The sequence below is a fragment of the Setaria viridis genome, chromosome 6 (genome assembly GCF_005286985.2).
Source record: "Setaria viridis chromosome 6, Setaria_viridis_v4.0, whole genome shotgun sequence".
Lineage (NCBI taxonomy): Eukaryota > Viridiplantae > Streptophyta > Magnoliopsida > Poales > Poaceae > Setaria > Setaria viridis.
In genome coordinates this window covers 3,828,876-3,890,679 of record NC_048268.2, presented here as the reverse complement: position 1 = coordinate 3,890,679, position 61,804 = coordinate 3,828,876, and the positions used below count along the sequence as shown (strand labels likewise).

At 43.8% G+C, this 61,804-nt stretch overlaps 8 protein-coding genes and 2 long non-coding RNA genes across 11 annotated transcripts; 7 read left to right on the top strand and 3 right to left on the bottom strand.

Moving 5' to 3' along the window:
• Positions 1-12,234: 12,234 nt before the first annotated feature.
• On the top strand, positions 12,235-16,374 carry LOC117860161 (uncharacterized). Its single transcript, XR_004641389.2, has 3 exons — positions 12,235-12,741; positions 12,872-12,922; positions 13,826-16,374. It is a non-coding gene; the product is annotated as an uncharacterized lncRNA (long non-coding RNA).
• Positions 16,375-20,278: 3,904 nt separating this feature from the next.
• On the top strand, positions 20,279-21,788 carry LOC117860160 (uncharacterized). Its single transcript, XR_004641388.2, has 2 exons — positions 20,279-20,894; positions 21,171-21,788. It is a non-coding gene; the product is annotated as an uncharacterized lncRNA (long non-coding RNA).
• A 1,354-nt stretch (positions 21,789-23,142) lies between these two features.
• LOC117860174 (sesquithujene synthase A) lies at positions 23,143-27,229 on the top strand. The gene is made up of 7 exons (XM_034743426.2): positions 23,143-23,410; positions 23,513-23,768; positions 23,869-24,232; positions 24,307-24,525; positions 25,324-25,459; positions 26,154-26,402; positions 26,648-27,229. Exons 1-7 carry the CDS (start codon positions 23,282-23,284, stop codon positions 26,936-26,938), a joined length of 1,644 nt encoding a protein of 547 aa, XP_034599317.1. The 5' UTR covers positions 23,143-23,281; the 3' UTR covers positions 26,939-27,229.
• A 2,460-nt stretch (positions 27,230-29,689) lies between these two features.
• LOC117861462 (7-deoxyloganetin glucosyltransferase) lies at positions 29,690-33,254 on the top strand. The gene is made up of 2 exons (XM_034745031.2): positions 29,690-30,348; positions 31,995-33,254. Exons 1-2 carry the CDS (start codon positions 29,841-29,843, stop codon positions 33,008-33,010), a joined length of 1,524 nt encoding a protein of 507 aa, XP_034600922.1. The 5' UTR covers positions 29,690-29,840; the 3' UTR covers positions 33,011-33,254.
• Positions 33,255-35,349: 2,095 nt separating this feature from the next.
• Positions 35,350-37,692, top strand: LOC117859702 (uncharacterized). 2 transcript variants are annotated; one of them, XM_034742867.2, is made up of 9 exons: positions 35,350-35,515; positions 35,675-35,825; positions 35,920-36,094; positions 36,178-36,318; positions 36,577-36,655; positions 36,821-36,889; positions 36,978-37,053; positions 37,128-37,172; positions 37,270-37,692. In XM_034742867.2, exons 3-9 carry the CDS (start codon positions 35,927-35,929, stop codon positions 37,406-37,408), a joined length of 717 nt encoding a protein of 238 aa, XP_034598758.1. In that variant the 5' UTR covers positions 35,350-35,515; positions 35,675-35,825; positions 35,920-35,926; the 3' UTR covers positions 37,409-37,692. The 2 variants fall into 2 exon arrangements, with proteins under 2 accessions (XP_034598758.1, XP_034598760.1); XM_034742869.2 differs by having other exon boundaries at positions 35,351-35,515; positions 35,627-36,094.
• A 159-nt stretch (positions 37,693-37,851) lies between these two features.
• On the bottom strand, positions 37,852-46,688 carry LOC117859697 (uncharacterized). The gene is made up of 6 exons (XM_034742863.2): positions 46,469-46,688; positions 46,221-46,314; positions 42,851-46,119; positions 41,986-42,245; positions 40,896-41,489; positions 37,852-40,364 (listed from the first exon to the last, which is right to left on the bottom strand). Exons 3-6 carry the CDS (start codon positions 46,088-46,090, stop codon positions 37,955-37,957), a joined length of 6,504 nt encoding a protein of 2,167 aa, XP_034598754.1. The 5' UTR covers positions 46,091-46,119; positions 46,221-46,314; positions 46,469-46,688; the 3' UTR covers positions 37,852-37,954.
• Positions 46,689-46,742: 54 nt separating this feature from the next.
• On the top strand, positions 46,743-49,196 carry LOC117859701 (uncharacterized). The gene is made up of 8 exons (XM_034742866.2): positions 46,743-47,040; positions 47,151-47,233; positions 47,338-47,421; positions 47,777-47,852; positions 47,999-48,071; positions 48,200-48,273; positions 48,357-48,450; positions 48,624-49,196. Exons 1-8 carry the CDS (start codon positions 46,809-46,811, stop codon positions 48,688-48,690), a joined length of 783 nt encoding a protein of 260 aa, XP_034598757.1. The 5' UTR covers positions 46,743-46,808; the 3' UTR covers positions 48,691-49,196.
• Positions 48,757-50,807, bottom strand: LOC117859700 (V-type proton ATPase subunit D). The gene has a single exon (XM_034742865.2). The coding sequence runs from the start codon at positions 50,215-50,217 to the stop codon at positions 49,402-49,404; it is 816 nt and encodes a 271-aa protein (XP_034598756.1). The 5' UTR covers positions 50,218-50,807; the 3' UTR covers positions 48,757-49,401.
• Positions 50,808-50,949: 142 nt separating this feature from the next.
• On the bottom strand, positions 50,950-55,261 carry LOC117859698 (cullin-3A). The gene is made up of 2 exons (XM_034742864.2): positions 54,904-55,261; positions 50,950-53,235 (listed from the first exon to the last, which is right to left on the bottom strand). Exons 1-2 carry the CDS (start codon positions 55,065-55,067, stop codon positions 51,198-51,200), a joined length of 2,202 nt encoding a protein of 733 aa, XP_034598755.1. The 5' UTR covers positions 55,068-55,261; the 3' UTR covers positions 50,950-51,197.
• A 2,012-nt stretch (positions 55,262-57,273) lies between these two features.
• Positions 57,274-60,347, top strand: LOC117859685 (uncharacterized). Its single transcript, XM_034742851.2, has 10 exons — positions 57,274-57,470; positions 57,570-57,742; positions 57,826-57,890; positions 58,098-58,138; positions 58,355-58,443; positions 58,520-58,633; positions 58,771-58,848; positions 59,109-59,174; positions 59,625-59,705; positions 59,807-60,347. The coding sequence occupies exons 1-10, from the start codon at positions 57,326-57,328 to the stop codon at positions 59,909-59,911; spliced, it is 957 nt and encodes a 318-aa protein (XP_034598742.1). The 5' UTR covers positions 57,274-57,325; the 3' UTR covers positions 59,912-60,347.
• Positions 60,348-61,804: the final 1,457 nt, after the last annotated feature.

Below are 61,804 nucleotides of genomic sequence, written 5' to 3'. Positions count from 1 at the left end.
GTACCAAGGTGACATTGTGTCTACTCTATTCCAAGGGAAAACTGTACTTTGTGGCATTTCGAACTATGTACTCTTTATCAAATGCATTGTGTTTTGTTGTATTCTCAAGTAATAACATGCCCTTTCTCATGCATTGCTCTGTTTTCAAATATTATTTGAATTACAGAATGGTGCAGAAGTGAAGTGCCCCCATTTGCACAGGGACAAAATGTGATAAAATACCAATCTCAGAAAGGCTGGTACACACATTTATTCAACAGATAGTTCAAAAGCCGTACAACTCTCTAGGAAGCGGACGGGAAACATAGACCAAAAGAGATATAATATAAACAGGCTGTAAGATGCAACTTATGAATATGCAAGTCCATAAGTAGCAAGCAGCACTGCACGACAGCGGAAGCATCCTTAACAGCCCAACGCCACAGGCAAGTTGGGTGCGGAGGCAACCTTCTACTCGAAAGCTTCACCAGCGACGTAGTCCAGGTCTTCCTCTGTATCAACAAAGCAAGGGCGAGTACATACGTACTCAGGAAATCCAACCCCACCCTACGGAAAGGGATAATATAATACATGTATAAGGGTAATTCAAAGAATAGGCCAAGGTTTATTTTGTAGAAAGCAATCTTTTATACACATGCAAGGTGTGATTTTACAACGTGGTTTTTGCAAAATACATAAATACCATATTTATAGTTGTTATGAAAGAGTGAGGTGATCCTACACAAAGGATCCAAATTTTAAGTGCTACTGGACACCCCGTCCACGGTAGCACATGGCACACTTGCCGGATATGTTCAAAATCCAATTTTTTTCACCAAAAGGTTTGCCCATCTTTCCCAAATAGCTAGTTATGTGACCAAGCCATAACTCGTCCAAGACCGTGGACACGGCTATTCGAATAGGTTTTAACTCTGCAGAGGTGTACACTTTACCTACAGGTAGAATACCGTAATACGATCACCTTAGTGCCGGTGCAGATCCATCAAAGCCATTACCCACCATAACATAGTCCAGCCTAGTCGCCCATGAGATCTAACCAAGGGGTTCCTGACCTTCTTACAAGGCCTTCAATCGGGCCACTAATCCAGTACTTGCTTACGCCAGCTCCTTGGCCTCCCGTTGTGCAACTGCCTACGAACGACTATAAGACTAGCTAGTGGGATTTATGCTAAGGCTTTACCACACACAAAGGTCGAGTGGTTGTACGATAAGTAGGGTTAGGCAAATGACACATCAACTCAGTCCTGAATCAAGACAAGGTAGATATCTTCCATACTCAGCCACACAGGCATGAGCCAATACTCCAAGGCGTCCCACACAAGGAACCCAGATTTGCCCCATCTAAATAATCACCAACACCAGTTGTTTATTATCACTTTTCCAAAATCCCAGTCCATACTCACACCAACACACTCAACACATTTTATTTTTTTGTAAAACCATTGCATTTGTAAAGTGAGTAGTAATGATGTTGAGGACCCCGTTCCTAAGCGTATTAATATCAAGGTAATCAGCTAAACAGAGCGTATCATGTCTAGCGATAAATCCTATGTCGTCAAGGTATAATCAAGATATATCAAATTAAGGAGTGGCTATCCAACCGGGTTTTAACTAGATCAAGAAGTAAAATAATCTGAGCATATATATATATATATATATATATATATATATATATATATATATATATATATATATAACTGGATGCAATTTATAAAAAGGCTTCTACGGGTTATGTTTGAAAACTGGGATAAATATGATCAAAAGGGAATAGGTTGGACTTGCTGTCTTCAAAGCCTTCAGGCAGCTCCAGCTCGCGGTACAGGGCTTCTGACTCCATCTCGCGGTCCTGCCCTTCGTACTCTGGCTCGCGGTACTGGCCTCCAAACTAGTTCTCCTCCTCGATCACTCCATTAGCTACGGCAACGACGGTGCAAAAGACAAACAAACACAAACAAGAATAAAATAAAATGAGTTCAAATGGAGATGAGGATAGAAGGGATAGATAATATATGTTTTTAGAAGAATTTAGGAAAAATAATTATGTGAATTGGAGTTGAGATGGATCAAATATTATAATTATAAGTTTGGGCTATTTAATTAACTTGAAAATGGATTAACATAAACTTGTTGGGTTTGATGGGCCTAATTGCATGTGAATGGCCTGCGGGTGCTTTTGGGCTGACTCGGTCAGTACTTGGTCTATGGGTTTGACTACTGGGTTTGGCCCGGGAAGGAAATAATGGAGAGAGGGAGAGAGAGTCAGAGAGGCATGGGGAGGGGATGACGCTATTCGTCAGGCGGTGCCGCCGTGCCCACGGACAGGGGCTCGCTAGAGTAGGGTTCCGATCCTCTATTTCCGGATCTGAGGGCATGGGAGAGAGAGGAGGATGAGGGTATTTGATTTTGGGGGTTCTTGGCTGGGGTGAGGGGTGGAAGGAGGTCGGCCACGGGCAGCCATGGATGAGGCTCTAGAGCTCTTGGGAGCTTAGTGTAGGCAAGGATATGGAGGGCCGTTGCTTGGGGAAGGTAGAGGAGGGTGTGGAGGTGCTCACCGACGAACTAATCAAGCTGTGGTGGCTTGTCATTGGAGATCAACGAGGGGGAACCTTCCTCTACGCAAGAATAGAGGACGGTGAAATTGGAGCGAGGAGGGAGATGAGCGGCGGAGCTGGGTGGCTCGGTGAGCTCGGGATGGCGACGGAGAGCAGCTCGGGGTGGCCTTTATAGGCGGCGAGGGTGGAGCAATGCCAATGGCTCACCTGCTCGCCATGAATGGCAACGCTGTGGCCGGGCGGTAGCTTGCGAGCGTCGGCTTGCTACGGCGGTGGTGATGAGGCGACATGGCGTTGACGGCACACGCGATGAGGTGGCAGTGGTGTGGTTGAGGTGGGGACGCGGCAAGGGGCGGCACGGCATGGTGTCGGGCGGTAGGGCGTGGTCACCTCACGGGGCCGGGCTGTCGCCCGAGCAGAGCAGGGCCAACACGGCAAGGGATGCTTGGTGTGTGGAGCTTCCATGCGATGTTAGTGTTGCTGCTATTCATGGCTCTGTGCTACCTTATATGTGCATATGATGCATGCTATGTGCATGCTCAAGCTGTGTGCGGCAAGGTGGCAAGCTTGTGCGTGAGAGCACACATGAGAAAATGGATTAGCAGGTTGATGGTGATGGCTTAGGGAGAATAGAAAGGTTGGAGAGAAGTTGTTGGCACTGATTTTGAATGAATTAAAGGGGAGATTAGACCTTGTATGGATGTTGGATGAAAAGGAATTGAGCTCGAGAATAGTTTTGCAATATTTTGAAATTAGATTTTAAAATAGGTTTTGAAGTTTTTGAGCTCGAGTGATTTTTAGATTTTAATTTTTGAGCTGTTACAAACCTATCCCACTTAAAATGAATCTCATCCTTGAGATTTGGCTGGTTCCTAAATAGATGGGGAAACTCTTTTCTTAGAGCATCTTCTCGCTCCTAGGTAGCTTCTGCTTCACTGTGTCGGCTCCATTGCACACGACATAACTTGACTATTGAATTTCTGGTTTGCCTTATAACTGTGTCAAGAATTTTGATAGGTAATTCCTGGTATCTAAGGTCATCTTGTAAATCTATAGCATCAGTGGACACTTGTTCTTCTGGAACTCTCAAGCATTTCTTTGGTTGGGAGACATAAAATATTGGGTGTATATCTCACATTTCTTCAGGCAACTGAATACAGTATGCTACAGTTCCAATCCTTTGTAGCACTTGATAAGGTCCAATATAACGGGGTGCTAGCTTTCCTCGAACTTGAAATCTTCGGGTCCCTCGGATTGGAGAGACCTTAAGATAAACATAATCTCCAACTTCAAAACTTAATTCTTGTCTTCGCTTGTCTGAATAACTCTTCTAGCGGGATTGAGCTGCTTCTAACTTTTCTCTAATTTCAGCCACACGGTCTTTTGCCTCTTTTATGATAGCTGGTCCGATTAGAGTACGCTCTCCTACTTCTGACCACATCAGAGGAGTTCTACACTTTCTTCCGTAAAGAGCCTCAAATAGTGACATGCCTAAGTTGGCCTGATAACTATTATTATAGGAGAATTCTGCATAGGATAGACTTTTTTCCCAATCTTTACCATAGGTAAGCACACATGCTCTCATTATATCCTCCATTTTTTTATTTACTCTTTCCGTCTGACCATCAGTTTGGGGGTGATAGGCTGAACTAAAATCCAACTTAGTTCCCATTAACTTATGTAAACTTTTCCAAAATTTAGAGGTGAATTGAGTTCCTCGATTTGAAACAATTTTGCTGGGCACCCCATGCAGCTTCACTATACTGTCCAGCAAAATTGTGCGTACAGGTATAAAGTAAGCGACCATGGTGAGTTTGTCCACTATTACCCATATGGAGTCATTTTCTTTCTTTATCCTGGGTAACCTATTGACAAAGTCCATGCCTATTTCATCCCACTTCCAAACTGGGATAGGTAATAGTTGAAGTAAACCAGCTAGCTTCTGATGTTCCGCTTTTACTCTTTGATAGACATCACATTGGGCTACAAATTGTGCCACGTCAGCTTCCATATCATTCCACCAATATTTTTCTTTTAGGTCCATGTACATCTTGGTAGTTCCAGGGTGGATGGAATATGCTAAATTATGGGCTTCATCTATTATAATATGTCAGAATTTGTCATTCTTGGGCACACAAATTCTATTCTTATACCACAAGGTTCCTTTCTCATCCCCTCGGAAATCTAGGGATTTGTTTTCTCCAGTTTGGTTATGAGTCTTCATCAATTCTTGATCCTTTTTCTTAGACTGTCTTATTTGCTCCTCTAGGTTGCACACTCATTTTGCAGTTGTGGGGTTGACGGACTATGTGCAAATTTAGTTTTGTCATTTCTGCTTGCAGATGAGCATTCTTAGACAACAAGTCTTGGCCATATGGATTTTGGCTTAAGGCATCAGCTACCACATTAGCTTTTCCTGGATGATAGTGAATTTCCAAGTTGTAATCCTTGATCAACTCTAACCATCTTCTTTGTCTTAGGTTCAGGTCTGGCTGGGTGAAGATATACTTCAAGCTCTTATGATCTGTATAAATCTCACACTTATTTCCAATTAAGTAGTGTCTCCAAATATTGAGAGCATGCACAACAGCTGCTAATTCCAAGTCATGGGTAGGGTAGTTTTGCTCATGGGGTTTGAGCTGCCGAGAGGCATAGGCTACTACCCTTACATCTTGCATCAAAACACATCCTAAACCTTGTCTTCAGACATCACAGTATATGACAAAACCCCTTTGGATATCTGGTAAGGTTAATACTAGTGCAGTTGTCAATCTTTTCTTCAGCTCTAGGAAACTTTTCTCACAAGACTCTATTCAAGTAAATTTTTTATCCTTCCAGAGTAGTTCCATCATAGGTCTTGCTATCTTGGAAAATCCTTCAATAAATCTTCTATATATCCAGCTAGTCCAAAAAAGCTTCGAATCTCACTCACATTAGTGGGTTGCTGCCAATTAGAGACTGCTTCTACCTTTTCAGGATCAACTGATACCCCTTCTGCGGTCAATATGTGGCTAAGAAAGGCTATCTTTTCAAGCTAAAATTCATACTTGCTAAATTTGGCATATAACTTATGTGTTCTTAATTTTTCTAAAACTACTCTTAGGTGATGCTCATGTTCTTGTGCACTTTTGGAGTAGATGAGTATGTCGTCAATAAAGACTACAACAAATTTATCTGACTCCTCCATGAACACTTTATTCATGAGATTCATGAAATAGGCAAGGGCATTGGTTAATCCAAAAGACATCACTGTAAACTCATATTGTCCATATCTTGTAGCAAAGGTTGTCTTTGGGGTGTCACTTTCCTTGATCTTGAGTTGGTGATATCCTGATCTTAGGTCAATCTTGGAGAAATACTTGGCTCCTTTTAGCTGATCGAATAAATCATCTATTCTGGGTAGTGGATATTTATTCTTGATGGTTACATCATTCAAAGACCTGTAGTCCACACACATTCTCATGCTTCCATCCTTCTTCACAAAGAGAACTGGTGATCCCTATGGAGATGATCTGGGTCTGATGAATCCTTTCTTTTGAAGTTCTCTTAATTGTTCCTTTAGCTCAGCAAGTTCTGCTGCAGCCATCCGATAGGGTCTCTTGGCTATGGGAGATATTCTAGAGATAAGGTTAGTGATGAACTCTATGTCTCTATCTGGTGGCATTCTAGGCAACTCATCCGAGAATACATCTAGATATTTGCTCACTATAGGAACTTCCTCTATGGTTTTAGCCTCCAAATTATATACCATTGGATCTGACATAGTTCCCTAAGTGTGGCAAGTTACGGGTACACCTTCACTGTTGGTTAAGTATACTACCTTGGTTGCACATCCTATGAGGCCATCATGTTGGCTTAACCAATCCATTCCAAGGATCACATCGATTCCTCTAGACTTAAGTACCACTAGGTTGGCTAGAAATTCTACTCCACTTAAAATAATCCTTACCCTTGAACAAGCTAGTTGACACTTGATATCACCTCCAGGCGTTCGGGTTATTAGGGGTAACTTTAGTAGTACCATAGGTATTTTATGTTTTTCCACAAAACTTGATGATACGAATGAATGTGATGCTCCAGAATCAAATAATACTGTTGCAAGAACTGAACTGACTAGGAACTCACCAAGCACTACTCCTTGTGCCTTCTGGGCTTCTTGGGTGTTGATGTGGTTGACACGGGCTCTCCCAAAGGATTGCTGAGGCTGCCTCATCTGCTAATTGTTGTTGACATTATTGTGGTTGGTGGTGTTGTTGTTGTGGATGGGGACACGATTGGCTCCTGACATAGCTGGCCTTGGTCCATTGATAATGTTGGAGAAGGTGGATGCAACTGGCTTGTTTGCATAGGGACAATTTGCTATGAAGTGTCCAATCTCACGATAGTTGAAACAAGTCTTGCTGTTGTTAGTGACTTGTCTAGTGTTATTCTGCTGAGTCTTGACATTGCTTTGATTCTTGTAGGGAGGATGAGGCTGGTAAGAAGCTGATGCTTGAGTCCTATAATGCATCGGAGCTTGAGTCTTCTGTCTGGAGTAGCTAAAATTCTTCTGTTTTTGGAACCTATCTTGCTGACGAGCCTTTTGTTTCATAAACTTGCATTTGTTGTCTTTCTTTTCTCCTGCCTTAGCTTTTTCCGTTGCAATGGCCATGTGCATTAGAGTGTTGAAGTTAGGATAGATATGAGGGGTCATTACGGTCCTAAGTTCAACATTTAGACCCTTCTTGAACTTGTCTTACTTCTTCTCATCAGTATTGACTTCTTCAGGTGCATAGCGGGACAACTCAACAAACTGGAATGTGTATTCTTCCACTGTCTTGGTTCTTTGCTGCAGTTCACGAAACTCTTCGGCCTTGCTGGAATGTGTATACAAAGATGGGTGCTGCCCTCACTAGCTATCACAACGGTTACATGCTCGCTCGACCTTTTCCCTCCCACATACTGTCACTACATAGGGATACTCAACCGCCTTGCTCACACACACTATATCGATGCATCCGCGGAGTTAAGCTAATCACCACGACTACCAAAAACTCTACTAAGAACATATGTTGTACAGAACAAGAGCTCACATATGTAAACAAAGCATTGCAATGACATAGACCATGATGCATTAATGGACATAAAGAACATGTAGTAGTTACATATCAAGGACCATATCTACCCTAGGGATGAACAGAGGCTTTACCCCCATGATCTTACACATGATGACACACAAAAGGGGTAAGGAGCACCTGGAGAACACCCTAACCCAAGACGAAGACGAGAGGAGGCACGAGGGCCTCAAGCTGGCCTGGGGCACCCTAGGCTGATTGGCCTAGGGGTTTCCTCCCTCCTCTGGAGGTCCCCTTTGACGACGAAGCTCCTGCTCAGATCTGATCCCTATTTCTTCTCTTGTGGCGGCGGCCGTTAGGTCTAAACTCATCGGGATCCTCCTTCTTATTGAAAGTCATTGGTATTTATAGTTGGTGGTGTCAGTTAGGGTGCCTCCGAAGCCAAGTTTTTAGAAAATAACCCTAGGAACCTTGTAGGCTTCTTCCTGGTGAAAGGGTGCGATCGTTGGGGTTAGAAATGGGCTAGGCCGATCAGCCTGGACCCCTCTTGGCCGATCAGCACACCTTCTATTGGCCTCCAATGCCTGAGCTCTTCATATGAAAGTTGTAGATCTCATTGAGCCATGCAATTTTCCCTATAAATTTGCCCCAATCGGAGTTCAGATGAGGAAGATATGACCCGTTCAAGTTTCATCTCCTCCTACGGGCATGCAGTTCAATGTTCGTGTTTGGGCCTTCCAATATCCAAAGTTTGGGCTCAAGTTCAACTTGTAGAAAAACCCTCCATTTATATCATATTTGCTGGGATTATACAATATGATCCGAAACACAACACATATGCGAATATGGGGTTATTTCAGGTGCCAAGCGGCTGGTTAGTATAAGAATATGCCTGAAAACACTAGTTAAATGGCACTAAAAGTGTGTCAATAACGAGCGTCAACACTTATTCACACCCTCCATTCTCTCTCTATCTGCTCTTGACTGCTTAGTTCATTTATTAGCATAATCATATCTTATATAAAAATCTTTCGATTACATCGATTAGTGCTTAGTTAAGTCTGCAAATTTCTTGTTTCGTGGATTGATAAATTTTGGTGGAATCTCTAAGGAAAAAACTACAACTGATCCGTACACTTGCAGTTTACAATTTGGCGTGCTAACTACCGAGAGAGGATAAGGCTTCGAGTCAGGTTGGGCTAATGGTTTCCGTATTTATGATTTTTTTTATTTTCAGGTTTGTAGAAGTAATTTCTAAAAAAGGTTGCAAATCTGTATCTATATATAGCCATTTGAAATGGCTGGAGCCATTTCTATGTATATTTACACTAAAATAAAGTTTTAGGTCTCATCCTTTACCAAAAATAAAGTTGTATATGTCGTTGAGCTACATAGAGAAGGCTAGAAGAGACATGAAAATGAAGGCTAGAAAGTTGTTCTTGATCTGAGTTCATACAAAAAGGTTACGACTATTTAAGGTATCTGCGCAAATAAGGGACATACCACCAATTACAAAATTTCACCAATTGTATCCGCCAATTAGAAACCTGCGCAAAGAAGGTCTATATCGTGGTCTGCTTGTGCTTTCATGTGCCACGTTGTGCCGCGGGGGATGCATGATTCTGGACTGAGGGGAGTGCATGTGTGGTAAAATCTAGATGGCTAGCACTAATTTCGTTTTTTTCTATGGGTGCATTTGCACCCATGTGTTTTGTGTCTTGGCTGCCACAGTACTTGTCAGGTTCAATGTTGTTGCAATTATTAGCAATTTGGCATCAACCTTATAAAAGACTCACGTTTTCCATGGCTTTGGGTAGTTCAAGGCCTCTACGACACCTAGTGACAAGCAGTCCAATCTTCCATGTACCTGATGTACCTTGAACAGCTCGCAGGATATGCTAACCATCAAATATTACGTATACGGCTTTTGGAATTATGATGTGCCACTCTTTGAACTTTCTTTACGAAGCACCGAAATGGATGACCAGAGGGAGGTGAATAGGAGCCAACTAAAAAATCTCCCCAAGAAACTTGATCTAAGTCCCAAAGTAATCTTCAACCCTCTCTTCTAACTATTATCAAGATCACGTAGTCACAATCGACCTACTGGCCTTAGGAACGATGCCAGGAAGGCTCGGAAGCAACACGGAAGGAAATACAAAAGATTGAGGCAAAATCAAGCTCAAAACACCTTTCAGGTATCGGAACTTCCAACCTCTTATCGGAACTTCCAAAAGTGGGATCGGAACTATCTGGAAAGCTCCGACAAGAGGTCCTCAGCGGTTTTGTCAGAACTTCCGACCATGTATCGAAACTTCCGGCAGCTATCGGATGTATTGAGAAACTGTCGTCAAAGGACTCCTAGGGTTTCAAAAATAAATCATTGGAACTTCCGGTTTGGTATCGGAATTTCCATCCCGTCGGAACTTCCTACACGGAGTTGGAACTTCCTGCAGCTCAGAAAAACAGCCCAAAAATTTTAAGCCAACACTTCAAAATTCAATCAAATGACCTCCAAAACTCACAAAATTTTAACCATAGCTCCGCAATAGCCTAGTGAGTCTTTGCCCAAAAGATCCCCTCAAAAGATTAAGACTTCACTATGGATTTTACGGAATACGATCAAGAACATGAAACAGAGAGTTTTAGAAAAACTTCAAATTCAAACCGAATCCGTGGGGGATTTGAGGGGGATCACATCAAAGATGCTCACAAGGGTCCTAGCAACAATTTCCCCTAACAAATCTCACGGAATTTGGGCTCAAACACGAAGAACAAAAATTCCCACGAAAAATGCTTCAAAAAATCCAAAAAAGATAAATTTCAGATTCAAAGAGTATGGAACAAGATGGTACGAAATTGATCTTTGAATTACTCCACCATGTTCGGTTACAAGCCACTCCTAAGCACAATCAAAGCTAGGATGGCAAAAAAAATCAACACAAAGATCCACTCCTCTCTCTTCCTCTCTCACACCTAAAGCCTCTCACAAACAAATAAGAAGCCCACCACCCAAGAGATCCTAGAGATGTGGTTGCCCAACAGCCCTCTCCACATATATATATAGGCATCCGGAAAATGACTAGAATGCCCTTACACGAAGCACACAACTCAAATACCCCCAGGGGTAAAATCATCAAACTTTTTCCTCCTACATCGGACAGACCCGGCGCCTTTACGACTTAGCTTCGCCTCGACGCAAGCTTCGCGATGGTGCCATGCATCTTTCGACTCGACATTGTCCGGTCGCAACGGACTCGCCCCCCCCCCCCCCATTTTGACGTCAAACCAGTCAAACTCTATTGCACCGATGTCGACGTGTGTCCAGTCTCCGCCAAGCCTCCAACGCCTCCAAGTCTTTCGCTCCCACTCCCAGACCGCCTACTCGACTCGCCTTCGTCCTACTTGACTTGACCGACGCCATCTCCATCACTGTCCGTGTACTCTTGCTCTTCCGTGCACCATGTGGATCGACCATGACTCCGCTCGGACTCCTCAGGTCCCTCGGTCCAAGCATGCTCCTGTCAACCCTTCACAGCCCTAGTACATCAGCATGAACTTTTCGCTTGACCTTCACCTTATGTCGTCAACCGCTATGTCGCATCCTACACCTGCACATCACAAGCCAAGAGACACAAAACACAAGATCTGTTTTACACCAACACCACAACACAACGCACACAACACAACACATCCGGTTAGCCGTTAGCATAATCATGCACATATGGACTATGGACTCAACCGGTAAAGCCTCAAATCATCCAGTCAATCACTCATCACAAATAGACCAAGCCACATGTTAATTTGGTCTCTCACTTTAACTTGCCTGGATGGAAACTGACTATTTGTCACACCCAGAAATTTTCGAATTTCAGGATGTGATTAAAAAGAAATAATTAAACAATGATTTTCTATATTATAAAATTTTTCCCAACATTTACTTTTCTCTACAGGAAATTTAGTATAGGAAAAATAATTATTTGTTTTTCGAAATTAAATAATGTGGTTCTGTGCTGTGCATGCATGCCAATGCATCTTGATGTTTCATGAGTGAAAAAGTTTCAAGAAACACGTTTAGATGTTGTCCAAATTCTTCTAAGAATTTTCTAGTTTTTCTGGAATTTATTCTCCTTTTCCTTAAGCTTAATCTAAGTTTTTTGGATGGTTCTAAAATCCTTTTCACGAGCTCCAAATATTTTATTTGGATTCCTCAAGCCCCAAACTATCTCTAGGAATTTTCCTAGAATTTTTGGGATTTTTAGGGTATTTTTCGTGAATTAAATGAGTTACCCGGATTTTCTCTGGATATTTCACGAGAATTATTACTGAAAAAGAAAAAGGAAATCGTTTTCCTTTGGGCCGAACCTTAGACCCGACCCACGACAGCCCAGCAGGCCGGCCTCCTCTTCCCCTTTCCTGCCGGCTCAACCGCCTCCTCTCTCCCTATCTTCTTTTACACCGGCCGTTCCTTTCAGCCAACCCACCAGGCCTCTTTCCCTTTTTATTTCTCCGGCCCAAACAACAGCAGGCCGCCGGTTTTCTTCTCTCCGGCCCGGCCCATCAGCTCCCCCCTCTCTCCCTCTCACCGATAGGTAGGGCCCACCTGTTGGGGTCGTCCCTCACCTCCGGCCAGGCGGTGACCCGCTCCATTGCGCCGCCACGACGCAGGCGTCCCGCGCCCCTTTAGCTCCAGCGCGCCCCCTCAGATCCCTGCGCCGCACCGTCTCCTCCCACGCGCACGAGAGCCGCCGCCCCCTCGTTTCACTTCCTTGCGCCAGTAACGGCCCTCCCATCTCCGGCCTCCATTAATGGCCGCCGACCCCTTTGCTCCTCCACTGAGCTGCCTCAACTCCCTTCCTCCACCCCTATAAAGCGCCCGCGCCTCCTCAGGCCTCCTGCTGCTGCTTCTTTGCACCGCCGCGCCAACGCCCCTGCATCGCCGTCCACCGCCGCCTGCCCCGGCCCTCGCCCCTGCCGTCTTGTTGGTGCGCCGACGCTTCACTGCCGGCCGCCGCCCTGCACATCCCGCACATCCCCCTGGCCCGGCCGCCGCCGGCCGGAGGCCCCCTCCCGGTCACCACTGTGAGCGGACGGAAGAAGCCAGTGAAGAACCAAGGGAAGAAGAAGAAGATAAGGTCATCTCGCAATCTAGCCCCTGAAGAATCCTGTAAATCTATATCTTTCTCTATGTTTTTGAACATCTTCAGATAACCCCTGTAACTTTCAGTTCCTTGCAATCTAATCCAAGCCTTGACCCTTTTGCAGATCTAACCCCGAGCTTTCATCTTTTCACATGCTCTATTCCCTGTGTATAAGGTATCTTCTCTACTAACCCCTGTAGTCTACGGTTAATCGCGTTTTAGTCCTTAGGACGTTGTTTAACCCGTAGATTCCACGTTTTAGCTCCGTTTAACCTCGTTCAAGATGCGTTAGGTTCATAACAGCATAAATTACACGCTAGTAATGATGTTGTCCACCATTGCAAGTCTTTAAAAATAAATTTAATATTAATTTGATTAATGACTATTTGAATGTCTTTTCTTAATAAGAATTTAAGTAGGATTTACACCGGTTTTTCATAATCAATATTAATTTAAATAATTCTTATTTAATTAGTTTTATAAATACAAGTTAACTAGGTTCTATCCCAGTTTCCATAAACTAAGGTTTAATTGGTTAATTCCTAATTATAACTAGCTTTTCTAAATAAAAGATATCTAGGTTATATATCGGTTTTCATAAATAAAGTTAAGATGCTTAATGATATCATAAATGCATTTTCAATAATAACATGTTTAGTTGAACACGAAATACAAAGTTATTTGATTAGATGTCTTATACATGCTTTGAGTTTCTAAAGTTAATTGTTAAATTGGCATAATCCGTACTTTAATATTTACAAATAAAATATGATTAAGGTTACCGCTATTTTCAATGATTAAATGTAACTTTCTTAATTCCAAATAAGGTATTTCTATGAAATAATCTATGTCCATATTTTATTTAATTAAAATAGATCAAGCATATAGTCTTTTTATTTCTTTGATACATCAAACTTCTCAATAGTTCCGATCTCAGCATTTCCTGCGTTTGCGTGACCTTAGATCGAGCCTTCTCCTTCAATACGCTCTTTTTAAGCCTTTTTTTATTTTGGTGTATTGTTCTTAGTTGTACTTGTTTGTTTGCTTGGATGTTTGTGCTGGTGTTTGCTTCGATTAGAAGGATTGCTGCTCGGAAGCTTTGAAGATTAAGAGTTTCAAGAAAGCAAGATCTGTAAGAGTAACTTTACGTTGGAGAAAGGCAAGTATCCCTAACCATCCTTCTACCTATGCTTTGTTCATAATATCATGAGAATGGTATATGTTGTTGCTGTAACCCGATTCCACGTGGCAAGGAAGAGAAAGCTGAAGCAAGCGTCCACAATCGCACCCAACTATGCATCTAATCATTTCTAGGGCAAGTTCATTAATTGTGTAGCGATCTAGTGTTTCTTTTCTTTTCTTTTCCTTTCCTTTTCGGCGCGTCAGCTTCAGGTAGCGCTCGAGCCCCGGGAAGTGGAGCGCAGACCACGGTTTTGGTGCAACTACGGGAGCGAAAGCGAGTTTAATCGCGACAGATTTTTCCTTTAATTTGCCCCGGCCGCGAGCTTCTCTCTTGGTCCGTACACGACGCTTGTGATGGCAAGATAACGAGAGCTTAACCAACGCCAGCGTTAGCCGCCAAACGGCAAATGTTTTTATCTGCTCCTGGCTGGCGGAAAGGCAGCAACCAAACAAAAAGGGTGCTGTGCTCTGAGCCTCTGATAGCCTTTCTCGTCAGTCCCAACTGGAAGATTAGCAGTAGACGTTACGCAAATCGCTCTACATTTCCTCATGGAAGCGACTAGATTGTTACAGAGGAGCAGGGCGATTAACGATGCTGATGATCTACTGCTAATCTTCAATTGCATCTATTGCTGAAAACTCTATTCTTGGAGGCAGCGGGGCTACAAAAGTCAAAGCACGAATAGTTAAAGAGACGACAAGAGTTGCACAGTAGGGTAGCACCGTAGCAGTATAAAAGGTATACCCCGACCCACCCGACCGATCATGTGAGTTCTCCTGCGCCAATCGAAGGAACTGAACGGATCTTGCTGACATTTCCGTCGACAGCTTCTCGTCGCCCTAAGAGGGAATATGTTTTGCATACTTCGTTTGTGGTCGGCAACTACTCACTCCAGCCCGTGATCCGTGGTCCGTGCGTCCATTTCTAGCACTCGTGATCCGTGGTCCGTGCGTCCATTTCTAGCACTTGATAATGAGCAAACTGTAGTAGTGTCCCATTGATTTAGACACCATTTGGTAGGGCTCCAAGCCTCCAGCTCCTCCGGTTCTTGGGAACCAGTGTAACCAAAAGAATTTGGTTTTAGCAGCTTTTTAGTTCATTTGAGCGTCGGCTCCTGTTCATCTCAGGCATGGATGGAAGTTATAATCCTGGCCTGTGAACTAGAGCGTTTCATTCATGCAAAACCGAGGCCCTGATGTAGGGCCAAACGAAGTTTGATGACAGCAGATTTTGCCGAGTAAGAACATTTCCAATAGACTACCTATTTTTCTCTCCATTTAACTCTCTATGGCAAAAAGATTCATCTTTACGTTGAGTTGCTTATTCCAACATACTATCCATTTTCCACTCTCCAAATCCCAATAGCTAGTTCTTTCTTTAAAAATCCGCACTCGTCGTCCACTCCAACAACCTCTCTATTTTACTACAACAGCTTTTCTATTTTGCACTTCTCATTCCGTCAATTACTGCACGTGAGCCCCATACTATGGTAAGGTAAATTAGCTAAGTTAAGTATAAATGAAAGTTTGGCAAATCGGAAGGTGACGGAGAGTCTGTTAGAGTATTGCTTGCTTCTCGACCGCTAATCACCATCCTTCGCTCGTGAGGTCACAATTGAAAATGGCGTTCTGCCATTGTACAGTGATATTGGTGGCCCAGAGGGGGTGGATGAGTTTTCTTCAGCGTTAATGATAACACGGCCAAAAACGCACTGTAGCAGATGGCGAGGTCGTCAACTTCTGCAGTCATGCAACAGTAACACGCAGATGACGACAGTGCTATAGTGCACAGATCAGAGATCGCTGCTGGACTAAAAGCCAACCTCAGTAGCCAGTAGACGTGCTAGCTGTATGTACGTTGACATCGAGTAGCGCGCTAAAACAAACATGTACAATGCCAAACAGAGTCACAAACGACACTGACATACTTGAGCTTACATGAAGACACACACACGTAGAAAGACTTGAAAACTTCTTTCTCTCCCGTCGATCGAGAGGTGCAGCCAGCTACACCGGTTCTAGCCACTACTTGATCGACCTGACAGTGGGTGGCGACGACCCGGCCCTAACACGCTAGCTCAGGCTCGATCGATCGCCACCGACGAGACGGACGACAAGACTCGTTAACCTCTACAGCATATAGTTATAGCTAGGAGTACTCCTACCGATCGAAACTCTCAAGATCCCATGCTCTTCTTCTCCTCCTCCTCCTCCTCCTCCTTCATCTCCTTCGTCTCCTCCTTCTCCTCCTTCTTCCCCGAGACGTGCGCAGAGGCTTCAAGATGCGTTAGGTTCATAACAGCATAAACACGTTAGTAATGATGTTGTCCACCATTGCAGGTCTTTAAAAATAAATTTAATATTAATTTGATTAATGACTATTTGAATGTCTTTTCTTAACAAGAATTTAAGTAGGATTTACACCGGTTTTTCATAATCAATATTAATTGGACTAATTCTTATTCAATTAGTTTTATAAATACAAGTTAAATAGGTTCTATCCCGGTTTCCATAAACTAAGGTTTAATTGGTTAATTCCTAATTATAACTAGCTTTTCTAAATAAAAGATATCTAGGTTATATATCGGTTTTCATAAATAAAGTTAAGATGCTTAATGATATCATAAATGCATTTTCAATAATAACATGTTTAGTTGAACACGAAATACAAAGTTATTCGATTAGATGTCTTATACATGCTTTGAGTTTCTAAAGTTAATTGTTAAATTGACATAATCCATACTTTAATATTTACAAATAAAATATGATTAAGGTTACCGCATTTTCAATGATTAAATGCAACTTTCTTAATTCCAAATAGGGTATTTCTATGAAATAATCTATGTCCATATTTTATTTAATTAAAATGGATCAAGCATATAGTCTTTTTATTTCTTTGATACATCAAACTTCTCGATAGTTCCGATCTCAGCATTTTCTGCGTTTGCGTGACCTTAGATCGAGCCTTCTCCTTCAGTACGCTCTTTTTAAGCCTTTCTTTTATTTTGGTGTATTGTTCTTAGTTTGACTTGTTTGTTTGCTTGGATGTTTGTGCCGGTGTTTGCTTCGATTAGAAGGATCGCTGCTCGGAAGCTTTGAAGATTAGTTTCAAGAAAGCAAGATCTGAAGAGCAGTAAGAGTAACTTTACGTTGAAGAAAGGCAAGTGTCCCTAACCATCCTTCTACCTATGCTTTGTTCATAATATCATGATAATATTAATTGGAACATGGAGAACCACCTAGGAAAATAGTGCAACCACAAGAACTATCATGGCTCTGGTCTTGGCTAATTAATTAGAAACTCTAGTTTGAAGCGGTCTTACCAAAAGGGCAAGAGGGGCGGTGGTATATGGGATATAGCACCCGCTCTTTTGGGGAGTGGGCTTCGCTAAGACACTGTGCCCACTAGGGTGTTGTTATATCCTGCTACCGATCCGGAAACCTTAGCGGACTACTTCTTATTAGCGAATCTTTGTAAAGGCCTCATAGCGTCCCTATGCAATCACACCTCGGAAGTGTGGTATGGTGCCTAGCTAGCACCGCATGGTTGGGTTCAAAGTTCTTTGAACTTTTACGCGACTTGTGAGTAAAGATGTACAACCTTTGCAGAGTGTAAACTGATATATCAATCGTGCTCACGTGTCACACCCGGTTTCTGAACAAAACCGAATGCATCGCATATGTGTGCCAGGATCCGTTCTCACACATATGTTGACATCATCAGTGAATACATCAAAGACAGTGCTCAAAAACGTACATAAACCAGTAGGAACTTTATTACACTCAGCGTGATAGACACGAAGGTCTTTAATCGTTCACCGATAACTTAAACGCACGCACACACAGCGCAGCTTCTCCACAGGCTTGACTGGTGAACGCCTGCCTAAAACTCCTCGAAGTCGTCGAAGAACTCCACGTCGTCACAAGCTTCTGAACAGCGTTTGGGCAAGGATGAGTACACTTATGGTTGGTACTCAGCAAGTGGGGGAAACATGCAAGGCTCACAAGGAATGGCTCAAGGCTTTAAGCGGTTAGCATTTTAGTTGGTCAAATTTTATTTAGCTGCACCTAATTACTAGATGTAAGTTTATACCAACCCACTTGAGCATAAAGCATTAGCATTAACCCAAAGGTAAAGGTAACACAGTTAATTCTCATCTTTAAGTTCATTTATCATGTGAGGGTCCAAGCCGCTCTTAACCGTGAGCACGGCTGATATATCAGTTTACACTCTGCAGAGGTTGTACACTTTACCCACAACTCATGGTCCCGCGTGTCGCCCGGGTTTGCAAATCCCTTAAACACTTCCTTTGGTGAGTGGCTGGGGGGTCCACTACGAAGCCTTTACAAAGACACGCAGGTAACTAGTAGCCCGCTAGAGTTTCAGTAGCGATGCGGACGACAACCCGTTATTGAGACAGCACCTTAGTGAAGGCTACTGCTCCGGATCGTGCACCCAACACCTTCCCCCTCCTTGCCCTTTCGGTAAAGCCACCAGCTAACCACATGCCTAATTATTCGGCTAAGATCAGAGCCATGTGATGTGGTGGTTGTACTATTTTCTTGGGTGGTTCTCCATGTTCCGATTAAAACAAGTGTTCTTGCAATTAAACAGGTATAGCAACATATATAAAACATGATTAACATTCTTCTCATTATTAGAACATTACCAACCCAAATTAAGCGACTAGCAAGTCTACCCAACATGATTAAACAGGTTTTCAAGGAATAAGGATTAAAACTAGGTAAGTTCTTAATAGGTATTCCCGTCAAATTTATGCACATACAAGAAATAAATAAAGTGTTTAATCATGATATTATTGGGACAAAAAGAACATGCAGGGGGAGAATACCACTTGCCTTCCTCGGCAAACTGGGGGTACTCTTCTTCGAACGGTGGCTGCTCCTGAACTTGCTCCTCCGCGAACGTCACGTCGTCTACACGATCACACAAGGCAAGAAAACAAAGAATGAGTAAAACAGTACAACAAACATATGCAAAGGCTTACAACAAACTCCTAAAACTAACGTTCATGTAGAGACGATCGCGTGAGCGCGAGAATCGCTGGAATTAAATTTAAAACGATGAAGATACGAGATAAACAAGGTTCAGGGGCTAAAATAGAATTAACTATATACTTCAGGGGCTAGCAAAGAATTTTAGGTAGTGTTTGGTTGGCTCAAATGTAACGTAATATGATTACTAAAGGTAACGAATCCCATTACATATGTTTGGTTGCGGTGGTTTGTAATCAATTGACACTGTAATCGAATCCCTTACCTAAAAAATATATATACAAGCTTGTTACCCCTCCTCCCCCACCGTAATCAGATATAGCATCCACACAGTAATCTGATTACGTTACTAGAGTGCAACCAAACAAAGAGGGCAATCACCTATTCCACCTTTAAATACACTGTAATCTAATTCCCTTTACGTTTACATTACCTTAGCACGAACCAAACACTATCTTAGAAAGATATACTGAACAGAACATGTAATTACAGAAAAGAACAAGGTTACATATGCAAGATCACATGGCTCGGGTTAAGATGAAAGTATACAAGTTTTGCAGGAGGTTATTTGTAAGGTTGGTAAGACACAAGAATTAAAGAAAAGAAATAACAGAGAGTTTAGGAGCAGCCCTATCCTTTCTTCAACCTTGCGCCAGGCTTGCACAGGGAGGGGTGGCGCACGACCGGTGGCTCGCTGGCGCCCTTGGCGTGGCGGGGAAGGGAACCGGTGCAGGCGAGGGGAAGAGAGAGGCGAGCAAAGAGGAAACTTCACCGTCGGTGGCGAGTTGGAGGAAGCAGGCGCTTGGGTGGCGTACAAGAAGTTTCGGGCGGCGGCGAAATTGGACGGCGGCGCGGGAAAGCAAGGAGGGTGGCAGTGAGTGGCAAAACGGAAAGAGGAACTCCGGGTGAGGTTGATGGCGACCTTTGTAGGCCCCGGGAGGAGCGGAAGGGGCTCCCGGGAGAGATCGAGAGCCGGCCAGCCATTAATGGCCTTGAAGCTTTGTGCGGCCGTTTCCGGGGAGAGCAAAAGAGGGGGCGACAATTTGAGGCCGGGAGTGGGGGAGAGGAGACGTCGCAAGGTCGTGGAGGGGCTCAGGAGGCCGAGAGACGCCGGGAGGCGAGGGGGCCGGGGAGGCCGGCGGCGCACGGGCGGGCGCCGTGCGTGCGCCGTGCGCTTCAGGCACCTGGAGGTGGGAGATGGAGGAGCTGGCCAGTTGGGCCAGTTTGGGCCGGCTGGTGGAGGAAAGGAGGGAGGTGGCGGCTCAGAGAAAAAGGAAGGGGGCTAGGCCGGCGCAAGGAGAAAAGACGGGGGGGGGGAAGGAGATGGGCCGGCGGGGAATGGGCCCAAAGCGACTGGAAGAGGGAAGGGGAAAAAAAGGCCCTGCGGGCTGAAAGAGAGAGGAGGGATTTTGGCCCAAGGAGAGGAAAGAGAGGTGGAGGGTTTTGAGAATTTGAAAAGAGTTGAAGTTTTCAAAATCAAATTCAAATTCTTTTGAAATTCAAAAGCAAGCATTCAAACCAAAAGCCAAAATAAAAGAGAAAAGAAAAAAAAACTCTACCAAGCACTTATTGCTTCTAAAATTATTTCAAGTGCTCTTTAATTATTTAAGACCGTAAATTTAATTAAAATGCTTTATTTAGTCCTTAGAGAGAGAAAGCTAGACCAAGTTGCTTACATTGCATTGTGATGGAATTTTGGGTGTTACATCATGGTTAAGAGCGGCCTGGATCCTCACATGATTAATTAAACTTGAAGATGGATTAAATCGTTATTCCGGTTAGTTCCTGTGGCCTTACTGAGTACCAACCATAAGTGTACTCACCCTTGCTTACTGCTGCTCAGAAGAAGAAGCTGCTATGAAATTGTGAAGATGATGCTGAGTTCTAGGCGTACGCAACCCCCAGTCGAGTGCTTGTGAAGTTTGGAGTCTCCGTTTCTAAGGTTTAAGGTGTGTTTCTCTGATAGTCTTGTAAGTCTTTGTATCTTTTTGCGTGATACTGTAAGTGTTATTCACTAATGATGTAGCACTTGGTTTTGTTTTCAAACCGGGTGTGACACTATTACTGTGACGATGGACATTCGAGAGGAGATTAATCTTCTTATATGCTTAAATATTGGTACAATGGATACTTTACTTCAAAGATTAATGTTATTAATTCGTTAAAACTGAGACCTCATAAATTAAACTTTGTGTGCTGACTTTTATCTTATTTTGTTGATGCAGGAGAGCTTTTGGACATTGTGGAAAACTAGGAACGGCATGGCATTCAGCAGCTAACTCGTCAACAGCTGGCCTTACATGATGAAAGTGGATGGAATGCTTGCTTGTATGGGTGACCCAGTCAGTGCACTACTCCACAGCCGCTCATCGCCACCGGCCCTCAACCTCTCATCACCGCCGGTTAGGAGGTCCGACGGATAAAGGTCGGCGCTGATGCTTTCTCATCACCGTCGGTTTGTTTACCAGGCCAGCGGTGATAATGGACTCTTCACCGGCGGTTTAATTATGACATGAACCAGCTTTGAAACTCTTTTTTCAGACCTGAGTATGGATAAGCTAGCTAGAGTTCGTGGCTGACTTTTGATGTAGACATGTAGTTCCTCCGCAGCTGTGACAAACATTTATGCCTGTTTATGCTCCCTATAAAATTAAAGCTGGATGGATTGGGGTCTCGAACCGAAATAGATCTGCCTCCAATAAGTTGTCGGAATATAGTATATAAAGATTGAGGGTACACTAGCATGCTACTTCCTCTGTATCAACATGTTTGTCGTTGTTGATTTTTTATCACAACATTTGACTATTCATCTTATTCAAAAAAAATTATGTAAATATCATGTATTTTCTTTGTGATCGATTTACTTTACCATTAGAAGTATTTTAAGTATGACTTATCTTTCGTATGTTTGCAATAAATTTTTGAATAAGACGAATGGTCAAACGTTGCAAGAAAAAATCAACAACGATAAATAGTTCGAGAAAAAATCTCACTATACTTGTCATAAGACCTAGCAAAAGATTTGTTGAAGCACGAGTAGTAGACTTCAAGTAAGTTATCGTAACGTCTTGATGCAGCCGTGGGGTGTTGATTGGAGTGTGATGGTCCGTGTGACGGGGACCATGTTTTGGAAAAGCGTCTCGACAATGGGTGGATAGAAATGCAGCGAATTCTCATTCCGTTAACAGTGCCGAGATAATTGTTATTAGCGTCATCGAATTTGTAGCCGTCACCTCGAATACGCATATAGCACTCATGTTAACAACATGTTAATTGCGTAACGTGCATGAGTGGCTTACCCTCGCTCGGATCGATCGGAGACAACACCCAGCTGTCAGCGCAACCTGTCAAGAACATGTACACCACGGACGGTCGGAAGACACACAAACCACAAGTTACTCGTGCACGCAGGACAACCACGCTGCTAGGCAAAGCTCAACCACTGCTAGGGAAAGCTCCATCAATGCTAGTTGAGAATCCCTTTTAGTACCGGTTTCGTAACTACTCTGGTACTAAGGGATCCTTTAATATCGGGTGAAATAACCGGTACTAAAGGATGTTAAAAAATAAAAAGGAATCCCACCCCGCCGCCCTGAGCTCGCTGCCGCACCCGCCCGAGCCCCCCGCCGCCGCCCGAGACCAATCCCTCCCACCGACGCCCGCCGCGTCCTCCCACTGCCGCAGCCACCAGCGCTGCCGCCGCATCCACCAGCCCGTGCGCTGCCGCCGCTCCTCACTGCCACGAGCAAGGGGCGAGCGAAGGGGGGAGGGGAGGGGCAGCAGGAGAGGGAGAGAGGGGGGCCGGGGAGAGGGAGCGACGGCGGGAGAGGGAGAGAGGGAGGGGGCTGGTGAAAGGAGAGGGAGAGGGAGGGGGCCAGGGAGAGGGTGGAGGAGAGGGCCAGATAAGATGGAGACCGAGGGAGAGGGCTGGGTGAGAAGATAAGATGGGTTAGGCAGAGGAGTAGGGATGGGTGACCCCCTTTTAGTACCGGTTGGGGCTCCACCCGGTACTAATGGGTGACATTTAGTACCGGTTAGAGCTCCCAACCGGTACTAAAGGGGCTCACGGGGACCTATTCTTTAGACTCGGTACTAATGCTCATATTAGTACCGGTCAAAATCCAACCGGTACTAAGATGCTGGATGAAAGGTCGTTTCCCAGTAGTGAATGACTAGGTTACTCAGGGTTGGCTTCGTCCTGGCTCTCACGAGATGAGAGAAATCATGGCTTGGCTGCATCGCCTATAAATACCTCTGCAAGCCACAAACATATAGGCACAATGAAATCTACCAAACATTAGCAAGGAAAACATAAGAGCATTGAGATTTGAGGAAGATGCCGTCGTCGTCTCCTCCTGCACTGCTTCATTCCAGCGACGCTGAGGGGCTGCGAAATTACACCAAGTTCCACCCGAGCATCTGGGGTGATTTCTTCCTGACATACCAGCCGCCAACAGCACCTCAGGTAACAATTGCGTCGCACTCTCTTGATGATATGGAACAGGAACACGCTTAGTTACATTGCATGCATCAATGGAATTTACTTGGAACTTATTGTCCTTTGTAGAGTGAAAGCATGAAAGAACGGGCTGGCGTGTTAAGAGAAAAGGTTAGGGAAATACTAAAGAGCCCAAAAGAGTTACCAGAGACATTGAACCTTATAATCACATTGCAACGACTTGGACTGGATAGCTACTACGAGAGCGAGATAGACGAGCTGTTGCACGGTGTTTACAACTCGGATTGTTACGATGAAAAGGACCTGAATTTAGTTTCACTGAGGTTTTACCTTCTGCGGAAGAATGGTTACAATGTGTCATCAGGTAATAAGGACTTCTTGTGTCAAAACTGATTGGACAGTTTTTTATTAGTTTTGACATTGAAATATGACTAATAATATTTATTATAAATCAAATTGTGCAGATGTATTTCTAAAATTTATAACAAAAGATGGAAACTTTGTTGATGCTGATACAAGGAGTTTGCTAAGCCTATATAATGCAGCTTATTTGAGGACACGTGATGAGAAAGTACTTGATGAAGCAATCTCTTACACTACATGTCGCCTCCAAGATGCCCTTCAACATTTAAAATCACCATTGGCAACGGAGGTGTCTTCTTCCCTTGATATACCTCTTTTTAAAAAGGTTGGAATCATAGAGGCAAGAAACTACATACCCATTTATGAAAAGGAGTCTACAAGAAATGAAGTCGTATTGAAGTTTGCAAAATTGAATTTTAACCTTCAGCAACTTGATTTCTGTCAAGAAATAAAAGAATGCATGATGTAAGTTTGTTTTCATCGCAGTTTGAAATATATGGTTCTTATAAAATATGAATTGACTTATGTTTCCATGGAAGGTGGTGGAAGGATATCCATGCCAAATCCAAGTTGAGTTTTGTTCGAGATAGAATTGTTGAACTGTATTTCTGGATGAACAATGCTTGCTATTATCCAACATGCTCTCTTTCTCGAATTGTACTTACGAAGACCACAGCCATTGTTACAATACTTGATGATATATTTGACACATATGGCACCAATGAAGAGTGTATGCAAATTGCTGAGGCCATTTACAGGTATAAACCTTCCTGATCCAGTCCGATGGTTTCAATATTAAAAGTATCACACAAATTAAATACTACATACACACTAGTTTGCAAAATTGATTTGCCTACACATGAAAAGAAGGAAAGTGAAGTCTTTCGCTATGAATCTGATGGAATCACACGTGCTAGAGACATATTTCGAAGACATGCCAGCCTTATTGTACTTATGTACAGCTAGCTAGGCGTGGTGTGCCATGTGCTTTGCATCACAATAAAATGTCATGTAATAAAAATGTTTAAGAGTTGCGTCAGAATATAAAGTATAAAACAAATTAAACTTTGCACTTCACAAATTAAGAATAAGTTTATAATATTCAAGGAAGAAAAGAAGAGAAAACATCAAATAGACTAGGTGATGTTTGTTTCATTTTGTAGATTATGGATTGTAGCTTGTATAACAATCTGGCCTGTTGATTCTTACAATTTGGGACTTATTTGTTTCAGTTTTCATATTGTAACGACCTGCAAGGTGCAATCTACAATCTATAAGCTGAAACAAGCATGGCCTCACATTAGCAACAATACCGAAACCTATTGTTCATGGTGTATAGAAAAAAGTTGGATTCTTTTAGAAAAGCGAGGATAATGTTAGGATGAAAATATGATGAGAGTGGGCAATGTCACTATTATTATTATTATTGAAAGTAACCTTATTAGAGAAAATTGAGGGGGAAATTTATTTGGTGCTCATTTGTATAGAATTTTTTTTCTTGTAGATTTAATACCATTTTACAGCAGGAAAATAAGTCCAGACATTATATGATGCAGGTGGGACGAAAGTGCAGTACATCTGCTGCCTGAATACGTGAAGGGTTTCTACTTATGTCTACTGGAGACATTTATATCATTTGAGGATGAGTTAGGACCAGAGAAAAGCTACCTTGTGTTTTACCTAAAAGAAAGGGCAAGTACTCTATTTGATCTTATGACATAGTTGATTGTTTATAAATACACGCCTTCAAAGTTATAGTACATATCCTAGGACCAAGCACTGTCCAGGCAGATCACAATGATTTAGCTGTACAAATGGCATATATATTTTTTCAAATAGAATTATGCTACTAATATTTTTTCTCGAATATGCAAGAGAATTGCATATCATTGCATTAAGATAGGAGAAAGGCCAAAATAGTCATACAACACACACACTTGCCCCTAAGGGTGCCTAAGATTATGCTACTGATATGAAAAGCAAAAGTTGAAGATACTTGACAACAAACTGAATACGAGATAGATGATATACTTTACAACAAACTGAATATAAGGTAGATAAATTTATTAGCCAAATATCAAAACTGGAGCTCGTTATGCATGATGTTTTCTCGGTCACAAGTTTATTCAATTGTCTCTTAGATGAATACATGTGGGTTTGTAAGTTGTCCTAAAACTTTTTTTTTGGTAAAAGGATTATGGTGTACTGTATTCCGGCACAAATATGGCAATCAATAAAGTTGTTCCAAACATAGGCCATGTACAAGCATGACATATTGTGCAGAATGCAAATACCTTCAATTCAATTAAATCCTATTTCAAGCCTTCCATATTGGCAGCTTTATCAGGATTTAAAATGACTCAACTCATTTTCATATCTCATATAGATTAAGCATTTAGTTCATCTATACTGCAAAGAACTAAAATGGCGTGAAGAAAATTATGTGCCATCAATGAGCGAGCACCTTCAAGTAACAATGGAAAGCGTTGGATCCGCTGCGCTAACATGTGCTGCATTTGTTGGAATGGGGGACATAATAACAAAGGAGGTCTTCGAGTGGATTTTGAGCTACCCGCAATTTTTCAAGTCTTTTGCTATATTTGTACGGCTCGCTAATGATCTTGTATCAACTCAGGTATTTTCCTATCCTTAATACAAGTTTAATTTATGCAAAGAACAGTAAATATGAATTCATTTTAACCTCCAGTTCCTCTTTCATGGACTGTGTTCAGTTCATGGACTAGATTCATAACATCATCTACTTTACAATTTTAGTGAAGCAGAATATAAATATAAGTTTATTATATAATTTGGAAGATTAACTTATAGTTGTTACAGTAACGAACTTGATGCCGTTTTCCACTGCCCACATGTTCACAGCGTGAGCAAACAGGGGACCATAGCCCCTCCAGTATCCAGTGTTACATGAAGGAGCACGGAACAACAATGCAAGATGCATATAAAAAGATAAAACAACTCAGTGAAGATTCATGGAAGGATATGATACAAGGATCCCTCGTGCTGGAAGATCAACCAAAGGTCGTGCGACGAACAGTGCTCGACTTATCAAGAACTGCAGTTTACATGTACAAGCAATGCGACGCATTTACTACTTCGGAAATACTCCAAGAAATGATAAAGCTACTCTTCGTGGAGCCAATACCAGAATGAAGCTTGCCCAGTGGTGCCGTGGTGGTATGTACAACCATATAAGCAAACTATGGGCTATATTGTACTTAGTACAAATGAAATAATAACCGGTCATGTTTGAGACCATGGTGATGTACCTAAATAATGGAAGTCAGGACAGAACCATAAAGTAAGTATTGTCATTAGCTCAAATAAACGTATTGTGTGCACCCAGCGGTTGGTCGCGGATGCTGTTGGGAAATAAAAATATGTAACTATCAAGTGTATTGTGTTGTGCTGTATTATCGAGTAATATATAAGACTGTTTCTGAACATTATTCTTGAACCACGGAATGGTGCACAAGTGGCTTTCTAGTTCATGGAAAATATGTTTGAAAGGAATCGGTGCTCGTAGCTTAAGAGGGGGAGGAGGTGAATTAGGCAACAATGTTTGAAAAGAATCGATGTCGTAGCCTAATAGAAAACATGTTCACTACAATGTTCTAGATGATTCGAATAAGTTGAACAAGGTGGAATTGATTGCCTCCTTCACAAGTGTCTGTTTATCCTTGAAGGGGGAAAACTGTATTGTGGAGTTGTGTGGTAGTTCTGAATCGTACTGGAGAGAATTTAGTCAGTTCCAAGAATGTACGAAACCAAGACAAGGCAAGCAAAGTAATCCAACCTTCTCAGAAACCCGGGCGCGGCTATTTGAATCGTTGACCCATTACGTCGAGCAGTTGGTGTGCGTCCCGCCTGCGCTGCGGGCCAGCGCCACATATGGCCCAGCACCATCACCCGGCAGGAGGACTGAAGGAGGCAGCCGCTGGCGGTGACCCAGTGACCACGAAAGGGAAAGCCGACGTTGCAGGCAGTCAGGCACGTCGGCGCCGTCGCTCCTTTGGTGCCGCGTGCCTAGCAGTTGCTTGTGTGGTTTCACTGGTTTGTTTTTCGGGGAAGAAGAAACGTTGGGCTTGCCGCCGCCTCTCAAACTGTGGGCCTTCGTCATGCCGCGACCCACACTCATTGGGCCGGCAAAGTTGCTCTTTCATTTTCCCGGCTGGATCGACCTCGACACAAAAATGTTCTAGTTCCCTCTAAGAAAAGGGAATGTAATGCATTCAGCTCCTCTATAATAGAGGAAGCCTATTTGATCGTGAAAAGAAATTGAATATCTTGTCCATCTCATAAAATTTCACGGTTACTAGTTACATTTTATCAATATTGTTTCATAGGAGCGATTCAAGATGACGTCGATGGATTGCTGTAATACTTAGTGTCAGAGCCAAAAATATTACAATGTCATAGAGGTAACACTACTACAGAAATAGGTTTCACCAATGGGCTATCACCACCAGTTGAGCTAATAGGGGCAACAGCAGTTAAAATCAGTGGTGATGGTACTTTGCATCGCCGGTTGGTGATTAAAACTGGCAGTGAAAGTATCACCGCCAGTTCGTAACTAAATTTGGCGGTGATATAGCCTCTGGACCCAAAATTGTTCTCAACTCTGATTTTGACCGATCTCGCATCCGCTCATCTCTCTCCTCTTAACTTTTATTTGGTCTTCTCCCCATCTTCCCATCCGCTTCTCTCTTCTCACTCTTATCCACATCTATCCTTCCTCCGCTTCTCTCCTTCACTCTTCCTCTCTTCTTGTGTTTCACTCTCTCCATCTCCCCGATCTCTGCTCAGTCGCTGACGATGATGGTCAGCTGGGTCCTCTCTGTTGCCTCTCCCCTCCCCCCTCCACTCACCCCTCACTAGCAACGAGGAGCGACGGCGGGGCAAGATGTGGAGGTAGCGCTAGGGCAAGGTCGGAGGAGGTAGCGTGCGGGGGAGGAGTGCTAGGACGCGACACAGCGGTTCCCGGTGGAGGAGCACGTCGGATGCGGCAATCATAGTGGAGGAGCTGCGGGCCGAATGCGGTGGCGTGGGATGGAGCGCATCAGGCTGCGAGACGGCGGCGTGTGGGGGAGCAACGCAGTGCTGGACGCGGAAGTGATGGACGCGGCGCCGTGAGTGGAAAGGAACCAGGCCGCGAGACGGCGGCGTGGGGTGGAGCGGCACCGAGCCACGAGGCAGCGGCGCTCTGGATGCTGTAGCACTTGAGGAGCAGCATCGGGCCGAATTTCTTTTTTTTTCCTGATGCTTATCACCGCTAGTTTCAAATCCGATTATGATAATAAAAGTCATCACCGCCGACCCTGACGGGTCACCAAAACGGCGGTGATAAAGGATTTGAGGTCGGAGGTGATGACCTCTTCTGTGGTAGCGTAACTTTGAAAAATGTGTACAATATATACATTAAGTGTTGGAAACCACAAATGTTTAAGATATAGTTGCAGTCAAACATCAACATGCACATTATATTCATGGTCCTATTGTTGATTATGAAGTTTCTACGTAGTCCAAAACTATATACATGATCAACGTAGTTGGTAGTCGAACTCCATTATTTAGTCTGACCTAGCTGTGAGATGTAAATATATGAAATATATAGAGCGTTTAGGTCCTGTTTGTTTAAGATTATAATCCACCTAGTAGATTATATAAGCTGAATTATAGGTCATGAGTATTATGGTAAAAGATCATCTTGGAACCACATTAGGACCATAAATAATCTAAAATAAGTAAGTCTTAGATAGCTTATTTGAGATTATTTGTGATCATATAGTGGTTCTATAATAATTTTTTACTATACTGCCCTTGGATCATAATCCTCCTTGTACAACGGTATCTCTCGATCCCGCGTATACCTCCCACCAGCACATGATCCTCTAACCCGCCAAATGCGTCGGGACTCGCGGTCGCGGGACGGGCCATAGATCTCCCTCTCCAACGTGCCATATATTTGTTAATTCTGATCCATGGCGAGATAAGCACACAGAAGAACAACTGAGCCCAAGTGTACGTGCAAGAGCACCAACAAGAGCGAGCGAGCATGGCGAGGCCGCACGCCGTGGTGGTGCCGTACCCGGGCTCCGGCAACATCAACCCGGCGCTGCAGCTGGCCCAGCTCCTCCGCCGCGGCGGCGTCTTCATCACCTTCGTGGTCACCGAGCACAACCTCCGCCGCGCGGAGGCCGCCGCCGGCGGCGGCGACGGCGCCGTGACCGCCGGCGCCCGCGAGGGGTTCCGGATCGAGACCATCCCGGACGGGCTGCTCGACGCCGACCGGGGCGCGCAGGACTACGACCTCGGCCTGTCCAGGGCCACCGTCCACCACGGCGCGGCGCCGCTGAGGGACCTCGTCGCGCGGCTCCGCGTTGGCGGCGGCGACGTGCCGCCAGTGACGTGCGTGCTGCCGACGGCGCTGATGAGTTTCGCACTGGAGGTGGCGAGGGACCTTGGCGTCCCCAGCATGGTGCTCTGGGGCGGCAGCGCGGCGGCGCTCATGGGCCACATGAGGCTCCGGGAGCTCAAGGAGAGGGGCTACCTGCCACTCAAAGGTACTCGACGCTCCTCACTGGGACTCTGCTAAAGTTAAATTGAATTATAAATAGCGTTGCGGTAATTTTTCTCTATCCAAACATCTTCTAGCTAGGTGAAATTAAAAAGAAAAGTAAAAATAAGGCAGAGGAAGATTTTCACTGGGATGTTGTCAATTTAAATTGAATTATAAATAGTGTTGCCATAATTTTTCTCTATCCAAACATCTTCTACGTTAAAATGAAAAAAAAAGTAAAAAAGGTAGGGTATGATTTCACTGGGTCAATATTGTGAGTTTAATTTACATTTTTTAAATTTAGTTTCCAAACTGTAACTAAAGCTAGAGTGCCAAACATGATTTTCTTTCATAAATAAATCTACGAGTCAGCCCTATGTTCATTCCTGTATTCAAATTCAAACATCAAAACGAAATTCGTGATCAGACGATTTGCAAATGCTGTGCTACATTTTGAAGTAGGATCTAGGAGTGGTGGGTTGACTTCACTGCTCTGTTGTCTGTTGTGCAACTGCAACATGGTATAGCTATTCTTCTTTCTGCTGACTGTCAAAACTAATCATTTTTCTTGGATCAATGCAAGTTTACTATATTAATAATATCTTATTGGCCAGTTGCTTGTACTTCAATTTTCTGAGAGCAACTTGCTTTGCAGCATAAAGTAAAAGTCTTGTGTCGTGTACACAGATGCCTTTATTGGTTTCAAATTCTACTAAGCACACGTGATTATGCTCCGACCTTAACGAATTCCCTTCTTTTGTACTTCCTTTGTTTGTTTTTCTTTCTTTAAGCCTTGGGTCTGATTTGTACTGCTTTTAAACTCTTTTCTTTTTTGCAATAATTCAGTAGGGGGCTCCCCCTCCTGTTTCCTTCAAAAAAAAAATATTATGCTTGCAGAGGTCATTATATTGGTCCTACGTGCTCCTTCTCTACATACACTACACTTAAACTCTCTGTTCAAGTAAAAACCATTTTGGCCACACACAGTAAAAACTTTCTCAAACTGAATTAGCAAAATTATTTTTGAACTATTAATAAACTTAAGACAGGCATACGAAAAAATAATGTATAACATGATAAATGGATTTCGCTCTAGGAAATTGAGAATAATTGCAAAAAAAATCTGGAACATTCTTAGGAAATACTATGCTAGAAAAAGATTTGCCACATGGAAGGTGCTAGCGGGCTGGCGGGCACCGGCCAGTACAAAGGTGCCAGAGCCAACCCGCAAACACCCGCAAGCAGAGATAGGTATGTGCTGGCAGGCGACCTAACACCCGCCAGTATAGATAGGGTGCATCTGTACTGGCGGATGTTTAGGTGGCCTAATAGCACCAATGTAAATAAAATATGCTTGCAGACAGCTTTTTTTTCCAGCCACCCTTTCATTTGGAGCTTATCCGAGAGGAGCTCGTGAAAAGCTCTAAAACACCAAATCCTAATCAATGTCTAAACACATTTTAAAAATTATTCACTCTTATAACTACTAAATGCAACCCGCATGGATGCAACTACACACGCATTAATATAATCTATATTGTTTTAGTTCAATTCAAACTAAGACGTACTAATTACTCAAGCAAGCTAGCAACTTAACCAAATTAACGTCAATGTGTGTATCGACTCGCTCGTCTTTTTCTCATCTTGCAGATGAGAGCTCCTTGACGAACGGCTACCTGGAGAAGACGATCATCGACTGGATCCCCGGCATGCCGCCGATCAGCCTCGGCGACGTCTCGAGCTTCGTCCGCACCACCGACCCCGACGACTTCGGCCTCTGGTTCAACATCACGGAGGCCAACAACTGCACCAAGGCCGGCGCCCTCATCATCAACACCTTCGACGCCCTCGAGCCCGACGTCCTCGCTGCCCTCCGCGCCGAGTACCCGCGCATCTACACCGTCGGGCCGCTGGGCACCCTGCTCCGCCACCGCCACGACGGCGACGGGGACGAAGACGCCGGCGGCGGCGACTCGGACTCGATCGACCTGAGCCTGTGGAAGCACGACACCGAGTGCCTGGCGTGGCTGGACGCGCAGGACCCGGGCTCCGTCGTGTACGCCAACTTCGGCAGCCTGACCGTGCTCACCGCCGCCCAGCTCGCCGAATTCGCGTGGGGCCTCGCGGCGACGAGCCGCCCGTTCCTGTGGGTCGTGAGGGAGGACCTCGTCCCCGGCGCCGTCGGTGGGCCGGCCGCGCTGCCGCCGGCGTTCCTCGCGGGGACGGCGGCGCGGGGTCGCCTGGCGACGTGGTGCCCGCAGGAGCGGGTGCTGCGGCACCCCGCCGTGGGGTGCTTCGTGACGCACAACGGGTGGAACTCGACGTGCGAGGGGCTCGCCGCCGGCGTGCCGATGGTGTGCTGGCCGGTGTTCGCGGACCAGTTCACCATCTGCAAGTACGCGTGCGAGGTGTGGGGCGTGGGGCTCCGGCTGGACGCCGAGGTGAGGAGGGAGCAGGTCGCCGGGCACGTCGACGGGGTGATGGAGAGCGAGGGGATCCGGAGGAGCGCGGCGAGGTGGAAGGCGGAGGCGGAGGCCACCGCCGGCCGTGGTGGGTCGTCGCATGAGAACCTGCTGAGCTTGGTGAAAGCGCTCGGAGTCAGCTCGCGCTCGACTCCGAGTCCGAGGCATGAGAGATCAGGAATCAGTTTCGTCGGATTAATCTGAAGAAGAAGATTGGATCGACGAGCAGTTAGTCGGATTACTGTTCCAACGAGGTAGTATTCGGACGAATTGAATTGGGCACAATAATATCCATGTACAACATGTGGGAGTTTGATTCTTCGTAATAATGTCACACGTAAGCAAATATGATGATACGGCAATATTGAAGTTCTAAATAGAGAGAAACTGACAAATAAAAACTCGGCTCATATGGTTTCCAACATAATAAAACTCTTTCACATATCTATTGAACCGATTTCGTGTACAATTAAGTGCTTTACACATTATGCATGAGTTAAATGCTATGTCTACCCTATGAAATCACAAAATGATACTTTGCATTGTATGGGTTTTTTCACGATTTTATTCTGTTCAAGATGGCAAGAAAACAGTGAAATAAAACTAGCGATTAAGAATGGTTTAATATTAAATTGTTTAATATAAAGAACGCATTGGTTGCCTATTTAATTAGTTATTATTTTTAATAATAAAATAGCTAAGCTAGATATTTGTCCACGAATGACTGGATAGTTCCATAATAAAAAGGGAGAATTCATTACCGAAGTAACCCATGAAGTTTATGAATAAGGAATAATTTTTACATAATAATTAGCTTATGTAGTCATATATTCACTCCATGCGTAGATGCCAGGTGTAGAACTTAGAGATATAGATATAACACCTACATTATAGAGGTTTTAGTTCTCAATTGCCTTGGTGGATGAGGAGGAAGCTCTTGAGCTTTGTTAGAGTTCATGTGCTTACTTGATGCAGGCCTGGCGTAGACTTCAATGTAGATTTGCAATTCATGATCGTTATCATCATCTTTGGTAGTAGTGTTGGTTGCAAATGAGCGAACAAGGGGCGGCGGCTTTCCCATCACCTCATTGCTGGTTCGCTTTGGTTTGTAGGATGGAGGCTTATCTCGCTATAACAAACCATGTAATTCATGATGAATTTCTCTGCATGATGTTGTAGTGCCTCACAAAACGTTGGTCCGTGAGGGACCGCCCTACAACCACTAGTTGGTTTGCACCGCCAATCAAGGTGCATAGGTGGGGGCGTCGGCCCCCTTGGACTTTAACTTGTGGGACTATTTGCTAAGATCAATCGTGACAAAGTCAAAGCTTACTGACTAGATGACTTAGGTAGGCGTGCATGCATACTTCTTAATATCCCTATATACGTGACGTCTAATTAAAAAATATTATATCTCCAAGGTCCGGATCTGACACATATTATACTATCTCTACGTCACAACATTGTAATTATAACCGAATCTTGGGTTGGGCATAGGAGAGCATGTGGACTTATAACCTCTTTTGTTCTATCAAGCTAATAATTAGGGTTGTACGTATCAACAAATCAGCTACATTCATCGCAAGCACATATTTAAGACTAAAGGAAACTTTATTTACAGATTAATTGTATGATTTCTTTTAACTATTGTATCAGCCTCAGTTTGGTGCAGTTCGACATGGATTTTTCTTTACTAATAACTGTAAGCTGGAAACAAGTAAATTGAAAATTTTGCTGAGCGAAAGTTGCTCTATTGCCTGAGAGAGAGAGGATAATAAATAGCACTCCCTCCATTCCAAATTATAGGTCGTTTTAGCTTTATTAGATTTATATATTTTATTATGCACTTGATATACCCTATGTCTAGATGCATAATAATATCTATGCATGTAGAAAAATCAAAACGACCTATAATTTGCATAGACTAAATTGGAACCGTAGAACACTCACATAGACTAAATTGGAACCGTAGAACACTCAAACTAGTTCCATTGCCATCTAGTCCGGTTAGGATACCTGGCTTTCACCCAGGTGACACCCGGGTTCAAATCCCGGCAATGGAAATTTTGTCTTGTTTTTGTACGTGGCAATGAATGAACACTTTTTAGTGTGTTTTTTTACGTAATCTTTTTTCTTTTAGCTAATGAGATTCATTACGCTGGTACGTACTCCACCTCTGACCGTTTTCTAGATAACAAGATCGATGCAGGCATGCAGCAACAACCCAACAGCTGAGCTGACCATCCCAACGCGGGCCTGAGAAGAATCTGCAAGCTCAAGCTATAAGACCCAACTCCAGCTACAGATCATCTCTGTATTGTTGGTTCCTCGGACTAAACAATTATGAACAAGTTGAAAGGCTAGAAAAATATACATATATATATATATATGTTTTTTTAAGAAAGTGATTTTTCCACTCTTCGATTTTTCTGAGAATTTTTGAGCTACATGGGCTGTTTTCAAATTTAGGCCGACACGCAGCTAAGTAAATTAGCCCGCAAACTCCCGTGTTCTTCTGGGCCGGCCAACCTGGTTAGCCAGGTCCATGGCCCGCCCCACCCACGCATCCGCACGCCGACCGAGCCGAACCACCCACGACAACGAACAGCTGCTCTTCTTCCTCCTCGCGCCGTCCTCCTCCCTCCCCAAATCTGCTCCTTCTCGGAGGGGAGGACGCCCATCCGGTCTCGGAATCGATCTGTTTCCTCGGTAAGGCTCCCCGCCACGCTTCGGTGGATCTTTTTTCCTTCGTCTACAAGTCAACGAGTCATCTTCTATAGGATTTATTTAGTAGTAGGATCTCTTGATAATCTTTTGCAGCTGCCGCGAGCGACGAATCCAATCTAAATCTTTCCTCCTGTCCACCAGTTCGTTCCGGATTCGGTTGCTTCATGGCGGGTTCTTGCTAATCCGATCCGTACCTCTGTCCGCGTCCCTGGTTCGGCCGATTAAAATATTCGTCGTCTTCGTCTCCGGCGGCGCAAGATCGATTGGTTGAATTGCTCCTCTCCGGTGCGCGGTGCGGCCAATTTTGCAGCTTGCGAGGGGAAAAAAAGGATAGAATCTGAGAAGTTCCTGGATATAGCGAGTGGTTGTGGTGTTGTTTCTGGCAGGGAGACGATGGAGTCTGGGAGGAAGCCTCGGAGCCTGGTGGACCTCTGCGTCCAGAAGGTCATCGACAACCTCCGCTACGTGGGCCACGTCGACGGCATCGAGACGGAGCTGCTCAAGCGCATCCTGCCGCACTGCACGCTGGAGCAGCTCACCCGTATCGAGAACCGCACACAGGTCGGTAAATAGCCCTGCAATGTTCTCAAATCTTTTCTTGGGAATTCGACTGTGATTGTGTGTGGCTGGGTTTGTTGGAACAGATGGATCTTAGCCCGATAACCGATCCTCTGTGGAGGCGGTTCTATCAGAAGGAATTTGGCGAGGACCATACAAACCTAGTTATCAAGAGAATGAAGGAGGCAAAAGGAAAAGCACGTTACACATGGAAGGAGCTCTTCAAGGTAAAACACTGTTCTTTCTTCATTTGCTCGCACTTTTCATTGCCTTGGAGGACCTGAAAATGGTCAGCAAGGGAACTAGAATTAGGAAACTGATGTGTGAAGGTGCCCATACTCTTTTTAGTAAAGGTTATCAATACATGGCAACATATTTGCTCAAAAGAGGAAAAACTGGGTGAAGCTTAGAAGCTACACTGGGGGTTTTATCTGTTAAAATGGATTGCCTTCATCCTGTAGTTACTTGTACCTGTAACTTTGCAGGCAAAAACAGAGAGGCAAAAGGAAGTTGAAGACAGGATGCTCGAGAAAATCACAAAGAAGTTCCAGGCAGAGAAAGCTGGTAAATAGATTTCTTATCATGGTTTTAAATTCAGTTGTGCTTGACCAACTCAGCCCAGTTTGAATTGGAGAATACTGCATATGGCAGTCTTGACTTTTTATAGTCTTTAGCCCATTGTCAGTACCATAAAAGTATCACTTATACTTTCATCTAAATTTTATGCAGAGAAACAAAGCAAACAAATTAAACTTTGTTCAAAGGTGCCTCCAAGCAGCAAAAGAAGTTTCTTTGGAGGTGATTTCCTGTTTCTGTTTCTGCTGAATTTTGGCCTGCAACTCTATATTCCTTCCAGTGTTAATCTAAGATCTATGTGTTTTTGCAGGTGGTGGACCTAGCAGTCTATCCAATTCCAACTACAAGAGTCCTATACTGAAAAAAGCCAGGATGGAGGCTAACAGGTAATTGTTACTCTTGAAATTACGATCATAAATTGAAATTGCTATTTCTGAATCTGTCTAATTCTGATTTGCAGTCGAGCAAGATTGCAATCTGCTATCCAAAAGAACACTTTTCAGAGGTTTGTTCCATTACTGTCCCATGGCATTACATGAATGGTTTCAGAAAGTGCACTTCCAGGTCTGAAAAAATTGTCATTTTAACTTCTCATGTTACAGGTCATCTCAGCAAAGGACAACCTCTTTGAGTGGACAGCCAGTGAGAACAACGACCATTCATAGACCCAATTCAACCATCACCATCACCAAACCGATTGGTTCAAACAGGCAAATTCAGAACAGCAGACCCAAATTCTAGAGAGATTTGGCCATTAATGGCATGTTCAACTCCAGAGCTCTTGTGGCCTCTGCAGAAAGAATCTCTCCTTCATGCAAGCTGTGTTACTTGCCATTTCATGAAGCTCTTGTGCCCTCAGAAATGGTGTCCAAGTTTTTGCAGAGCTGAGCACTTGCAGTTGTATCTTAAAGGTGCAGCCATTTGGCAAAAGAGAAATGCACCAGTTGTAACATATAAGGGCATTATCAATATTTGTAACAATCATTTTCTTATTAAAGAAAAAAGGCATGTTTCTTGGTTTCTCACTACCAGACTGGTTCATTAATTTTACAGAAAAAAATCTAAAGTTGATCAACAAGAGGGAGAAGCCCTGACATTAGCCTTCATTTCCACATCCAATACACTGCAAAACTCTGATGCGTAAAATGTAACACAGCTCACTGAGCTAGGGGGCATTGAGCAAATAATCTGTAGAATGGTAAATTTATATTAAAGAAACAATTATAATTAGAATGTTACAACAGAAGAATAACAATGAAGAATAATTAGTTTTTACATGAGCAAAACTCATCTGATAAGAAAATATGGGTCAAAACTTGAGGCCATTTGGTCCTCTGGCTTATCTGGGCATCTTAACCTCTCATGTGATAGTTTTACAAGAACATAAAGGTTAGATATCAGAGGGTTCTTGAGGAATGGTTTGATAAACCCATCAAGGTTTGAAAATTCTTGCAAATAAGTTGCATGACTGTCCTGATGTTCCAGAGAACCTGATGGTGCAAGCACATACAAGCCTAACAGATCTGCATAAACTGATATGAACACATCCTTATGGTTACCTATGCCGCCAATCCAATCAATTTTCCCCTCTTTCTCAAGATAGCCACTAGTCAGCGATGTGAGTTGGTTCAAAAATCTCTCCCGCCAGTTCTGCAGGAACGATCCAGTTTTTCCTCCTGTTTCCATCTGATATTTGGACTGCAAAAGCTTCTGAATATTAAAACAGCAGATTTGGCATATCAACAGCTTTTCCTCATGATGGTTATCTATTTCTTTATCAAATATCTGACGGACCAAATCCTCACGGGAGTTCAGAGTGTTTCCAGTATCTAAGACTATCCTTGACAAATACTCGATGTATTTCAACCAGGGGCCAAACAAAGAAGTGAGATAATCAAAGCTCAATTCAATGACTCTATCAACTTGCAGTGGTGTGGAATCATCACAGAAGTTACTAGCTGAACCATTTGCGATTATGTTCTGAATGTTCTTTGCTAGGTTTTGTCTCAGATAGGCATCTTCATCCTCCAACAACTGAATGCATATGAACCATAAGTCAAGTATCTTGCATGCATAAATACTGATAAATTCAGAAACACTAGCTTCCATGCATTTCTTTTTGATATGGCCCTCATCACATTCAGAAGGGAAGCACAAGTTCGACACAGATGAAGCAACGAAGCTTGCTTCTTCAAGAAGACCAGAAGCAACAATTGCCTCAGCAGCAGCACGTCGAGCATTCACAGTTTCTGATGGCGCACTTTGGTTCTTGACGAGAGTAACAAAGAAGTTTACTCCAAGCATGGCATCAGACAATCTATTTCCTTCATTGATTCTGACAAAGGATGCAGAGAGCTCACTTGTCTTGAGTCCAACCATTGGAAGACCATTCCTGAGTAATTTAGCGAACCATTTCATGCACATACCCATGCAACATAGAATTATTTCTCTGGTTTTTGCATGTGACATGGTGCTGTTCAAATGAACTAATCTGTCCCAGAAGGATAAAATTGTTCCAGAATCTTCTCCATTGTTGAATGGGGATTCCATGTTCCACAAAAAGATGATCTTTAGATTATAGTAAAGGCACTTTGGGTGTTCTTCCGCAAATAACCGTTCCATTAACACAGGCTGCAGATTAGCTCCTGCCCATTGGCGCAAAATGTTTTTACTATGGCCATATCTGATTGATTTTGTGAGCTGAAGAATCCTCTTCAGCACTGTAATTCGAACATCGTACATAGGTTCAGTGAGACATGACATAATCTCCTTGTGTAGTTCAGGTAGGGAGACCTCCCCAGGCATCGCTGAAATGTTTGAAGTGTGTTCACCAAGTATTTGGAGCTGTACATCTTCCTCAGAAGCTTCATCATTTCTCTTAGAAAGACCAACACAGCTGAAAAATGATTCAGTTGCTTGTTGTTGAAGTTCAATCCGGGTTGGATCATGGAATGCATACCGGGTTGATACGGCACTGTTCAAGCACTGGGAGCTCAACTCTAACAGCAGTGTCTGGATGACTTCAGTATGTCTGCTTTTCCCTGTCCTTGCAACATCAAGCATGAGATCCAACACCCGCAAGTAAGATGTACTTACGACAGGGCATGAGCATAATTTGGTGCTGCCAAGCCAAGAACATCTTGACAGAACCTCAATTAGTTGGCCAATAATCTGATCTTTCTTGCTCCTATCTGTCAGGCCTCTAAAGTTGTTATCCAGAAGAGAAGACAGCTGCAGCAAAAGGCCATGGATAGAATTGAATGAAAAGGACTTTGAAAACCGAAGTAAATTTCCATTTTCCATATTAGCTGATATGGGAGGGTCAGAAAGCTGAACACTTGGGGAAACTTCATGATTTACATTAGGCAAATTACCCAGTATATCACTAACAACTTGCTGCAGTCTCTCATTAGATACCAAACCAATTAACGCCCTTGATGCAAGGACACGAACCCTGTAGTTACTCTGGGTAGCGCATCTTTGGATGAAAGGCAAAAGCAAAAAAGGATCTAAAGAATCATCAGTTCCACAGCTTATAGGCGATGGCTTCAGCCTTGATAGAAGAATAAGAATAGGACACAAGCTAGGGTGTATGGCTTTCACAATATGTGACTCCAAATCGCTAGAAACTCCATCAGCTAGCAGTTCAGTTGCAATTCTCAGTTCACTAGAAAGGAAAGGATGAAGTGCTGGGTACCTACATAACAAAAGCACATTTCAATTAAACAGATGAATCCACCTACTGAATTGAAAAATAATCCAAGCACTTTGAATATAATTGTTTCACTAAAAACAAGCATGATAAAAAAAATAACTGAGATGATGCCAAATTCCTTTTCTCTTGATTCACTAATATACTCCATCCAGTTCAAGATACATGTCATTTGAGAGTTGTGCACAAGGATTGAGAAAGTGGATCAAATGTTGCCCTACATTTTACGTTGGAAAGAGACATGTCATTTGTTTGTGAGTGATAGCATTTATTTAGCAAGGGCAAGAAAGAAAGAAAATAGGGGAAAATGCCTAGAAAGATGGCATGTATTTTGAGAGAAGCTGGGAAGGCTAAAACATGTATTTAGTATCATGTAGACAAGACTGAAGTGTTGAACCAGCAAAAAGGTTACCCAACAAATAAAATTCATGTTTAACACAAATAAAAGTAATGCAGTATACATCAAATGACCACAATTGCTACATAGCAAACCATATTGAAATGTATTCAACTTGCCTGTGGAAGAATTCAAGGCCAGTTAATGACCGTCGTGCTGATTCACGTTTCTGCACATTCAAAAATCCAACCATGCGACGGACCAGTGCAGTGTATGCAAGGCAAGCTGCATTGCGCACTTCCCAGTAGGGAGATGAAAATGCGTGAATTGCAACTATTGTTGCCTCAGCACTGAAACCAGAAGTGTCGGTTGCCAAATTTGCATCATTAAAGGCAGCTCTAAGCACATTGAACACATGCACAGTGGGAACAACACCCTCATCTCGGCTTTTAGATAGATTCCCATTAGAATGTGCACTTGCGGTAGTTCCTGATTCCGATTCACATAGCTCTCCAAGGCCATCTCTCGTTATTCCAGACTTCTGGTGGTTGTCTTTCTGAAAATTAGCTAAAGATGTCTTAGCAAATTCTATCAACCATTCTAGTGCCCTTGGAAGTAGCTTCTTTGGAGTTCCTTCCGGCTCTGCGAGGAACAGGGCAATAAATGCAGCAGGTATTCCTGCACTCCTTCTTAGCAAATCATCTACAGTTTGCCCTTTAGCAATTGTCCTATCCATTAGTAGCACCATCCACGATTCTGTCATTTGGCATAGCCTGTACATGAAGACACATAAAGATCCTCAGAAAGAAGGATACAAGTTATCAAAAGGTTACATTACACATAGTACACAACTGTATATCCTAGTTTAATTCAACTCAAGTACCACACACGCATGCAAATCTAGAATCAGGTTCAATAAAAATCACACTGAAATACTAATGTCTATTAAGCCATGGCTCCATTACCACAATATGTGATTCATATCTGTTAGAAGGCAAAGTTTTCGTTTGACAGTTCAGAATTTCAGCCTTCAGAATGTAGCAAATTTATTGGTGTCTAGGGTCAATGTATATATGCATCATCATATGACTAAATTTATTCATGAGATACGATTGTACCACAAGTGATGAAACATTTGGAGGTTTGCTAACAAAAACAGGGATTAAAAATTTTGAACGTAAACAAGAACTCTAGCTGGTTTAGGCACATGAAATCCCATTCTTTACATGAAGCGATTCAGCGAATGGCCTCAGTGAGCATTCAACATACCTTGAATCATTTGAGCAGAGGAGACGATTGCAAAGGGCAGTAAGCCCAGCCCTAGTCTTATCTATTGCACCATTATGCTTCATTTTAAGAAGAACTTGTAAAAAATGGTCACCCATTGTCTCCAGCTGCCCCACGTCAAGAATTTCTTCTGACATGCTTGTTTCCTCAGTACTGTCAAGCAAGCCATCCTGAGATGAATTTGAATGAGAACAGCCAGGCAATGGAATTTTCCTGATGATGGTACCAAAAAGTAGGCTAACCTGAAATGGCAAATGGAAAAGTTACATCATAGAAAAGACAATTAAACACAATAAGGGAACTGCATTGCAACTGTAATATGAAACTGAAATAAAGTATGCAACTTCTTGAAATAAGTTGTCAATCTAATGAATTAATAAAAATTGTAGCCTAAAGCTGGGCGAGAAAACCTTTCAATAAATGCAACATTCCAGTGGTCAGAAGCAATATTTTCTGAAAACCTCCCTACTAGAAAATTGGGGTTCATAACTTACTCAGATCACAATTATAGTATATCATAGCTATTAGAATTTATCTAGCTGCTCAACTTATCTTTTTTTTTCTCGAACACAAAGGAGAGCTGTCTATCTTTATATTATAGAGAAAGAAAAACGGTCCCTTACAATAGCAACCATATCTCCGCCATACCTCTAATAGGAGATATGATGAGGTTGCCAGAAAATTATGAGATAACCCACCTGAAAAGAAATAAATCAAACGACCAGACCTGGGCTAATTAAGCTAGCCCTTCAACACGACAAACCAACTCCTGAAGCTCTTGTGGAGTAAGAAAAATGAATCTGTTGAAAACTAAAGGAGAATATATGGTAAGGAATGAACTCATTACCTCTTTCATAGCAAGCCAACAACCAACCATAACAACCTGATCGGCTGGTTTGCCATTACTCCCTGGTTTTGCATTCTTCTCTTCTTTTTCTGAACCAGTAGTACGTTGATCCTCCTCATATATATCTGAGAGGAAGGAACCATCATCAATCATGTCATCCATATCGTATGGCATATACCATGCATCAGAAGAAACCACCCAGAGAGCCAGCGAAGTTACACGCATTATGAGTTGAAGCACCCTTTCTACCAGGCAACTCATTTCAGAAACGCACGATTGCACTACCTCAGAGTTCCAATCCAGCTCATCGAATGTGTAGCGCAGGGTAAGAAGAACTCCATGAACAAAGCTTTTCTTGCATGCTTCAGAAAGATCCCGCTCACCCTCTTCGACAACAGTACAGAGCCATTGAATGAGAGCAGAAATATACTGTGCAACTGGGTTTTGACTAGTAACAGCTTTTGTATCTCCATTAGTAGATTGTGTGTAACATTCAAGGCAATCACTTTCTTTAGAAAACACAAGAATGAATCCAAGCTCCACAACATACTTCCTAAATATAAGACGGAAGGTCAACGCACCGGCATCACTTTCCCGGACTCGTGGGCTTAGCACAAGTGTTTTTGCCCATCTGATAACATCATTTATGGATAAACTAGAAGAAATGCCAGGAAGTGGCGTTGGAAACTGCAGCAGAATGCGAAAAGAGTTTTCCCTGAGCCTGTCCCAGCTATCAATTATAGATCCTACAAATGAAATTGTTGAATCTGGCAATATTATGCTGTCATTGTAAGGATAAAGATCGTTCTTCCCTTCAGAACGGCAAATAGGCCATACATCTAATAGTGTAAGAATAAGCTCCATTGCAATTGTTTTCCTTTCATAAGGGCCCGAGGGGTAACAAGAGTTAAACAGAAAGGAGCTCAGCCACTTCATGAATTGGAACAGATCTTCAGCCCTCTGGCTAACAGCAGCATTAGCAGCATCAACAGAATCAGCTCCTTTAACACTAGCTGTTGAAGATGGAATCCATGACCCCTGCTTTACCTGTCTGTCAAGTGCTGTTCGCACCCTAGCAAAAAACTTCCGAAATAAACTTGTCCATTTCATTTGAAATGCAGTTGAGCTACAACGCATATTCAATGGGACTGCCTCTTTAAGCAAGCTCAGTTCCAAGGAGGATGGAAGACTTGATGTCTTCGGATTTAGAAAGAGAGACTCAGCAGCATCTATACGGAGACTTTCATCATTGTGTGTCAGTGCCAAAGCAAACCAATTAACAGGCACTGTAACATTAATCCCTCTAACAGATATAACTGCAGCACCCCTGTCATCCTCTTTCTGAGGCTGTGACAATTTATCAGGATCCAAATCAATGTCCCCTTCAACAAGAGCTAGATTTCGAGAGACTTTGAGCAGTGAAACCAGTGCAGCTATACACTGATCATTCTTCAAAACAATATCTAGTTCAGTTGCCTTTGCGCTCGGGCCAACTGAGATGAACCCAAGCATTGTGAATATGCTATCTGCATCTACTTCAATAAGAGCAGGTAGAGCATAAGTATTCAAGTTGGAACGCAGTTTTGAATTTCCGGATACAAGTCCCCGCATCAAAGGAGGCAAGCACAAAACTCTGAAGGCATCGTACCCTTGATCGACACCGTCATCATTCCAGCATTCATCTCTTAATGTCTCCAGGAAGGATTTTAGAAATGTTGTCACAGCACAACAAACATCATCCTCTATGTATGCATAAGCTGTTTCTGAAAGCAGGTTTGGTTTCAATCTTAGAAGAGATTTGGCACCCAATCGCTTTGTCAAAGAAGCCAAAGGTACATATCTCCCTTTACATCGCGGACCCAGGCGAAGTAAATCATTTGCAATATTGCTCAGGAACAATTTGTCGTTGTGTTCATAGTCTTCTAATGGAATACATGATTCAATGTCCAATAGGAGATCAAAGATTAAATGCACCTGTTTTACTGTCTGACTCAAAGGATCTTCCAGGTTGCGCCATATGATTCTCAATATACGGTTGATAACATTTATTGAGAAAGGCTTATAGTCCCCAGAGAAGTCAGTGAAATCAGCTAAAACAGAAGTCTTTATCTGCTGCAAACATATTTGTGTCACTGTAAGAGCATGAAAATTGAAGTGGCTATCAATTGGGTTCTCACAATGCTTGCAAAGCTCAGGTAAAATCCCATCATATAATACAGTCCATAAAGATCCACCGGAATGAAGTTGGCGTATGTTGAGTACTGTCCTTGGAATAGATGTCAAAATACCTCTTAGCAAACAGAGTCTACTCAAAACAGAAAGATCTCTGATTTCTTCGCACAGATCAAAGTCAGAAAGCACATCACGCACAGATAGATCTTTTCTATCTTCATGATTTGCACAGATGCCATAAAGACCTTGAGAAATAAACCAGCAAATCTCCTCCGCACCCATGAAAACCTGAATTGCAGCACAGAAGCTCACTCCAGAGGCCACCAGGCAATCCCTTGAAAAGGCAGATGACTTGAGAACAGATAGTATTGTCCTAACAGAACTCTTGAAGACACTTGATGCTTTGTCGAGGCCAGTAAACTTAGATGGGTACCGCTGCAGCAAGTAGTACATGCAAGACATGGCCTCCTGGCACTGCTCCATGACGACTGGAGATGGCCGTGAACCTGCACCAATGTCTCTAGTCACTCCATCAAGCCCATCAACAACATCCAGTGCCATGATCTCTGCACACCTCTCTACCGCCTCATCCAAAAATCCCAACTTTGGGTACCCAATCAGCGACAAGGCTGCCCGAGATACCAAAAATCTCTTCTTTGCTTTACTACCAGAGCCACCATACTCCTCGCAGAGCAGGGCAAAGCACCCACTGATCACTGGGGAGAATTTCTTGCACTTAGCGAGCACCGATATGAGCGTCCGGTGGAGAGGGAGGGAGTTCTCAAGGAAGAGGATTTCCAGATAAAGTTTTGTAGCGGCAAGCACCGAATCATCAGGAGTCCCTGGAGCAGACACAAACTGCACATATGCTGAGGCAAGGTCTTTGACTGCAACCACTTGTGAGTAGGTGGAGGTCAAGGAGATCAAGTTGTTCAATTGGACAAAGAAATTGGACGATGTGACATCAGCCTGCACGAGAGCTAGTGCCTCAAGGTAGTGCTTGGGGAACACAATTGAGGTGTAGGTGTACCGGTGCCGGTGCTGCAGTGACCGCCACTTTGCCGACATTCTTCCCCCAAATTAGCCCCTCTCTCAATCTGCAGGATAACAATGAACAAAAAAAAATTGAAGCTTCCAGCAAAATCAAATTGGACTATTAAAAAGGCATACAAAGAGAAGAGAAAGCCAATTGATTCACCTGAAATCAGTACAGCTCCACCAGAAACCTTCCTCCACGAATTGAAATAAAAGTAAAAGCTTGTCCCTCCACCAAAAATAAAAAATCTTCCTCCCTAACAAATCACAGCAAAGCTCATTCAGTTAATTTCCATCCGCGCAAACACAACAAAGAACTACTTGGGCTGAATTAGAACGCGCCTTCCACTGCTAGTACAATGAACAGTAATCAGATGTCTCAAGGGCAGGGAGAATCGGCAAGTGAATAACCTTTAGATTCCTGGTGGGCGGCGGCGCCCGGCGAGTGCAGCAGCTGGGGAACTCGATGAAGAGCAAGCGGGATCAGGCGGCCACCGAGCGCAGCAAGAGGCTACGCCGTGCGAGCTCCCCGCTGGCTGGCTGCTGCAGCGAGAGGAGGCGGGCGCGGGGGTTTAGGGTTTGGTCTTTGATTTCTCTCTCTCTCCCCCTCCCGAGGGTTTGCTGCTTCGATCTGACCAAAATGCCCCTTGCCTTGCCGCCCCCCACCCCCTGCTTGCTTTGAGATTCGCGGCGCGCACTCGAGGCCTCGCATCTCCTGCGGACTCGCCGGCGAACGCTTCCTTCTTTGGAGATGCCGCCCGCCACCGCGGCGGCGGCGCGCTGTCCCCTCCTCCGGCGGGCTCCGGCGGCACTCCGTGGCGCTCTATCCCGCTCAGGCATGGCGCGGCGTCTGGTGGCAGCGAGCGCTGGGGGCGGCGGGCGGGCGCCAGCGTACGGCGGGCTGCTGCTCGACGCCGGCGGCACGCTGCTGCAGGTGGCGCGGCCGGTTGCCGAGACCTACGCCTCCATCGGCCGCCGCTACGGTTAGTATGCCTCCAGAGGACCCATCTTTCTCGCACGTACCTCCCCTTCGATGTCCCTCCTCCGCCATTTCGTCGAGCACTCGGTGTTCCTGACGTTGGTCGCTCTCCAGGTGTGACGAAGCCTGAGAAGGGCATCATGGAGGGGTTCAAGCGGGCCTTCTCGGCGCCATGGCCGAAGACGCTCAGGTACCAGGTAACGGACATTAGACGCACAGGAATTGCATTCGCAAGTTTGGAGAACTGTGGTTTCTGCTGCTCTCGAGGTGATGATGTGTTTGATTTGGAATGTAATTGCAGGGAGATGGAAGGCCATTCTGGAGAATTGTCGTAGCAGAAGCAACCAATTGCACTGATGATGATTATTTCGAAGAAGTGTATCAGGTATTACCCCAGTCTTGTTCTTGGTCTTCTGTGAATTGTGTGTAGTCTTATAATTTGTCGCTATGGCTGTTTGGATGAATGCTTTGTTTGTGAATGAATGTTTATTGGAGTATTTGAGTACGTATTCTGGTGTTCTGTATCTGCTTAAAGAAATCCGTGATCTCACATCCTATGACGATGAAGTTGAGCGAGTAATCAGTGTTCTGAATATGCTGTTAGTGAACAATAGCCCAGGCGAAATTCACTCTCAAATACCATTCGACTTTTCAGTTGAAGGAAACATTCCAATTTATTGATGTTGAATTTTCAAACACAGACCGTGTGTGGCTGATGAATGTATTATTCTATCTTTTAGTACTATGCCCATGGAGATGCTTGGTGTTTGCCTGATGGAGCAGACACAACACTTCGTGAGCTGAAGGATGCTGGAGGTCAAGCCCTTGTTCTGTTTTCAGCTGTTAATCTTCAATTCTCCAGTTGTTTACTGCAATTTAATTTCTAGTTTTCCACATCCAGCCCCTTATCTTATTCTACTCTATCAGCACAAATGGCTGACATTGATGTGTCTCAATTTCAGTTAAGCTAGCTGTTGTATCTAACTTTGATACAAGGCTAAGGAAATTGCTTAAGGACCTCAATGTCTCTGATATGTAAGTACCTACGAACACCATCTTATTCAGACTTCAGTTGGACTTGAGTATGATTTTTTTTTTACATATATACATGTATTATTATTTGCAAGTAATGGTTATATGTTAACAGATCTTGAGCTCTCCAGGTTTGATGCCATTGTGGTATCATCAGAGGTTGGGTACGAGAAACCTGCTCCAGAGATCTTCAAGATAGCATTAGGTAAAAAAAGTAGAATTTGGTCTGTTGAAAATTATGGAAATTTTCTGTAGAATGAAGAAATGTTCTTATTTTCTGTTATTCAGATCAAATTGGTGTGGACGCCAGCAAGGCAGTGCATGTAGGAGATGATGAAACTGCAGACAAGGCAGGTGCAAATGGTATAGGACTTGAGTGCTGGTATGCAGTCTCTTCTCCTTCGTGATTCCCTTGGCAATGCAGATATCATATTTCAACCATGTTAAGTCTTATTTTATAAAAAATAAAGTGTTAAATCTTTCATTTGTTTAAATGTGATTGACTGATTAGTTCACTGATTACTATTGTCATTTTTCCTGCTGCAACTACTTTAGGCTGTGGGGTGCTGATCTGAAGACATTTTCTGAGATTCGGTACCGGATTTTAACAGATGATCAATGAGTGCGGATTTGGCATGTTTGTGGACACGTCACGGCAGCCCTTTTTTTTTCACCCCAAAATCGTCCATTGTTGACCTTTCCATTCTGCGTTCGATGAAAGGTTTTTTTTATCTTGCCCCTACTTTGAAGTGCAATTGTATTTTTACCCCCATTTTTTGAACTTTGTGATTTTGCCCTCACCTATTCACAAGTCAATGCGATTTTGCCCTTGGTCTTTGCGTATTTGCCCCTGTTTTGACCATTGACTGGGGGTAAAATCGCATTGACTTGTGAATAGTTGGGTAAAATCACAAAGTTGAGAAAATGAGGGCAAAATCACATTTACACTTCAAAGCAGGGGTATGAACACAAATGCCCCTTCACGAAATAAGCTAATCGTATGAATAAAAGTACTGTCAACTGTCATACAGCGATGAAAAAATAGAGTTGATGAGCAAATGAGTGATGAGTCATCAGTCATGAGTTCTGGCTATGTGATTTGCAAGTAAATATTATTATTTTTAAGCATGAACCGGTGACACAAACATGTGAAATGCATGCAAAATACAGCTGCTGCGCGTTGAGCACATCGATCTTCATGCAGAAATGGCATCTACACGGAGCCTCCAGGCTCAAGATTATTATCACAAGACTTGCATATGCATTGACAGACTCCTGGTAACAAGTAGTCCGTATATCATATAAATAGACGTTGTGCAGCCGGGTGGAGGGATCAGAAGATGATGTCCTCGTCCCTGTCGCCGTTGTCGAGCATGCTGGCGGCGGTGTCCATGGAGACGCCGCGCTTGAGCATGACCTCGCCGGCGGCCTTCTCCTCGGCGTAGCGCGCGGCGGCCTCCTTCTGCTGCTCGAGCGCCCGCCGCTTGTTCGCCTGGATCTTCTTGAGGCGGAAGAACTCCTCCCGTTCTTGCTCGTCGAGCTCCCCCCGGATGTAGGTGATGGTGTTCTCCAGGCGCGGCTTCACCACGTTCTCCAGCGCGTTCACGCGCCGGTTGGTCGTCTTGATCGCCACGTCCAGCGTCAGGAACGACGTCTGCAGCGACGCCAGCTCCACCAGCACCTCCAGCGCCCGCGCGTGCGCCGCCCGGCACGCCGCCACCTGCTGCCCGCCGCCGGCGAGCCCCGCCAGCGACGCCACCGGCGACGACGACGACGCTCCCCCGGCAGCGCCGCCGTCAGATAGGTAGCTCTCGAAGCGGGGGAGGCGGACGCCGGCAATGTTGTCCTGGTGCGCGCGGACGCGGAGCGCGGCGGGGCCGGAGACGGACTGCTGCACGGCGTGGCGGACCGGCGCGCCGGCGGCGTAGAGCGCCTCGGCGAGGGAGAGCGAGGCGGCGCGCATGGCATCGCCCATGGCGTCCTTGGCGGAGACGATGCGCTTCAGGATGGCGCGGAACTGGACGGTGAGCGCGTCCGACTTCTTCTTGAGCAGCGCGTGGCCGCGGGTGGCGCCGGCGAGGCGCGCCTTCACCACGCCCAGCGTCGTCACCGTCGGCACCACGTTCAGCCGCTGCCCCTGCCCCGCCATCCCGCCCGCGCCGCCGGACTAGTTGCTACCTAGGCTCGCCGGAGACGATCACACGCTTCTTTCTTAGAGGCTGCCTTGTGTCGTCCTCCATGTTCATCGTGCCCATATATGTGTACAGTCCTACGTGAGCGTTGCATGATTTGACTGTGTCGAGCGTGGCAGCGTGGCGTCGCGATGCTTCAGGAAAAACTGAAAGCGATGCCGATTCCTGGGCATACACGGGAACTTGAGTATTTGCAATGCTGAAATTGTTCTAAATTCATAAAATGAAACAAACAAAATCAAGGAGACGAGCTTTTTCATTTTTCATTACAAACAAGGGTCTCACAAGTCTCAACGCAACTTAAAATTTGCTTATCTGGGTGTTGCAAGGTGTGGTCACTTTACCTGTTGTTAAAAAAAAACTTGGTAAATCCGTGAATTTTTTCCATTATTAATCAGTAGAAATAAGTAATTCATCAATTTTTCTAGTCACAAATCGCAATCCAGTACAAACAAAAACATGCCTTACAGATGTTGCAGTGAGAGGCATGCAAGTTGGAACACACTTCCGGAAGCTGCACACCGCTGGCAATGGACAGTACCTGCCACTTAGCATTGCAAAGTGTATAGTAATAATTTAGTAGAATATCATCCAGGCATCATTTCAGCGAGATCGAACCAGCTATCAAGCCAGAAAAAAGCAGGCCATGACAGCGATTGGACCGCAATTCTGAAGCAACAAACATCAAATGAACATACAGCGAGATTTAAATCTATCACCATTAACATGTAAACCAGCGCAACATGTCACATAGAGAAGCTAACTAGCTACCACCTGGACGAACGCCGCAAAAACCAGTTTAAACTAGAACCGTCACGGGGTGCAGGGGGGGAAGAGACCCAATTCCTTCTTGCATAAGTACATGGATCAAGGTCTGTTTATATGATATTGGTGGGTAGCATAAAATTGAAATATGCGCGGCGCAAGGGAGGTGGTTCTAGGCAAGATAGCGGTACATCTTCCTGTCCGTCTTGTCCCGCTCCAGGAACTCACGCTCAATGAGGGACTCGATCCGCTTCTTGATCACCACAGGGTTGGGCAGGAAACGGGGCTGCAGCTGCTTCGTCACCTCCGTCATGATGCTGTTGTGGTCCAGGACCCGCCTCGACTTCATGATCCGCACAATGGCCGCCTCAATCTGCGGCTTCCGGTCCTCCTCGACCCGCTGGCGGGTCTCCAGCTTCTCAGGGTCTGTCTCCTTCTGTGCCACCACAGTGCCAATCTTCACCTTGAACAGCTTGCTGGTGAACTTGTCATTCACAGAGAAGCTGTCGTCGTCAGCAATGTCCCTGCTCATGGGCTCCTTCCGCAGGACTTGCTTACCCTTCACGAGAGCCAGTGACTGGAGGCATCGCTTCAGGTCAGCAGCTGGTATTGCTGTAGACTGCTCGATTTCACGGTAAGTCAGGACATCTGATGAGTTGAACAGCATGAGAACGCACATCTGGTAAGTTGAGACATTCAATTCATGCTTGCTGCCATTTCCAAATGTTGCTTTGATGTCAGCATTCCCCATGTTTGTTTGCCATGTGAGCCTCCTGCCATTGTGGGTGCCAAGGTAATAAGCCCGAAACCTCTCAGAGACAGCAACTATCTCAGGGGGCAGGTTGCAGGTGTTGCAGGGTTGTGTTGGCCATGAACCAGTGGTGAGTATCTGGACAGATATTGTGGGGTAATCTGCCAGATCTGAGGTAGACGCATAAAACCCTTGCGTAGTATCATGAGAGGTCTTCAAATCAGTGAACATGCCCTCCAACTTCGAGGTAAACTGGTATCCACATTCTGTCTTCAGCTTCACAAGCATGCTCCTCTCAGAATCATCAGAAGTAGCCTTCCCAGAAAGAAGACGCTTTGCCAAGTGTTGCTTGTAATACTTCTCAAAGAGATCCTTTTCTTGCAAGTACCTAAACAGCATCATCACCTTGTCCAGGACAGTCTCAAGATCCTCCTCATTGGCCTCTTTCACCCCTTTCCGCAGTTTGTCATCAACAAACAGTGATATGAACTCAGGGGATCTGTTGTTCAAGTTGATGAAGTGCTCAAATGAGGAATTCAGAGCATTCATGAAACTCTTGTCACTGTTAAATGACACGTTGATGATATTGTCATACTTATCCTTCTCATTTAGAAGCCTCTGGACAAAATCAACAGGGTCCTTTAGTCTCTCTGGATCTGTTACCAGACTCTTTCCAGTATCCTTAATGTGAGACATCATCACAGATCTAATCGTTGTGAGCCCATCAGGTACATGATTAAATAAAGTGTACATCCTTGTCAGGTCTTCATACCTGTCTTCAACAAGCATATTCACAAGCCCTGAGTTCTCCATAAGAATCAACCTCTGCATGTGATTTGCTAGCATCTCTTTCACCACAACAGCAGTAATTTTCTCATTTGTTTTCACATCCATATATTGTGAAACACGCTCTGATTCTTCACTGAGGCGCCTCTCGGCAAGCTTCAGATAGTCACCACAAGAATAGCAATCAATGAATTGCTGCGACTCACCACTGTAGAAACTAGCAGACACCTCAAGAAATGGTCTTTCAAAATCATCCTGATAAACAGAAGACCCTAGATTCATCAACATTTTAGTTGTAGTCCTCATCAAGCATCTATTAATCACTTCACCGGTCCTTTCTCTATGTATGAGTTCAAGAAGTGTGTCAAGCAACCTCCCCTGAATCATTGGAGACCTAACTATGGTATCTCTCCAAAGCTCCAATCCAAGATCAAAGACAGGTGTCTTTTTATTAGTGGGAATATATGTCCTGTCCATGTACATCAGGATGTCTCTAATCATTGTCAATGCCTTGTTATGGTCATTCCATTTTCTCTCCAACTCTTCCAGGAACAAAACACCTTGAGCAGCCTCTACACATGTACGCATCTCTTCAAGATGCTCTTTCATGTTTTCTATGAGTTTGTCATAGAGCTTAGGACCAAATTTGTGCAGAACCATGTTATAAGCAGTCCTGTCATAATATAAGAAAAATATTATATTCACCATTAAAAGATATGTGATTTCCTACATATATTAACAACATGAGCAACAGAACAAGGATATCTTGAAAAATAAATATTTGCAGAGAACTAGCAGACTTGGGGTTGTCAGTCCTTGTTTCTTTCATACAATTGCTATGTAATGTTTCTTGGTTTCATAAGCTAGATGCAATGTCCATACCAAGAACCCAGATCATGTGTACTTCTGCTACGTTTAAAAAAAATCTAGCAGCAGATTTTTAAACCGTAACTATTTGAAATAAACGCAGCAGCAGTAAAAAGCCCTGAGGCGAACAGGTTCTACAGACCAAACATACAGGAAATCATTTCTCTATTTAGACAGCAAACTTACAGTAGAATTTGAAATGTTTAGCCAAAACTGTGTTCAATAACGTGCAAGGATGAATCAATCACATGAACTTTCTAGAACAGGTACGTGAAGTATGATTATTTGTGAGTTGTGTAACAATTTTGCTCTATCCACAGATTTAAATATAACACCACTGATGTATTTGCACGCATTTTGGGAAGTTCAAAGGCTGCAACATGCTGAAACAAAGGCCATAAAGTCGGCCATTAAATGGTAAAAATGGATCAGGGATACGGTAGTATAGGTACCACAGCTTACATATCCTATTCGCCAAAAAAAGAAAGAATTGCTGACGGGAGAAGATTTCAGAAATCAATGCCAACTATCCAAAAGCATCAACCTTTCCAAAACAAACAGACATGACCATCTTACATATCCTATTAGCCAGCATGTATACGAAGTCATAAAGCCTAGTTTCCAAGAGGATTTAGCAAAGACTCTAGGCACTACACACCAGAACTCCTAGGCTCCTAGGCACCTACGTAGTGGTTAGCACTGGAAACAAAATACAAGTAGCACCTTGTAAGGCTGGAAATTAACAATAAATATTTACATTATAACAGCAAATCCAGCATATAACACCAAGCCATGCATGGATGGCAGGACGCCTAGCAGAGCATGGTGGGACACCATAGTGTACTCTCCAGGGTTCAGTAAACAAATTAATGACACAACCTGGCCACGTGGACACCCGGACATAACAGATGTATATAACTAGAAGGTAACAAGTTAGGAAGGACAGGAACACAAGCACGGATTGTAACGGAAGTAACACGAACAAGGGATCGTAACGCAAGCCCTCTAGACAATAAATAATATTAATGCAACTCTACATGGCAGTTCTCATCGGTTCAGCTCTAATGTATCCCAAAGGTTCAAAACGGGCCAAAATTAAACAGCACACGCACATCCGGCTTCGAGCAAGCATGAATGAATCGATAAAATATCCTAATATCATAATGACAGAATACGGATATAGGACAAGCCTTCGAACAAGTAAAGACCACTAATAATCGAGATTAATCTGTTCAGAAACATTCACGCATATCATCATCTCACATGCAGACAAACAGGATCGACTATAAAATAAATCAGGGATCGTCAATCAGCGCATCAATCAATCAATCGAAACCTTCGCCGCAATCCGATCCATCATCATCGATCATACAGCGGGGCCGACCTAATCGCCGGGGGAAACAAATCCGACGGAACAGGGGGGGAACGAAAATTCGGGGGGGGGGGGGGGGGGGGGGGGGGGCGCAATGTTAACCTGTAGAGCTCCTCGAAGGAGAGGCCGCTGGCGTTGTGGTTGTAGATCTCGCGGATGGCGTCGTGGAGCTTCCGCCACGACTTGTCGAAGAACTTGGGGTCGGTCTCCACGCGGTGCCGGAAGGGCTCGATCTTCGTCCCGCGCTTCTTCTGGCCGTTCATCATCGTCCTCCTCCTCTCCCCCGGCGCCGCCGCCGCCGCCGCCTGCTGCTCGGCGCTAGGTTTCCGGCGAGGTGGCGGTGGAGGCTAGGGTTTCGCTCGCGTGGGTGCGAAGGGAGGGGGGAAGAGATCAGAAACGATGTTCTCGTTTGGGATTTCTTTCGTAACCGGGTGGTTTGGTTGCGCCCCACCGCTCTGGAGTTTTTGCCTTTTTGGGCCTCTCCGATCCTGAGATCTATTTTTGGCGTCTGGGATTCTGGCTCCCTTTTCGTTTCTGTGTCCAACAGGTTGCCAAGGCCTAAATACAATACGAGACATTATACAATGTGTGACAAAAACTTTGGTTTCCCCTGTCATGGCTTAATGGCTAGTCAAAACATTATAAAAACAACTCTGTAAACTAAAAAACATAATCCGTTTCGAAATTTCCGACTAATTCTAGAGATGATCACTATTATTACTTGTCTACTCGATATCCACAATATATGGTTAGTCCCACCTATAATTCTACCTTTAATAAATATTAAAATAGTAGTATTGAACACTTCACTATCGTAGCATCTTTAAAAATATTCACGGTGTGCATGAAACAATCAATGCTCCAAACATCCCATAACGGTTTATGCTGACGTAAACCCGATAATAGAACTCGCTTTACCAATAAATGTCAAAACTCTCCTCTTCTCTTCGTGTGGACATTCAATGCTCCTTCATCGTACTTCTCGGTTCATGAGCTGTGATTCATTAAATAAATATTTAGCTAGCACCGATGTAACTAGATTATACGATGCTAAGATTTTTGGTTCAAGCCTCAACATCTATAACGTATAAACCGATGCTTCAACAGGAAAGGGAAAGTTGAAGTTTCTCCACACCTTTGGCTGCTCTTACTTTACTATTTTTATTTATCGAGGCCACGTCCACACTAACGGGTGCAAGAAAGCTTCGAATCAATTTTGCAATAGCTATCTTAAACTTCCTACTTTACTTATTTTTATCAGTATGTATGTAAAATAGACCTTTGTAAAGGAAGAAACACCATAAAGATGTGACCATTGAAATGCAAGTAGTGGTATTTTTGGATGTTGCAGTGAAAACAATGGTAGCTTAGCATCGAGGTTATTTTCGCAAATATGCAGATGGTCAAGTTGTTCTTATCTACTTTCTCATCTCTATCTTTTAGTGGCTTCGCATCCCTGCGCCAAACATTATTTATACTTTATTAAAGTAAGTAATATGTTACAATTAAATATTACCTACAATCTATTAGCGACCACTAAGAATATTATTGTGTCAAAATAAATTCACCTTAGAGAAAAGAAAATTGTCATTCCAAAATACTTGAAAACGAGTTGAAAGCAAATACGACGATACTTGAAAACGAGTTGAAAGCAAATACGACGATAGGTTGATAATATGTTCATGCACCTATGGGTAGTGCTGAGAAAAAAAGAGCCTTCCTAACTTGTTCAGTTCGGCTCGCATCGTTGATGGCTGGTCTCATTTCTAATTTTTTGCTAGGGAATTTTTCCATATGACGCTCCATTGCAACATCAAAATAAAACATCTGCAACATCAAAAATTCATAATTGCAACATTGAAAAATATGTGAAAAAATGACTACGTCGTTCGACTCCAAGATAGAAAATTCTCACCGCAACATGAACATATGTTTAATGCAACATTCATTCACTGTGAAATATATGGAAATAATACTATCAAACATTTGATTTTTTAACATATGTCTCAGTGCCTGTTATAGTAAGTTTTGCTTGCAACGGCGAACCAGTTCAGCTTTCCTCCTCGGACAAGGCTAGCCTTTGCTAGGCGAGGCAAGGCAAGTGAAGCCAGTAAGGGACCCAAACTGGCTCTAGTTTTTTTTTATCGTCTGTTCGCACTCAATTTCTTTTCAATCTTGGATGATTTATGCAACTTCCGCGGTTTGGGCTGACTTTTTTTTGTTTAATCACATGCTGTGTGTTTGATTGATTTGATCGGGTTAATCTCTCGCATCGCGACTCAATCAGTCAACTTTCATGTTCAAATTTCTTCCGTGCTGCATCGAAGATGGTCTGAATGCGTTGGCTCGCGAGATTGACGAGCCAGCTCGAACATGCAAACGAGCCGAGCCGAGCCGAACTTCTAGCTCGCTGGTTCGATATTCCTTAAAAAAAAACATGGGTACGGGCAAAGAGACACGACACGACCCCACCGTCTGGAAACCACTCGAACAGAACAGCAGTCACCAAACCATCTTTGATTTGATGGCGCAGAGGCCCCCGAGCCGCTGCTCCGCCCGTCCCAGATCTCCGGCCACCGCCGCCGTCTGGTCCCTCCCCGCCGCCGCCCTCCTCCTCGTCCTCCTCCTCCGCTGGCCGCCCATGGGCTCCTACCCTCCCGTCTCCCCTCGTAACCAACCCTCCTAAACCTTCCATCCCCGTTTGCTATCTCCTCCAAAATCCTCACAGGTTATTAAATCTTGCCCCCTTTTCTTGGTTTTGCCCCCAGGCGGCGGCTCCGCCTCCGTGCCGGCCCGGCGCGCGGAGCTGTACGCGAAGATGGCGCGGGACCTCGACGAGCGCGGCGCGGCGTTCCTCCGGGGCGGCGAGACGTCGCAGTCGCTCACGCTGACGGACCTCTTCGACACCGCCGACGACGGAGCCGTCGTGCCCAGGCTCAAGGTGCGGCCTTTCTCCACCCACCCTACTCACGTTGGCTGGCGTGTGCTGTTTTTTGTGTCCCTGAACTGAAATGTGCTTGGCAGGCCGCCGACCCACCGGTGCGCGCGAATGTGCTCTATCTGGACCCGGAGTTCGCCGCTGTGATCTCGTGAGTGATGAGCTTTGCCTGAAATCCGTTGGCAACTTGCCATTCTGTTTATTGTTGCTGAAATGAAGCTATTTTTTTTTTCGCTGCAAGAGAAGAAATTAAGTTTAATAGTTATAGCCTGTAGTTGGTCAGGTGGGTAATGAAATAATTGTTCCTCTGGAGGTGACGTCAGACCATTGCTTTATTCAGTATGTTTTGTGCTTGCAGGAAGGCTGTCAAGGAAGTATTTCTTCCTTATTTTGATCAAGGTAAAGTTTGTGTAATGGTACGATATCCCATATGCATAGAATCGTAGAATTTCATCTAGTTTGAAGTGGCCTAATGCTTGAGTGCTGCTAGATAGAATTATCGGTTCAGTTGCTTGCTGTTCTTGATTGCTTGGCTACTTGCATATAGAGCTACAGCTTTGTTGAACTGTTGAAGCACTTGATCTTGAATACTTTGCTTGGTTGATTGTTTTGCAGTTATCTGGTTCCAAAATACAAGCATGTACCACTTCAGTTTGTTTCACGCCTCCCATCACTTGGAGCCCATTGTTGCAACTGATGACGAGGTGAACACACCCTCTGTTTGGTTTCTTTTAGCATGGGAGTAAAGTTTTTACTGACATGTTCATGTGTTTCCTTGAGATTGAAGCCGAAGTGGAGGCAGTAAAAAAAGTCACCAAGACTATTTGTCCTCTTAAAATTGTATTGGATCGAGTGGTTTTGACGTCAACTGGTGTGCTTCTTGGCTTGTGGCAGGTTCGCATATCTAGAACACCCTGTTCTGTCTGTGAATTGACTTCCTGGACATCTATGTTTAACCTTAGCGTGCTACCCTCTATTCTAATATGGATTCAGACTGAAATATAGGCAATTCTGCTTGCTGGTGTGTTTAGGTTGAATCTGGTACTGATCCTGCAGAAATCCGCTCAAGATTGAGAGAAGCTCTCCCTCGAGCACCTCAAAAGCAACTGGTATGAACCGCTCAGACTAATCTGATACAAATATTACCCAAGTTTCCATCCCCATTGTCAACAGATAACATTATCTTGACAAAGAAACATCAACAAAAGCACAGTATTTTCTTACAAATTTGTTTCAGGACCTGGCTAAGTTTATCATTCAGGATTAAGTATAGTTGTGTTGTATGTAGTTGTTGCATGCTGATGGCTATTAGCATGATATTTTGCACATTTAATAAATCTGCCACTTAACCTATTTTTGTATTTGACAGTATGATTCTGTTCTGCTTCACACCTCCTTTGCACGAATTCTGGGGCATCCTAAGCTTCCACAAGAGGTAGGCCACCTACAACTTAAGTTTTACTTCACATAACACCTCTGTATTTGATTTCATATTGGACGCTAGAAGATGTTGTCTGCACTCAAACTCATGAGCATCTAGATTCTTTAAAAATATCGATCACAACCACATAATAAGCCCACTGTTTGGGACAAAGGTCTGTTCAGCAATGCAGTGGCTTGTAAAAATTGTTTTCCTCTTCATTTTACTATTTCTGGCTGTATAAACTAAATTGAACTTAGAAAGGGTACTGTCTTCAGCTAACTGTATTCCATGTTGCTGTGCTGATAAGACAGTCATAGTTTCCCACAAACACATCGACATTTCTGTAGACAAGGTCTGCCATCAATAGTTTATCACTGCTGAATCTTGGAAGTTTGCGCTGATATATCCCTCAGTTGTTTAGTTAATCTCATGTGACATTACATTTGATGTGCCATCTTGTAGCAAAGCGCATCATCTTTTGATCACACCAAGTTCTTCCATGGGTTGGTCGCTCAAGTTAATGAGAAGATCCGTGGCTTCCAGGTAGTTCTTGTTGCCCATACCTTTCTCCAAATATTTCATTGCAAAATCACCTCGATTGCTAACATAGCAACATTGGCTACCCATTCTCATCTCTGTTCCAGGCGAGGGTATCAGAGCTATGGTACGTTGAAGAGTATGATGTTCTTGCGCTGGCCCTGAATGGAAAGATGAAAGTACGGAGGCTCCACCTTGACTGCAATCGTTAGGGCAATGAAAATCCATAAAGAGGTCATGAGAATGGGAAAGAATTAGGATATGCACTTTGCAAAGCAGTGGTCAAGTAAAATTTCGCTTGCAATGCTTTGGCTCGCCTAAAGGATCACCTCGCCCTTCGTTCTGCCAAGCACCAGATTCTATCCAAGTCTGAAACTGGTAGTGCCAAGGACTTCCAAGCCATATCGACTAATGTTATATGTAGGAATTGTATGCATTTTTTGTTGTATGTAATGTAATTTGTTTAAGCGCAAAGTTTTAGCTATGTAGTATGCCACTTTTGTTAATATGTTAGTTTTTCCTTATTAGAAACATTAGATTATTAACACTGAAAAGTTTGTCGATGTATGAACTAGATGTATCTAGCTCAAAGGCCAATACTCAGACTAAAAGGTGATGTCTTAGACATCAACATGTTCCTAGATGCAACTTTGATTTCTAATTTATACAATTTACACATTGACACATTATAGTAAAATTGCATGACATGAAATACCTAGCAAAAACATTTATAAACTTTGAATCTCAATTTAAACAAAGCAGTTAGCTATAGAGTTTTAAAAATGTTGACTAAACCTAGCCTAAAACGCTACTCTTTTAGCTGGAGTGACCACCTAAAATGCTACTCTTTTGGCTGGAGTGACCACTCAGTGATCGGTAGGACTAACTGCAACAGATAATATTCCCTAAACCTCAGAACAATGGAGCCTAACGGGATGTTTGGATCCCCGAGCTAAATTTTAATCCCTGTCACCTCGAATGTTTGATACTAATTAGGAGTATTAAACATAGGCTAATTACAAAACCAATTTCACAACCCCTAGGCTAAATCGCGAGACGAATCTATTAAGCCTAATTAGTCAATGATTTGACAATATGGTGCTACAGTAAACATTAGCTAATGATGAATTAATTAGGCTTAATAGATTCGTCTTGCGATTTAGCCTAGGGGTTCTGCAATTAGTTTTGTAATTAGTTCATATTTAATTCTTCTAATTAACATCTGAATATTCGATGTGACACGGACTAAACTTTAGCTCCAGGATCCAAACACCCCCTAAGGCTATACGATACAACGTTTTCAAAATGTGAGCTTGTACTTCACAGTAACGGAAGTAACATCATGGAAGATTGGAAGCTCAATCTTTTTTTAAAAAATATTGAGCTACGAAGTGGCCCGTGATAGCGGCGCGCGACTGTGCCCAGGCTTGTCCGACCCAACTTGGATGTAGCTAAGGACTGGACATTTATTAGAGCACCCACAATATATATGCAAAAGTGATCCTTATGACATCATAAAGGTAATATATTGTGCAACCAGTCTTTAGGGTAAGGTCAATCTACATGGACAAGTAGTCCATATAGATGGGACCCACACAAAGTAGTCTTATCATTATCACAATGTTAAAAGTAAAAGGAGGTGGTAAGCTGAGCTCCATGATTGAGCTCACAAGCTAATGTTTGAGCAGCATGGGGGGGGGGGGGGGAGAAAGAGTGTGGGGAGAGAGAGATTAATGTTTGTTTATTTTTTATGGGCAACCCATATGCATATGGGTAGTTTTTGCTATGGACTACCCTATAGATTGGTTGCACAATGTACAAGGATAGGTTGAATACATTGTTTATTGCCTATGGACTACTTTTGGTCTATGCTTATGGGTACCCATATGGACCGGGCATATGAATAAAATATCAATATTCTCTCTCCGTTGTCATCTCCTCTCACCTGCGTCGATATGGTTGCTACTCCCACCACCATTGCTGCTCCTGCCATCAACATGAGCTTGACGAGATGCGTGAGCTACACCACGGAGATGAGGTCGAAGTTGAAGGCAAGGAGGCTGTTAACCTGAACTTAAAGAGAAGGTTCAAGGCGCCAACGCCGC

What these genes read in the sequence shown, in the direction of transcription:
- LOC117860174 (XM_034743426.2), top strand. Translation starts at nt 23,282, where the DNA reads ATGCCGTCGTCGTCTCCTCCTGCACTGCTTCATTCCAGCGACGCTGAG. An exon ending in TGGTTACAATGTGTCATCAG is followed by an intron (nt 23,769 to 23,868) that starts GTAATAAGGACT and finishes CAAATTGTGCAG; the next exon opens with ATGTATTTCTAAAATTTATA. An exon ending in ATGATCTTGTATCAACTCAG is followed by an intron (nt 26,403 to 26,647) that starts GTATTTTCCTAT and finishes ACATGTTCACAG; the next exon opens with CGTGAGCAAACAGGGGACCA.
- LOC117861462 (XM_034745031.2), top strand. Translation starts at nt 29,841, where the DNA reads ATGGCGAGGCCGCACGCCGTGGTGGTGCCGTACCCGGGCTCCGGCAAC. An exon ending in GGGCTACCTGCCACTCAAAG is followed by an intron (nt 30,349 to 31,994) that starts GTACTCGACGCT and finishes CTCATCTTGCAG; the next exon opens with ATGAGAGCTCCTTGACGAAC.
- LOC117859702 (XM_034742867.2), top strand. Translation starts at nt 35,927, where the DNA reads ATGGAGTCTGGGAGGAAGCCTCGGAGCCTGGTGGACCTCTGCGTCCAG. An exon ending in CAAAAGAAGTTTCTTTGGAG is followed by an intron (nt 36,890 to 36,977) that starts GTGATTTCCTGT and finishes GTGTTTTTGCAG; the next exon opens with GTGGTGGACCTAGCAGTCTA. An exon ending in CAAAAGAACACTTTTCAGAG is followed by an intron (nt 37,173 to 37,269) that starts GTTTGTTCCATT and finishes CTCATGTTACAG; the next exon opens with GTCATCTCAGCAAAGGACAA.
- LOC117859697 (XM_034742863.2), bottom strand. Translation starts at nt 46,090, where the DNA reads ATGTCGGCAAAGTGGCGGTCACTGCAGCACCGGCACCGGTACACCTAC. An exon ending in CTCTGCTCAAATGATTCAAG is followed by an intron (nt 41,490 to 41,985) that starts GTATGTTGAATG and finishes CTTCATGTACAG; the next exon opens with GCTATGCCAAATGACAGAAT. An exon ending in GGCCTTGAATTCTTCCACAG is followed by an intron (nt 40,365 to 40,895) that starts GCAAGTTGAATA and finishes TTTGTTATGTAG; the next exon opens with GTACCCAGCACTTCATCCTT.
- LOC117859701 (XM_034742866.2), top strand. Translation starts at nt 46,809, where the DNA reads ATGCCGCCCGCCACCGCGGCGGCGGCGCGCTGTCCCCTCCTCCGGCGG. An exon ending in TGAGCTGAAGGATGCTGGAG is followed by an intron (nt 47,853 to 47,998) that starts GTCAAGCCCTTG and finishes TCTCAATTTCAG; the next exon opens with TTAAGCTAGCTGTTGTATCT. An exon ending in GATCTTCAAGATAGCATTAG is followed by an intron (nt 48,274 to 48,356) that starts GTAAAAAAAGTA and finishes TCTGTTATTCAG; the next exon opens with ATCAAATTGGTGTGGACGCC.
- LOC117859700 (XM_034742865.2), bottom strand. Translation starts at nt 50,217, where the DNA reads ATGGCGGGGCAGGGGCAGCGGCTGAACGTGGTGCCGACGGTGACGACG.
- LOC117859698 (XM_034742864.2), bottom strand. Translation starts at nt 55,067, where the DNA reads ATGATGAACGGCCAGAAGAAGCGCGGGACGAAGATCGAGCCCTTCCGG. An exon ending in TCCTTCGAGGAGCTCTACAG is followed by an intron (nt 53,236 to 54,903) that starts GTTAACATTGCG and finishes ATATTATGACAG; the next exon opens with GACTGCTTATAACATGGTTC.
- LOC117859685 (XM_034742851.2), top strand. Translation starts at nt 57,326, where the DNA reads ATGGCGCAGAGGCCCCCGAGCCGCTGCTCCGCCCGTCCCAGATCTCCG. An exon ending in GAGTTCGCCGCTGTGATCTC is followed by an intron (nt 57,891 to 58,097) that starts GTGAGTGATGAG and finishes TTGTGCTTGCAG; the next exon opens with GAAGGCTGTCAAGGAAGTAT. An exon ending in GAGCACCTCAAAAGCAACTG is followed by an intron (nt 58,849 to 59,108) that starts GTATGAACCGCT and finishes TGTATTTGACAG; the next exon opens with TATGATTCTGTTCTGCTTCA.